This window comes from Antechinus flavipes, chromosome 1, assembly GCF_016432865.1.
Source record: "Antechinus flavipes isolate AdamAnt ecotype Samford, QLD, Australia chromosome 1, AdamAnt_v2, whole genome shotgun sequence".
Classification (NCBI taxonomy): Eukaryota; Metazoa; Chordata; class Mammalia; order Dasyuromorphia; family Dasyuridae; genus Antechinus; species Antechinus flavipes.
Window position 1 is genome coordinate 580,547,662 of NC_067398.1, and position 72,089 is coordinate 580,619,750.

Below are 72,089 nucleotides of genomic sequence, written 5' to 3' on the forward strand. Positions count from 1 at the left end.
GTGTTGATCTGAGGGAATCCAGGAAGAGTTCAGACAAAGACCTGTCTACTCTCCACCATCTTGATTCTGCCCCCTGAGTTTGGGCTTTAAAAGACAGAGAGGAAAAGGTAAACTTGGTGGAAGGAAAATAATGGCTGAATTCAGGAATTGGGGTTTTCTGATTTGTCTAGATCAGAGTTTCTCAAATTTATTCAAAGGTAACTCCTGGAGGTTACCCTTCTAGTTTTTGAAACTAGGACAGAATTTCCCTATTGAAACACTCCTTTATTTTCCAACTACAAATGTTTCTTCATGTATTTCACTTAAAATAGAGTGAAAGTAGAAGAAGAAACGAAAATCCTGCTATTTACTATTAAAATCAGACAATAAAGAGATTGACAAAAATATATGAAACAATACCACTCCTCAATATTTTTGTTTCAGAATATATAGTTACTTGTCACAAAAATGGTTGGTTAACATATAAATTTAGTTATTTTGAAATGAATTAATACTTTTAAATTTTATATTTTTATTCTAATATGATAGATAATAATAGATATAGCCAAGATGAATAAAAGTTCATTGGATTCATCAACAATCTGTAAGAGTATAAAAGGGTCAAGAGAACAAAACATTTAAGAATATCTAGTTTAAAGCATAGAGAAAATGTGGAGTGAAGCAATATAAAATAAGGCTTGACACTAAGTAGTTGTTCCATCTCTCAGTCTTTACCAGATGTTTCTAGGTGAAACCACAGCTATGTAGGGTCCACAGGATTTATTAAACCTTGTGCAGTTTGTGGAGTTGGAGAAAGGGTTCAAAGAAAGGGTTCTGTCAAGATCAGGTACAAATAGTTCATGGCTTCAAAAAAAAATCACAGAGCTCCAAGAGACTTTGGAATTCAACTGGTCCAAATCCTTCATTTAACAGATGAATAATTGAAGTTTGAAGAAGTTCAGGGATTAGCTTAAAGTCATATGGCAGCCTCAAGCTCTCTGGACCTCCAAGATGATGGAGCCAAAAATAACAGATCTAGTTAGAAATATTTTTTAAAAACTTTATAGGATTAAAATTACAGAATTTTAAAATTTAAAGATACTTTGGGACCAAGTAGTCAAACTCACCCCTGAAATGAATCCCAACTATAACATATAGAGAAGTAATCATTCAGTCTCTGCTTAAAGATCTCCAACAAATGGAAACCCACCCTTTCCCCAAATAGCTTATTCTATTCTTGGACACTTTTGCATGTAAGAATTTTTCCCTTGATATCTAGCCTAAAATTGCCTCTTTTCAACTTTCTACCACTGAGATGTGCGGAATTTGAGGAACTAATGGATCATGATGGAAAGTTGGAAGGTTATCCCATAAGGCAGTTGTGGTTGAAGGACGCATGTTCTGAAGATAATCACAGCACAAATAAGTATTTAAAGTCACTTACCAAGAAATGATAGTTGAAAGTGGAGAAATGAATGCAAGATGAATACAGAAAGAAATGAAAAAGTTCCTTAGAGAATACTAACTCTAAGGAATTGGTAAAATGAAATTAGAAAATTGGGTCAAATCTAATAAAAATGAATTTTAATAGGAATAAGTGTAAATTCTTAAGCTTAGTTTCAAAAGATGAATTGTGCAAATACAGAATAAACTGCTAAACAACAATCTGTATTAGAAAAACAAACAGATGACCTGAGTATTAAATAAACTGGAAGTTTAAAATGAGTTAGCAACATGACAAATGGGCCCCCCAAAAGCTAATATAGAGCTTAAATGATATTTTAAAAAGCCTGATGTTCAGGACAAGACAAGTAATACCTTGCTGGCATGACTAGTTAATGAACATATAGCTTCACAGATCAATGAAGGAATTGGAGATCACACGAGAATCATCTGAAGGAACATGGATTTTTGAACTTGAAGAAAAGATTTAGGAAGAACACTATTACTATCTTCAAGGATTTGATGGACTATTCTGTGGGAAAAAAGATTAGATTTCTTTTACTTAAACTCAGAAGATTAGAAATCACAAAGAGAGATTTTCTAATACTGGGGGGAGGGGTAAATCCTGACAATAAAATCTGTCCAAGAGTTCTGTAAAATAGAATGCTTCTTCCCCCATCCACCCACACCCAAAAAAGTCTTCCATCACTTGAATTCATCAAGCAGAGATTTGGTGACTGTCAATCACAGTCATTTATTAAGTGCCTACCAGGTTCCAGACCCTGTGCTAAAAGTTGAGTGACCACATGTTAAAGATATTGTAGAGGATTCATGCTTAAGTACCAGTTAGAAGAGATGACCTTGAAGGTCCTTTTCAACTTTAATATCCTGTGATTCTGATCCCTATTCCTTCTAGAGAATAAAGAGATATCAGGGGCAGCTAGATGGTGCAGTAGATAGAGCACCAGCCTTGAAGTCAGGAGGACCTAAATTCAAATCTAGTTTCAGACACTTGAGACTGCCTAGCTGTGTGACCCTGGGCAAGTCACTCAACCCCAATTACCTCAGGGGAGAGAGAGAGAGAGAGAGAGTCATTTCTCCTTTCTCTCAGATATCCTGCTTATGATTATAAAATCTTGACATGAACAGATTGGGGTTGAGAGGAAGCAAACTTCAGAGATATTCTCTGAAGGTTTTGTTTGTTCAGGGCCCATTCTTCTCTCTTCCTCACTCTCTCTGATGTCAGCCTTGAAGGAGAACCAATTGAATATCCAGCAAGATAAGAACTGTACCTCCATTAATGAAAAGGGGAAGGGTTCACTAAGAATCAAGGAGCTCTTCACAGGGTAAATGGCATGAAGGTTTTGTTTGGGGTGTTTATCTGGTTTTTGATCATTTGGACAGGCTCACAGGAGAAAAGTTAGTGTTTATTTAAAGTTTAAAATTGCTCTCCCACTGCAGCAAGCAGACACCACAGCTGCACTTTAAGGAGAGCAGAATAACTGAGCTGGTTTCAGCACATGTACATAAGCAACTAACAAAAAATAATTGGTTTTCATGTGTCGACAGAAAAGGAACTAGAACTTCCTAAAAGCCACTTCTGGCTATTTAAATGGACAAAATGTCTCACGAAGCAACCAGAACATATTACTACTAATAACCAAAAGTCACCTTTATACAATTAGGAGAGCCAGGATAGCATAGTAGACAAAGAAATGGCCCCAGAAGTTAAGAACTTGAATCTATACTACTATTTTTACTAAGCCTTATCAAGTGCTTTTGTTTGGAGCTGATTGTTTTTTACTAGATGACTATAAAAGGTAAGCTCTCTAGTGGAAATTATGTGAGTTATGATCTTAAGAATTCCCACAAGAAATATTATTTGAAGCAGAGGGTAGCCACTGTCTTGGGATCTCAATTTGTAATCCTTCAGTTTGAGTTGGTTTATAATCCGGAGAGTACACCATACTATGGTGCTTCATCCAAAATATATGAGGGTCTCTACAAATCTGAATGGACCTTCTAAAGAGATTCTCTATCCTGTACTTTCCTTTGTAGATTCCCTATTATTGTTTGGAAGGAAAGGGAGAAAGGGAGAAAATTTTGGAACACACGGTTTTGCAAAGGTGAATATTGAAAACTATTTTTGCATGTATTTGGAAAATAAAATAATATTAAAAGAAAAATAAATAAATACCTCAGCTCAATCTCTTATCTTTCTACTCTTCTCTAATTTCCATTAAGAGGGACCTTTAAAAGACAAGCTTACTAGCCTTTAAAATAGTTTGAGAGTTCAAGACTTTGAGATAGGCAATACTATATGAAATATCACCCCACAATTCTCTTTCTGGATGCAGAGTTCTCTCCCTCATGTCTGTTGGAATTGGCCCTAATCACCTCTTTGTTGAAAACAGTCACACCTATCAGAGTTGATCATCGAATAATCTTCTTGTATAATGTTCTCTTGGTTCTTCACTTAGCAGCAGTTCATGTAAGCCTCTCCAGGATTTTCTGAAATCATCCTGCTGATCATTTCTTGTAGGAAAAAAAAAATATTCCTATAACATTCATATACAAAGGTCCCTCTTAGATCTAAATTTATGATCCTATGAATCCATTATCTTTCCCCCTAAACTCATCCCTCCTCTTTCCTTGCCTTTTTCTATTGACAGAATTACCAATCATTCAACTAGGAGAAATCCTCTACTCTTCACTGTCATTCCCCATCACTTGCTGAGTTTTGTCAATTGCACTTTCTCAACATTTCTTCCCATGTCATTCTTCTCTATGCTCACACCATAGCCACCCTAGTTCAGGCATTATCACTTTTTTTCTGGACTTCTATATCTTTCCATCTGATTTTCCTTCCTAATCCAATTGCTACCAAATGGATATTTCTAAACCACATGTCTATTTCATTAGATAGGAAATTTCAATACTTCCTCACTATATTTATGATTAAAAAAAAACTTTTCTATTTAAAATTTAGAGTCCTTCTAACTTCAGCCCAAGATGAATTGCAGCCTAAGTTGATTACATTTCTTTTTTTATACATCAATGTTCCACAAACTGGACTACTTGTTGAGCTCCATACGTAAGATTTTAACTCTTTCCTCCATGCCTTTGCAAAGACAATCTCTCATGTCTGCAGTTTTCTCCCTCCCCATATTTGCCTCTCAAAACTTTACTCTCTCTTTAATTCCCACCTTAGGAACCACTTCTTTCAAGAAGTTTTCCTTGATTCTGCCAAATTTTAATAAATCATTGCCTGCATATTTCTGTATATATGCTTTATTTACTCAGTTGTATGAAATATCCTCTATAGATATAGAATATAAGCTTATGGAATATAATCTCCTAGAAAGCTAGGCCTGACTTGAATTTTATTTTTATTCTCCTTTTAAAATTTTGTACTTATTTTTTTTAATTTATGTAATAAGTCAACTATTTTCATAACATGATATAATTTAAAAGATGATTGTACCTGAAATTGCAACTTTATTAAATATAACTTATAATTTCTTATAAATATGTAACAAAGTAATCATGTAAATTTCTTTTGTTTTCCCTTCCCCTCCCTCTTCCCAAGTCCTAGAGATGCCTACTATTAGATACAAATATGTTATATGTAAAATCATTCTTTATACCCTTTTATTTATCAATTCTTTCTCTATATGTAGATAGTCTCCCTTCATATGTCTTTGATAATTAATTTGGGTAGTTATAATAGTCAAAATTACTTATTCACTCAGTTGTTCTTAAAGCAATATTATTGTTACTGTATACAACATTCTCTTGTATTTTTGCTCATTTTGCTCTTCATCATTTTGTGCAAATATATCCATGTTTTTCTTAAAATGCTGAATAAGTCGATTTTAGCTACTTATTACTTTTTTGTCTTTCTTATTAAAAAGTTGTAGCTTAATTTAAAAGATTTCATCTTGTCTTATATGGGGAAAAAAATACCACTTTCAGGTAAGGTCCAGTAAATTACATTAGGAGAGAAAAAGTGACAGGAAGTAGCAAGGATTTGAAGGTGAAGCTCAGCAGCAAAAAGTACCAACAAGGAAGAATAACTAACAAGGAGCAGGCCCAGTGAAAATAACATGAAAATATCACCAGAAAACATTAACATGCACAAAAACAAAGATTGATGTGTCAAGGAAAGAATAGAAAAGGAGGGTAATATGACTAGATTGTAGAGAACCTGAACAAGAGCAGAATATAAGAATATGGAAGAGTAGAAAGAAGCCAGGATGGGGAAAAAATACCAAGTGCTTTTGGGAATGATGAAGAGCCACTCAAATTTATTTAGTGATGGATGGGAGGTGGTGGTGATATAGTCCAACATATTCTTTAAAAAAAATCACTTTGGTAACTGAATGAAATTGAAGTGAAGAAAGACTTGAGGCAGCAAGACAATTTAGAAGACTATTTTAATAGTTTTGAATGGACAGGGCATCTCGAACTTACAATAACTTTTCTAAAAGGAAGGGGATCATGTTACTAGAGGTTCCACACTAGAGGTTACATAAACTTATTTACCTGAAGATTTTGCTTCTTTAATTATTCCTTGACTTTCTTTCATCATTAACATTTTTTCTTCTGTTTCTATTTTCCAGCATCACTAAATATTCCCAACTTTAAGAAGTTGGGAAAACACATTCTTCTATGCTAGCAATGTGCTCCCTCACCCTCCTACCAAACTACTTCTCCATCTTCATCCTCCCCTTCAATGCTTCGATTTCTGAATGTATTTCTTCTTCCTTTCACCAAATTCTATCTTGTATTCCCCTGAAAAAGCTTATGTTCTATTGTTCACATTTTCTGTCCACACTTGCTCACAATAAATTCCAAATTTCAATTTTCGCTCTGCTTAGCCTTTGACACATCAGAACATTCTTTCTGATATCTTCTCTCACAATGTTCTCTATTTTTTTCTTCTTTTTTTCTCCACTAAGAGCATAGTCCTCAGGACTTTTCCAAGAATTCCAACCTAATTTCCATGACAATAATTAGTAAATCTATCCCTAATTTCTTTGACCCTTCTAGTCCTGTTTCTTCTTTTATTAACTGAAAGTCTTGGTTTTATATGGCAAAAACAGAGCTGATTTTCATCACAGTATCCCCATTTATTGCTTACTGCCCTTCTCATTGTTTTCTGTACATAGTGTTTTTGATTCCAGGAACATAGACTATCATCAAATTTTGCTACATCTTCACTCATAATTTCACTCTGGTCTATCTCTACCTCATATGTTTCTCACCACAGCATAATAGAATAAATTGAAAAATATAAAGAACTAAAAGAAACATTAAAGGCTATCTAGTTTTAGCAATTCTTAATTTATTTGTTATATCAGAGACTCCTTTAGCAGCCTGGTGAAGCTTATAGATGCCTCAGAAAAATGTTTTTAAAGAAACAGAAAAATGTTTTTAAAATAGGATTTCAGAGGAAACAAAAGATTAACCAAAACCTCAAGGATTGATGGATCCCTGGTTAAGATGCCCAGATCTAATGCAACTATTTATTACTAGATGAAGAAAATAAAGTCTAGAAAGGAAAAAACTGACTTGCGAAAATTACAGAGCTTATAAGAGACAGAACTAAGATCTCTAGACTCTTAGGCTATTGTTTTTTCAACTCTCCCATATTGCCTTGTGTACTGTACTTTTAAATGTTTAAATTAATTTTTTAATTAACAGAATTCTATTTTCTTTCCTGACCACCTTACTCCATTGCAAAAGAAAGAATAAAAATTACTTGTAATAAATATGTTCCATTCTGCTTTGTTAATCCATCACTTCTCTGTCACAAGATAGACAGTATGTTTTATTGTCAAGCTTTTGGAATAATGGATCATCATTGTATTGATTACAGTCCTTACAACTTCCAAAGTTCTTTGTCTTTATAATGTTGTTATTATATAAATGTTTCTTTCACTTCTTATTTAATTTTTATCAGTTAATAAATATTTTCAAAATTGTTCATTTTTGTAATATTGAACTACAGTGTAATTTGTTCTTCTGAGTCTGCTTCTCTTTGCATCTGTTGGTACAAACCTTTCCATGTTTTTTTGAAATCAACTGTTTCCTCATTTCTTATAGCACAAGAGTACATCATAATATCATATATTAAGTTCATGCATATTTGTTCATATTCATCCATATTGCCTTAAAGCTAAGTGCTTATCCATTTTTTTTTATCATTATGTATGTGTACAACTGTGGTCTTCTTTCATGCCCTCCCTGTCTTCAGTATGACTCCATTTTAATTCATTCCAAAATGCTATTACTAACAATACTTTTTCTGTTTATCTCTAGATTTACATCTAAAGATGTAAATCTTTCTGTATATCCTCATTATTTTCTGCATTATACTCAGAATTCTCCCCAAATTTATCCTATCCAAATCATTTTGTTCCACCAGCTCTTAGAAAGGCAAACTTTCTCCTATCTCTATATATTGTTCCATCCAAAGCTGTGGTGATTTTCTTCTTTTAAAATATAATAGTTCTCTCTGGGAGAGAGCACGTTTCTCAGGGGAGGTTTTCTGGAGGCAGCCTTAGTTGCAGTTGAAAGTAATAATCACTTCAAAACACAGCCAGGTGATAAAAGTTCAAATTTTTTATTGCCTCTAGTATAGCCCGGTTAGCTTACAGGCCTGTCTCTCTGCTTGGTTCCAAGAGCTCCCTCCGAATGTCTCCAAATCCAAAGGTTTGTCCTTTAACCCAGCCAGCACAAAGGTGAATCTGTCTTGCCTCTGAGAGAGGGCTTCTGGCTGTCAATCTCCCAGAGTGTTCCTCTCCGACCTCAGTCAATGTTCCAAAGTAAAACTCCTCACTCAGAGAGGGCTTCTGGCTGAACTCACGTGATGCTCCCCTCTCAATCTAAATTCAGCTGAAATCTGACTGAGTCTGCTTCTTATATATCATCTCCCAAAGGTTGACTCCTCCTTCCGGAGGCACACCAAAGGGAGGTGTGAATTCACAAAGTTACAAAGTTTGCTTTGTGAATCTCCCATACTTGTGAACTCCAATGAGTAAAGGTGTGAACACAAGCATTGTATCAATTAGTTCTACTTAGTACCTTGTTTCAGGTTCTGGCCCAAACCATCTCCTTGTAAGATCAGATCAGTGATACTGAACCATGCTAAATTAGATAATTATTGTCTCTATCAACTCTAATGACTTAACAGTTTATAAAGATTCCAACATAAAGCCATAAGTAGAGTGAGGTGACCAGAGCTTTTTCCCAGGATATTGAAATGTGGAAGGTTATGATAATACTTGAATTCCTTCAAGTTAAAACAGTTGATATAGTGTTTGACAAACCCAAAGATACCAGTTTCTGGGATAAGAATTCATTATTTGACAAAAATTACTGGGAAAATTGGAAATCGGTATGGCAGAAACTAGGCATTGACCCACACTTAACACCGTACACCAAGATAAGGTCAAAATGGGTTCATGATCTAGGCATAAAGAATGAGATGATAAATAAATTGGAAGAGCATAGGATAGTTTACCTGTCAGACCTGTGGAAGAGGGAGGAATTTATGACCAAAGAAGAACTAGAGATCACTATTGACCACAACATAGAAAATTTTGATTATATCAAACTGAAAAGTTTTTGTACAAACAAAACAAATACAAACAAGATTAGAAGGGAAAAAATAAACTGGGAAAACATTTTTACAATCAAAGGTTCTGATAAAGGCCTCATTTCCAAAATATATAGAGAACTGACCCTAATCTATAAGAAATCAAACCATTCTCCAATTGATAAATGGTCAAAGGATATGAACAGACAATTCTCAGACGAAGAAATTGAAACTATTTATAGACATATGAAAATATGCTCCAAATCATTATTAATCAGAGAAATGCAAATTAAGACAACTCTGAGATACCACTACACACCTGTCAGATTGGCTAGAATGACAGGGAAAGATAATGGGGAATGTTGGAGGGGATGTGGGAAAACAGGGACACTGATACATTGTTGGTGGAATTGTGAACACATCCAGCCATTCTGGAGAGCAATTTGGAACTATGCTCAAAAAGTTATCAAGCTGTGCATACCCTTTGATCCAGCAGTGTTTCTACTGGGCTTATACCCCAAAGAGATACTAAAGAAAGGAAAGGGACCTGTATGTGCCAAAATGTTTGTGGCAGCCCTGTTTGTAGTGGCTAGAAGCTGGAAAATGAAAGGATGTCCATCAATTGGAGAATGGTTGAGTAAATTGTGGTATATGAACGTTATGGAATATTATTGTTCTGTAAGGAACAACCAGCAGGATGAATACAGAGAGGACTGGCGAGACTTACATGAACTGATGCTGAGTGAAATGAGCAGAAGCAGGAGATCATTATATACCTCAACAATGATACTGTTTGAGGATGTATTCTAATGGAAGTGGACCTCTTCGATAAAGAGAGCCTTAATTGATCAAAGATGGACAGAAGCAGCTACACCCAGAGAAAGAACACTGGAAATGAATATAAACTGCTTGCATTTATGTTTTTCCTCCCAGGTTATTTATACCTTCTGAATCCAATTCTCCCTGTGCAACAAGAAAACTGTTTGGTTCTGCACACATATATTGTATCTAGGTTATACTGCAACCCATTCAACATGTAAAGGACTCTTGCCATCTCGGGGAAGGGGTGGAGGGAGGGAGGGGTAAAATCGGAACAGAAATGAATGCAAGGGATAATGCTGTAAAAATTACCCTGGCATGTGTTCTATCAATAAAAAATTATTTAAAAAAACAGTTGAACAGTTAAAAACAACTTTGATTAGCATCTAGTTAGTAAGAATAATTATTTAAAATAGGAAGCTACCAGATAATTTCCTTACCCTCATCAGTGCCATGTGCCAGATGAGTTTCCCCCTAGGCCATCCTCATTCCAAATAGTCTCCCATCATCAGTCTCCCCACAAGCATCCACAGTATTCCCAGGGTCTTTACCCATAAAGGTAAATGTCCCTGTTCCAAGCCCCATCTAATCTTTCTAATCTTTCTCCTCTACCTCACCTGTTTACCTGTAGCAGCAGACTCACAAATTATGTTTCTGCTTCCATTCTTACAACTCCTACCTCACAGTTATTGACCTCTATTACTCTTCCTATTCAAAATTCATCTCTGTATTCAATTGCCTGAAAATCCTATGTTGAATAAAGAACAGTTAGATTATTCATGCTTCCAAAAGAAAGCACTCCTCTCATCTCCTCTAAATTATCTAAAAAAGAAGAGAAAACATTTAAATAGAAGAGGTGATAAATGCTTATGTATTCCATCTTTTCAACCATTTAACATTCCTTAAGAACATTAGAATTCTTACTCTAATCTTTTGGATTTTTTAAACATTAAAACAGAAGATGAATATGCTGTAATAATCAAGAATCAAGAATATCAAGAATAATAGTAACCTAGATCTAAAAGAAAGAATAATAAGGATGTTAATCCTCTTATGCTCCTTATACTTTTGAAAGCCTCTGTGTCAGATGTTGTTTAGCATTTCTACTGAATATGAAAATGCTGTCATTTTCTGTAATAATACTGTACAATCCAAGATACCTAATCTAGCATTTGCCTATATCTGTTCTGTCCCCAGCATTTAGCAGATTCGTCTCCCTTTTCTAACTCCCTCTGGGGGAGGACTGTAATTGGAAGAGAAAACTGAGACAAAAAAGGACAAAGAATGATCTCCCCTTTCTTTGAGCATGAAGAGGAGGAATGTGAAAGTTTATATAGATCTGATAAATGAAATAGTAGGATGCAACATAGCTTTTTTTTCCCACCCACCCCAGAGCTCCTCTCCTCCTCCCACTCAATTATCAAATTTGGATTAATCAGCTCTGGGAGCAAGAATTTCAGTTTGACTAAAGAGGCCTCTTCAGAAAAACACACACACACACACACACACATACACATATTCCCAGTTCCTTCCCTCAATGGTAAATACAAGGTTCCTTCTTTAAAAATGGTTGAAGGCCCGCCAGGCTTCCTGATATCTCTGTACCTCTCCTCTTTAGAACTGTAGGCCCTGCTTCTTGTCAGTTCCACACAAAGAAGCATAGCCAATTTGAAAAGGAAGAAGACGGCAGTTCAGGTCATTAGAAAGAGCTGCCAAAAAGTGCTCAGAAAATGAAGAATTCATTACGGCTGTCAAAACAAGATCTTGAAGGAGGCTAGTTCGATTTTCAGTTTTTCTCCATTCCAGCATACCCAAGGCTTTGTCTTTGATAAAAGATGAGGCAAATTCTAAGAATGCTTGTGATTATGCTGCAGAAACCTCCTGCTTCTCTTGGAATTTAAGCAGATATGGAGAGAGGAAGTCAATAAGGAAGGTGACTTTTCATTTTTCAAAGAAATTAGTTGTCTATCAGGCGTGCGTGGCTACATACTCTCATTAGTGGGTGAAAGAAAGATTTCTGTACAGAGTTAGAAAACTTGCATGTAAATCCATCATGATCATCACTAGTCGTCATCAGATTGAAATCTAGAAGAATTTTGACAGTATTGAGTCTAATCCTCTCATGTTATAGATGAGAAAACTAAAACCCAGAGATGTAGCATGGGTGATTTAGTAAGAAGTCCTGCCAAGATTTAAAATTCAGTCTCCTGACTTCAAATCCAGAGCTTCTGCCACTTTATAATGTTGCCTCTCTGGTTGGAGGACTGTAAGTCATTTAACTTCCTGAATCACAATGTCTTTATCTGCTGTATGGACATCATAATATCCAATTGCCTGCCTCACCAAGGTTGGGGTGAAAAATCAAACAAAACAGTATATAGAAAGTAATTTGTAAACCATCAAGCACTGTATTTAATATATTCAAAGGCATAGAATACCTAGTTTCTATAATACAAAGTGGGCAACATTTTGTTCATATTTCAGAGATAAATTCAAATTTAATAAATATTAAAGTCTATACCATGTGAAATGCTACACAGTGCTAGAAGAGGTATAAATGAAAGAGATTATATTTGAATCAAAAGTATTTCAAAAAGTATAATGAAATTCATTCAACATATTGCCTCCTCCGGCATTTTGTTTTAATCCTGGATGCTTAAATCTCTGCCCAGACTTCAGAGAGAACCATGAAAATTGGAGCCCTTGGAGATGGTTCACTGGTAGGCAATAGTTCACTGACTCATTAAAATGCTCCATGTGAATGTGAAAACTGGAAGAAAAGAGGAATACTTTTTGTTGCCGATCTCCCCCCGTGAGGCTGTAGATGACACATACATAAGGAAAATGGAATTTGAAAACCAAGAGGCATGCTATTTTTTTAAATCGCTTCTTATAAATGTTTTAAGAAAATGCATCTGTGTCAACATCATAAAAATAATTTCACAACTTACTGGTTTTCTTCTTCAAGCCTTGGGAAGTACTAACTATGTTAACTCTTCCAGAACTGTTGGGCAGAGTGGGGAAGTTTCCCAACTACTATCTTTATGTGATTTCTTAAATTCTTTTTTTTAAATTCCATCTTCAGACATCACCATTCCTCATCAACCTCTGTATACTAACTAAGGTTCAGTTCTCAGTCATAATTATCTGCATAATTCAAGGGGGGAAAAGATTTTAAATGCTGCCAAGTCACGTGTATAATCAAGACAAGCAGAGAGGGAAATGGACATATACACACATAATCACAGATTTAAAGCTAAAAGAGAAATTTTGTTGTTGTTTTTGTCCACCCTTCATTCTCAAAGAGGACCAATGACATCAGGAAAGTGATGTCTTGACTGGCAAGTGAACTAGATTTAAATGAGGCAAAGCTGTGCAAAGTCAGCATCTTACTCTCTCCTCTAGTCCTCTGAGTCCAGTGGAAAGCCACAGGTCAAAATGACTGGCAACCCCCATGAAAGAAAAATTAGAGATCAGTTACTAGAAGTCTAATCTCCCCAATTTTACACATCAAAAAATTAAGGGTTATAGCAGTTATGTAACTTCAATTCAGTAAACATTTACTAAGCACTTATTCTATGCCAGACACTATGTGACTTGTGCCTGGTTACTCCAGACATAAGTGGAAAGAGTAGGGCTTCAGAGGCAATGTAAAGCTATGGAAACTACTGTGGAGAGAATAACTCTGATGTGTTAGCCATGTTGTTCAATACTAAACATATGATTGCTTAAGGACTATTAAATTTTATGGAGAACTCACAGGTGCATCTACATAGTGGTCAAAAGAAGCCATACAAAGACATTTTCAAGGTCTCTCTGAAGGACTTTCAAATTGATTGTAGGACATGGGATATTCAGATGTACCTGCATCAAAGAAGACACTGCGTTCAATAATCAAAGTAGAATTGAAATAGCTCAAAAGAAATATGAGATGCAGAAAGTTAGGGACATCTCCACTCCACATGTTCATGTGGACTATTTGTGCCCAGTCCGTTGCGGAGCTTTCCAAGGTCATGTCAGTCTGATTAGGCATGGTTAGAAACACTATAAATTGTTGTTGCTTTGTTCCTCTTCAAGAATGAAGGATAACAACCAACCAATCAAGATGGAGGGTTAGATTTAGAGGATCAAAAGGTTATTGTACTATTGTACAGTACTATTGACTGTACTATTTACCTTGGACAAATCCCCTCTCTGACTTTAATTTCCTAATTTGTAAAATCCTCATTTTGAAGAAGTTGAATTAGAAATTCTCTATGACCCCTTCTAAATATGAATCTATGATGTTAGGAATTTGACAAGCAAAGGATTAATAATTAATAACTGTTAGCAATATATTTACCTCCTGATGTGACTTTGATGTTATAATTTGATGTCAAGTTAATCTTCATCATCCATCATGAATCATCTGATTAATTTCTTCCCAACATACATGCATCCAGTGCTACCACAACCCTGTACAAATCCTAATTTGTCAGTGGCAACCTTTAAACAGAGTTGTGCTAAGTTATGTGGTGCCTAAATCTCTACAAACACAGGAGCAGCATTAATGCTAAGAATCTTACTGTAATGACTCAACATTTACCACTAACAAAAAACATGGGATGTTGAAATCTTACCTAGTACAAGATGTCTTAAGTAGGGGGATTCATGAATATAAAGTATACATTGAATTAGGATAGGCAAAAATCACCTGTATTTTCACCAGCCTCTCATTAAAACCTACATGTAGTTCATAGGCTTCATATTCTGCCAAAGAGGATCCCTGTTGCACAAAAAAGGTGAAGAATTTCTGATCTTGTCCATCTTACATATGAAAAAAATTGAACACTTAGAGGTGAAGTGACTTGCTTAATCTTACCTACTGCTTAGGCTAAAATTCAAGTATCTTGACCTCTAGTCCAATAAGGGTTCTTTGCACTACTATGCCCTCTGTACTACATAATTAAAGCCTAATAAAACATGTCCTGCCCCACCCCTAGTGTCTGTAATGAAATAATTTTGTTATGATCAGGTAAGTCATCTTCACTGCACCTCTATAGGACTCTCAACCTCTCAGATTACACTCCAGTCAAATGAATGTTCTATGTGTAGTCAAAAAACAAACTTGTTCCTTCTTCTACTGCTCTGGAAAGGATACAAGGTCTTGCCAGAATTGCTGAATTTGATTATGTATTAAAGTAGTCCCTTGATACTGCTGAAGAATGCTACCAGGACAGGCTAACAAAACAGAGACCTCTCAAGTCTTAGGGCAAATTCTAGGTTCAAATCAATTCAAGAAACATTGTTTAGTGCCTACTATATTTCAGGAGCTCTGGTTCTGTCAAAGTATTTCCCCATGGCAATTCAGAATTCGAACTGTAAAATGTTAAGAACAGAAAACAACAAACAGTCCCGTCTACTCTTGATCTAAATCAACAGATATAGGATTGTCTGGAAGCTTCCTGAACTTTGGAGGCAGGAATCACAGCAGGGAGATAAAGTGAGGAAAGTCGGATAAATGGCTTCTGAGGTCTTTTGTAGCTCTCCCTCTATGACTGTATAATCCCATGATTTCCAGGACAGAATATTGTATAAATTGTCAGACTCAGGCACCATACTGGATGTGTTCGGTTAATTGTCCTTGACAACAGAAAGGATTCAACCTGAAAGGGGAGATAATAAAATGAGAAATGACTATGATGTAAGAGAATGCTGAAGCCAGCTCAAACTGAACCTCAAGAGCTGTTTCTCAAATTTTCAGTGTGAACCTCTACACCTAAAAAACTGGCAAATGCTATAAATCAGAGCTTGATTTCTTATTATCTAGAATATTTAAAACATTAATAATGCTGATTAAAATCCTGAATTTTCAGCACATCACTAAATATGATGGATAAAAGGAGTTAATAATTTGAACTTTTAAAAAGATTTGGTGGGAGAGGCATTCACAAAACATTAAAAAAGGAAGTTCACAGGAGCTAAACACACACACACACACACATACACACACACAAACACACACATACACAGCACTTGAAAAACTTCTGGGTTTCTAGGGACTTCTTGCATATTCACTGCTACCAAGCATCATTAGATTATATGGAATGAAATAACTAATATTGCTGTGATTATGAGATCTTTGCTATTTTTCTTCCAGGAGCTTTTATCTGGTCATACAAAAAGTACCTTTAGACTAAGGGTGAAGCAAACTATACATCTCCCAGAGAAAGAACTGATACTGTATGAATACAGACTAAAGCATTTTCTTCTTTCTTCCATTCATTCTTTTTTTAAGTTGTCTTCCTCTATAAAATTATTAATATGGAAATGTTTTACATGATTGTATACAGATAAACTATATTGTATTGCTTACTATCTTGGGAAGAAAGAGAAGAGAGGTTAGAATTTGGGAAACTATTTTTTTAATGTTTAAAAATTGTTATAACATGTAACTGGAGAAAAAGAAAATACTATATTTTTTAAAGTGCCATGCAATGCCAGTCATTCCCAAATGATGTTCTCCTCAGCTGTAATTACAGTAGCATTCTGGTCTTTGATGAAGGCTGGTTTTTATGAATATAGAAAGCTTTGTTTAAGTCTAAACCAAACAATCTCATAAGATAAATACAGCTCATTTGTTCTAGATAACTTTTTAAAAGTTTACAAAGAAAAAGTTCTTCTTGATATGAGCAAACTATGAATACAAGCTTTGAACTGACTACCCCTAACCTAGGACCCATACACAGTGACTAGAATGTGCTCAGTAAACATTTACCACAAATGACAATAGTCACAACAATTCATCTATAAGGTTCATTCTCTTTTTCTGCAGTGGGAACCGAGTGAAGAAAGGCAAATTTTCAAAGAATCAAACATTCTCCAAAATATGGCTCTGAGCTCTGCTACTGGCTACCTATGGAATCTTGGGGAAAATACCTAATTCCTCTAGATCTGTTTCTTCATCTATAAACACAAAAGATTGGATAAAATGACTTCTAAGATCCCTTATAGCTCTTAACATATAAACTACCAAATAAATACAAACAGATGTCTCCCAAAGATTTTATATGTAAAATCAGGGACAAAAGGTCCAGCAATTAAACTAATAGAGTCCATTCTTTAAAAAAAAATAAAAAAAAAAAAAAAAGGAGAGAGAAGCATTCAAGGCTTTGGATAATGGAACTGTTTTCAAAGCAAAAGGATAATGACATTTAATATTTATGGTATACCCGTCTCCTAATAATTTCATTAACACATTTCCCAAATCTCCCAATAAAAAGGGTACATAGCAAGTCAAAATTTTTTTTAAAAATGAGGGCCAGAGAAGTCAATTCGGGAGTTCAATGTTCTCAAATAAGTTGTCAGTGCTAAGAAACATAGCTGATAGAATGTTGAATTTGGAGAATTAGACTTTAAGTTACAGGTTTTGAATTCAAATTCTGATCCTACTTTCTGCCTTTATAATCTTATATAAATCTTAAACTTTTATGGGCCTTAGATTTCTCATCTGTAAATTGAGAAGATTGGACTATATGATTGTTAAGGTCCCTTTCAACACTAAATATAAAATTCTCAAATCTGGACCAAGATCCTGGCTTCTAGTCAAAGAAGATATTGGGTTTTAGCTGCCTCACTCCTATTACTGACAGTATCCTATTCTATCAATGTCCTTAAGTGAATAAGAACATTTTGCTCTTTTAAAATCATTGTAATAGGGGGCAGCTAGGTAGTACATTGGATAGTGCAGCAGCAGCAGCCCGGAAGTCAGGAGGATCTGAGTTCAAATTTGACCTCAGACACGTAATACTTCCTAGCTGTTATGACCCTGGCCAAGTCACTTAACCCCAATTGCCTCAGCAAAAAAAAAAAAAAAAAAAGAAAAGAAAAGAAAAAATTCCCTGTAACATATAGTTCATGTCTTAATTATTTCAAGAAAATGATGGAATAGTTTCTCACCACTTATTATTATGCTGTCCTTAGAGCAGAAAACTGCTTATCTAATTCTGTCTAAAATAATTGAGATTTTTTCAAAAACACAGATAAACCAAATATGCACAATTTAGTTGAACAACAGTGAAAATGTATGATCTAGTGCCTCCAGGAACAAGAATTTCTGATATTCTTCAATTAGATCCATTTATTAATGATACTGGACAGGAAAGAGCAGTGGTGTGAAACTCAAATACAAATGGGATACATAAAGACTCTTTGGGGATACATGTCAACTTAGTAAAATACATAATATTATTATATGCTTTATTACATTGTTATTTATTTTATGAAATATTTCTCAATTACATTCTAATCTAGTTCTGGCTTATCTGGGAAGAAATGGACAAATGAGGGCTTCAAGCCCTAATTTGTTTGAAACATCTTGTGTAAAGAATAGAATATGATCCTTGGAGTCAAGAACTGAGTATAAAAACTTAACTCACACATACTGCTGTCATCTATCACATGTAATCTTGGGCAAGTCATTTTACTTCCCTGGGTCTCAGTTCCTCAACTATAATAAACACAAGGACCAATTCGATTAGTTTCTTAGTACACTGGACAATTCTTGTAAATATAAAATTAAAAATGAGATATCAATGTGCATCAAAATCAACCCAGGAAGTTTTCACATTGGGAGTTCCCTACACTGATTAAATCATAGATCTTAACCTACACAAAAAAATCTGTAATTTATTAATTCTTCAATTAGTTATTATGAAAGAACTTGCTAGGGGGGAAATTATCTTACATTTGTATGTTTTGTAGTGTACAAAGCATTTTCTCAATATTGATATTTTCATGATCCTATATCATCAATGTAGGTATTCCCTTCCTGAGTATAAATCACAATCCCTGCTCATTCTGTATGATTGTCATCCATGGCTTTTTAAGGGGGCATATGAAATACTACAATGTCTACTACACAGTACATTGTCCATTCTTTTATTTAAATATACATCAAATTCATCCCTAGCTAGACTCAAGACTTTGTATAACTGAATAGAATATTTTCAATAACATTGAAATAACATTACCTCTCTATGCTTCAACCTTTTTTTTTTTTTTTCTTCATTTTGATTTGCTGTCTACCTATCTCCCTGGACAAAAACAAAAATTGCCTTGAGGTATTATCCTGGAATGCTAATGGTACTTCTACAAGTTGTGTCTTAGTTATTGAAAATTATTCAGCAGTATAATTCAGTAGAAATAGAGTTGGATCTAGTCAGAGGGGTTGGGTTCAAGTCCTGCTTCTGAGACTTACTCTTTTTGTAATGTTTGGCAAGTGACACTTATCCTACGCTGCAATCTCCTCAATGAGAGGTTTGAATTTAATGGCCTCTGAAGGCCTCTTCCAGCTCTGGACTTATGATTTTAAACCATATCCTCAATGGTAGTAATCTCCAGGTAAGGAGTACCAGAGAGAGGTCCTCAAATAAGCACTGAAGATGTTTATAGGAAGGGAAAAGGTCTCAGGACCAGTTCTTCGGGAAGAAGCTGTCAAATCTATAAATCTTTGTGCCCTCCAAATGACAGGCACAATCTCAAGAGTTCCAGCAATGGCAAACATCCTAGTCCTTCCCCACACTCAAATATTAGTCAAATACCAATAGCTTCTATTGCTAATAGAAGCAATTAGCTTCTGATATTCCCGAATCATCAAAAGTTCATATTAACAAGTATTGAATACAGAAGAGTTTACAAGACCATTTCATTTAAAAAAAAATAACCATTGTATCTTTTTGCTTCTTGTGTTACCAAGAATATAAATGACTACTGATACCAAGGATAACTACAGACTTATTGGCAAACTCTTTTCTTCTCTCTCCAACATTAAAGGGGAAAAGAAGGAAGCCAAGCAATCCTTAGGTCCTGAGATGCTGGAATAGGTCATATTCTCACAAGGGTTTTTCACAAGTTGACATAAGATGGGGAGTTAGTCAAGAGACCAGTAAATGTCACGATAAAACTTTCATGAAAATGCAAAATCATCTTGAATTGAACGAACTATAATATAAAATTTAAAATAAATCAAGTCAATGACTTTTCAAACTTCCAAGCCCATAATCTCTCCCTGCAACTGTGCTTATCCCACAACCACATTTCTTTGAGAAAGTTTTCTCTGAACAGAACATATGAAACCAGCCTCAGACTTTGAGAAAGGAAGTTTAATAATACAGTAATAGTTGAAGTATCATCCAGGAAAAGTGTATTGTAAAAATGTTTTGAATGTTAATTTACCTCAGGTCACTTTAGAGTTGTAAATACTTGCATTATAGTGAGGTAGACAAAAACAAAAATCTCCATTAGACAGAATTTCAATTTTGTAATATTACTTAAGGAAATGATAACATTATGTAAGAATGAAATATCTGATTAATGCGTAACTTTGTACAACTCAAATATAAACTTTAAAAATATTAGAAATTATAACATTTCGAGTGCATATAATGTTTTGTACATTAAAATGAAATGTATGCTGTTCATTTCCTTTTTGCACTTTCAGGCTGCTTAAATAAACAAATATATACAGTCTTAACATGAACAACAGTGCATCCAAAGCAAATGTGCATTTTAAATTATTGCTCCTGGCCAAGTCCTTTTTTTAGTTAGTATTTTATATTATTATTATTATTATTATTATTTATTCCCATCTTTTCTTTGCCAGTTTATAGTTCTGTGAACCAGAGAAGCTAACAGGGTTAGAATGAGAGAGCGCAAAACTAACAGGTGGGGGAAAAAAACCCCAGACCTTATTTTCCCTTAGCTGTTCTCTTGATTGAGGAAATTTCACAAGCCAAAGGTGGGGAGCAAATAAGCCCTTTGGAGGACCTACTTCCAACACAATGCTTAAAAATAATACTGGTGTAGACAGGGGCAGGGAGTTCACTTTTTCCCTCTCTGGAATTAAGGAATTAAAAGTACAGTACTCAATTCCCTGCATTAAGTCTTCTTACTGATTCCACCACCGTTGTTACCCACTGCCCGGATTCCCTTCTCCACGTTCAATGTAACACTTTGCTCTTTTCACAGTTTTTCATTACTAAGTTTTAAAAACATAGTCTAACTGGTAATTACAATCCGAAACAATTCTTTTGGGGGTGCCCTAGGCGATTTCTAGCTGGTAATCTTTCAGGAATGTCAGAGAGAAAAGGGGAGAAACTTTTCAGATAAACTTCAGAGACAGGCATTTCTATACTTTTAGATCTTTCCTCTCTGCTTCTCCTTTCACTCATTTTCTCTTCTTGTGGCAAAACTAGACTTTCCCATTTTGCTCTGAGTCGGGGTGGGTTACTTCCTACCAACTCCTCTCCAAATCTGTCCCTTGGCTTCTCCGTCGCCCCCAAACCTTCCCCTATATTCTACCCTTTCATATATAATTCTCTTTTCCTCCCCTATTTCCAGCCCTACCCCCTCTCTCCTTTCACTTGATTGTTTTTTGTACTTGGGAAATTGCCTTCACCTTAGAATGAGACCTGGATCATCAGATAATCCTGAAAGAGGCAGCTAAGGGGAAGGGGGGGGGGAACAATTTCACTAGGGGGCCTGTGCCTCATTTCTCTACTGGCTCTACTCATTATCTTAAAGTATCCTTGGCTTGAACTGATTCTTGTCACTCTATCAGGCATGAACTCCCCTGTTTCCCCAACAACAAAAAAAGAAAAGAAAAGAGAAAGAAAGCTTGCAAAATAACCCATATCTCCTCAGAAATGGAGTCCCACTATCGGATTCTGATAGTACTGAGCAAAAAACAGTGGGCAATCGTGGGAAGATGGGGAGTGGGGCGGGTCAGATTGAGTAAAAAAGATATTGAGGCCATTCGAGTTACTTGGCCCACTTATACCAAAATTGTCTTGGAAGGTAGTGCTTTTAAGCAAAGATTTTGAACTAGGTTTTGAAGGGAAGGAGGGAGGGCGCAGCGGGAAGGGGTAGAGATTTTGCTTTTTTAGAATATTATTTAGATGGCCACATGGAAAGTTGATTTCACTCAGAAAGGAAATACAAAACTCAGCATGATCCAAAACAGAAAAGAATGGGATGCAGAGGTGAATCTCCTCCTTTTTCCTCCCCCCCCAACACACACCCCGTTTTTTTTGTTTTTTTTTTTTTTTGTTTGTTTGTTTTTTGTAAATAATAATTTTCCATCCAAGGGACAGCTGTGAAACACAAGACTGTTTCCTCTACCCACCCTTATTAAAAACCCGTGAGATACACAGGTACTTCAAGAAAATTGAAAAAGCAATGACAACAAACACGAAGCTATTACTTGACTTGTTTTCCAGGGTCGCCAGAAAGTCCATTTCCCTCTCTCTAGGTGAAAGGAAGCGTTCAAGGTGGGCTCCAATGCGGTTGGTGCCCCAAGGCCATCATCTCCCTCCGCTTCCCCCTCCTACTCATCCTGTCCTGCAATCCTCCAGGTCTATGTTTCGGGGTGATTTTCCCCCTTCATTCGGGTCACTCTCCTTCTCTCTGCTGCAGTCCTCCCCTCCCGTCCCCGAACCGAGACGGCGGGAAAGGCAGCGCTACCTACACCCGCAAGACTCCACCACCATGTCCTCGTACTGCTTATATACCACATTGTTGCCCGCGTCGATGTAGAGGATGCTAATGGGAGTCAATTTGGTGGGCACGCAGCAGCTGGGTGGAGTGGAGCCGGGATCCATGGAGTTCATGAGGGTCTGGATGATGGCATGATTGGTGGGCTCCAGGTGAGAACGGAGGGGAAAGTCACACACCCCCTCGCAGTGGTACGCCTCGTACTCCAGGGGCGCGATAATCCAGTCGTCCCAGCCCAACTCCTTGAAGTTCACGTGCAGGGGTTTCTTGCTGCAGCGGAGCCGTGACTTCTTCCCGTGTCGCTTCCCGTGGCGGCTGGCGAAGGCGGTGCGTCGCCGCCGGCGACCCTGAGAGGTAAGCCCCCAGTCCGCGTCTGGGACGCCCGCGGGCGGCGACAGCGGTGGGGACAGCGGCGAGGGAGGCAGCCACATTCCCTCGGCCCCCGCCACTGCCGTGGCCGTGGCAGCGGTGGCGCCCAGCTGCTCGCGCATCTCGGCGAACAGGTTCTTGCGCTTGGATTTGGTGAACACCACGAGCAGAGCCCGCTCCTGCGGCGGGCGCACCCTCCGACCGAAGCCCAGACTCCGCAGGTCCAGAGGAGGCTCAGCCTGGGGCGGTGGAGACGACTGCGGGGTCTCCCCTCCGGGCTCTCCCCAGGCGACCCGCAGCTCCAGGCAGAGCTGCTTCCAGGGCTGGTGGCGGCGCAGGCCCTGCCACACGTCGAAGACCTCCCAGCCGGCTTGGGGCGCCCCCTGCGGGTCTAGGGTCCTGGAGTCCAGCATTCGTGGGGACATGCAGGAGAAGAGCTGCACGTGGAGCGGGCCGCCCGGGGGCCCCGGGGAAGCCGGGGGCGCCTGGCGAAAGAGCCGCAGCTCCGCGCCCACCAGCTCTTCTTTGTCTGAGAGCGTCGTCACATCAAACAAATACTTCTGTCTCCTGAGAGGAGTGTGCGAGAGATCGTCTGCGAGATAAAAAATAATTACAGTCAGTTTCACTTAAGGGGGAAATCTTCCCAGTTCTCTCTGGCAGCCCCCTGGGAGGAAAAGCAGGAGCTGGGGGAGGGGACAGAGGAGGTTAGAGGTGGGGGAGGTGAAGGAGGCCGTCTCAGGTAGTTGGGTAGCCCTGGGGCCTTACCACCCCTAGAGTTACCAGGCCCTAGTCTAAAAAGGCACTAGGGTGGGAGGTGGGGGGTCGTCGTGGGGGGAGGAGGACAGAAGCTGTGGCCAGAGATAATCCTCTCTCCCAATAAGCTTTGGACAGTTTAAACTGGGGGCGGAAGTCAGACAGGAGCTGCAACATCACAGGCCTTTTCCCAGAAGATGGAAAAACCAACCGTTTGCCTTTTGTAACAAAGTAAGCTTCTTCAGAGAAGGGATTGTTTTTTTCTTTGTACTTTGTATCTCCATCACCCAAGCAGAGTGCCTAACATATAGGAGGCGCTTAATAAATGCTTATGGATTAACTGAATGACTTAAAATCTATGCATAAGATTAAAGGTCCCCCCCCCCAACCTCTCCCCCTTCTGCTATCTCGGCCTTTTGAGAGAGATACAGAAACAGAGCCATAGACATATCAGATATAGAGTTTTAACAACCCATATTGGCGGTTTGCATGAATCGGATTCCTTGGCTTTTGCCTCAATTCTCCACTTAATACGGGAATAGACAGCCTAGGACTACTTCCAAATAGAAATCATAAGTGGGCATACTAGTTATGCACTGGGAAATTTAGGTTTACTTAGAATAATTGAGGCATTTGGATAAAACACTCAGGAGTTTCATGCATCCACAAAAAACACCGACATTTACAACATCCAACCAGAAGACCTCTTGCTTTACTCTCCAATAGGATCTAGAGATAAACTTTTAGGACACATTCACAACTGGGGGAATGATATTTGGGGGAACATAGGGGAAGATGGTTTTTACAATCCAAGGAAAATACTCTGGGACCTAGGTAAACCTGGACTTCTTTTTTGACACGTTCGTGCATGAAGCCCAACACCAATCCAATGTGCAAGGCGGAAAGCTAACCAGATTTCCCCCAAACTGCCTTCTCATAAAATGTTTACAACCCAGCAAATACAAAAATCCCCAAAGCCCCGGGCTTTCCCCAGAAGCTAGTAAAGTTTAGGTAGATTTCAATAGTAAAAGTGTCACTGGAGCCTGTGTTCAACCCTTACTGCCTTTCCAAACCCAGCTAGCACCAAAACTAGAAATAAAGACTAAAGAAACACTCCATGCCGGCCCTTTATACTTTCTCAGAGGTTGTTGCTCTCTCATAGGCACATGTCTCAACCTGAAATGGAGCAGTGGAAAGGGTTAGTGAAGTAGAGGAAAATGGGGGGAGGAGAAGGGGGGAGGGGAGAGAGAGAGAGAGAGAGAGAGAGAGAGAGAGAGAGAGAGAGAGAGAGAGAGAGAAAAGAAGGAGGAGGAGGAGGAGGAGGAGGGAGAGAGAGAGGAGGAGGAGGAAGAAGGAGAGGGAGAGGAGACCTTCTGGAGAGGACAGCTAGTTGATTTATGGGAGTCAAGACCTTCAGCCCAACCAGGGTCACATCAAATTCAACAGGAATTCAGCATTCTCTCCTTTCTACCTCCTTTAAAGAGCCCTGAGTTTGGCCCTGGAATCAGCCACTGATGTAGTCAATTCACAGGATCTCTTACCTGGAGGCTTCATTTTCCTGCCTCAGAAACCTAATCAATTCCTGGCTTCTCACAGGAAGAGGGATATAGAGAAAGATTAATGAAAAGTGTCTTTAAGATGCTTTAAGGCTTCCATATATTTAGTAATATCTGGACTACAGAAAAAGCATGAAGGAAGCTAGTCAAAAATTTAATAGTGGTACAATCCACATTCCCTTAGGAAATCATTTCCACTTCTGTTTTTGTAAGCCTTCAAAATAACCAGATTTTGACCCTGTTTGTGATAGGTCAAGACCTTGTTTTTTATTTATTTTGCCCACATGGCAGCATGGAACTTTTTTTTTTCAATATAAGTTGGTAAATAGGTTAAAGCACTGAATGAGATCCTATGGTTTGGGAACATCAAGAGTAGAACTTTGCTTTGGAGCAAAAAGGGGAAAAAAAGGTTAAATAGTGGATTTGTAACAACATTTCTTTCTATTCTCACTCTTTCCCTTCATTCTATGTCACTGACAGTCATCAAGTGATGAGTGACACTGAGCATGTCCTTTGTCAGTCCTTCAGAAAATTTAGAACAGCATACATTTCTCTACCTGTCTATGGCTATTCTAGTAACCCACAAAAGGCATTTCTTTAGTCTGGGGTATACAGGAATTTTGAGTCCTTTTTATTCTTGTTAGATGGCTGCATTGTCCCAACATCCCAGCCTGATCCCCCATGGAACTCTGGCTTTGTGACCTGGCACCAAGTTGATTCTACTAAGCACTTTGGGCAGTATTGTTATTATTGTTTGGTCCTATCTGACTCTGTGTGACAAAGTCCATGGAATTTTCTTGGTAAAAATATTGGAGTGGTTTGCCATCTCCTTCTCCAGCTCACTTTATAGATGAGGAATTGAAGCAAATAAGAGTTAAGTGACATGCCCAGAGTTACATATATTGCATCCAAGGCCACATTTAAATTCAGTGTTCCATCTACTACACAGAAAAGAAGACCTAGATTCTAGTTTCAGCTAGTTTCACTTGCTAGTCCTCCAGACCACAGCTTCCTCATTCATAATATAAAGAGGTTGACCTAGAACAGCTTCAATCCCTTTACCTCCTTGTAAAGAAACAACAAAACTAGGACTATGGTTATAAGGTAACATTCTTCAATCCATTTTGAAACATTACCATTACTCTTGGATAATTACTCTTCAAGAAATTAATTTTCTGCTTTAAAATTAATTAAAATGTAGTTAGATCATTATGTCAGTAGGGAGAGTACATTTTTTTTCTTTTTTATTTAGCATTAACATGGCTCAGAACACCTAAATATCTGTAACACACTAGTTGTTGAGAGGTGGACTCAAAAAAATCTAGGTTCAAATCTCTTTCTCCCTCCTTTGCTCCCTTCCTTCCTCTCTCTCTCTCTCTCTCTCTCTCTCTCTCTCTCTCTCTCTCTCTCTCAGAGGAAGAAATGAATTAGTACTGCATGTCTGAGAGGCGTTCTTAAAAATTTTTTTTTTTCACTTAAAACAAGACAGCTAGGTGATGTGGTGAATAAAGTGCTGAATTCAGAAAGGCCTGAGTTCAAATTTTATCTCTTATTAGCAATGCAACCTTGTTATTACTCTCTATGTAACTCTAATGAGCTACTGTCACTCATTGTTACTGTCTCTCACTCTCAGATTCCTCAACTGTAAAACAGAGATAGATAATAATAGCACCTAGATTTCTATGTTGTTATGAGACTCAAATAAGATAAGGTTTGTAAAAGAATCTTGTAAATTTTAAAGTTAGATAGTGCAGTGGGTGGAGTTCTGGGCTTGGAATCAGAAAGTTTAGTCTTCATAAATTCAAAACTGGCCTCAGATATGTAATGGCTGAAGGACCCTGAATAAGTCTTAACACTTAACTCTGTGTCTAAGTTGTAAAGTGAATTGGAAGGGGGAAAGAAAACCTTTCCAACTGCCCTTTCTATAGTGTCTTGATCACTAGGATGCACTGATAGTACTGAATTAGAGAAAAAAGTCAGCAGAAGAAACTAAAAATGAAAGAAAAGAAAGTAGAAGCAAGGGATGGAAGAGGGAAATAAGAAAAGATAGAAAGAGGGGAAAGAGAAAAAAAATCATGGCTGTGAAATTTCTTAGCATTTTTCATTATGACTAAATTATCTACTATGCACAAAAAAATTTGAATCTTTTGAGTTTCTCTTTGCTGGGCCACTGGTCAGAAAATGAATCGCTATTCATGGTTGGTGTAATATACAAAGAGGTCATGGATTTGGAGATAAATTAAGTTTTGGAGCCTCAGTTTCCTCATCAAGAAAAAGAAGCAAAATCTATGGACATGTGAGCCTATTGTGTGTTGTATATGGAGGAAACTAGCAGAAGGCAGAAACTACCCCCCTCCCCCCCCCAAAAAAAAGACAAAGAGTCTTTGCAACGTCCCCATGACCCATCTCTGATTTGTTTTCTGAAGATCCAGACAGTCTAAGAGAGAAGCAAAATTTTCCCTCTGTTTAGGGCTGTTCCTTTGGACTTAGTTTGGAAGACAGAACTACAAAATCAAATTGAATGTAATGAATTCATCTTTAACCCTATATTTCTAAAGTTTTGGTTGTGGTTTTCCAGAGGGAAGGGAGCAGGGGCAAGGGCGGTTCTAAAATATGTGCAGTACAATGAGTTTTTCTTTGAAAGATTTACATGTTTTCTCTTTTAATAACCTGGCCTGTTAACATATAGGAAGTATGGATAGCCAAGCTGAAACTCCCACCATGCTTGGGAGGTGTAATTTTGCTGAGCTGAGCCAATCACCATGTTCCAAATTCATCCTTCCTACTGCACTAGATCCACTCCCATTTTTCTACAACAGTAAGGAACATTTCTATGAAAATTTTGGCTGCCCCATTTTTGAAATATGCCTGCTTAAAAGACTAGGGAAAGGAGAAAGATGGTAGAGGGAGGCTGAGGTGGGGGAAAAGAAAAAAAAAAAAGATCTTTAAAAACAATGTCAGAACCCAAGGCTTCAAAAACCTTTTCCCAACTTTTAACAAGTAACATTCCCAAAGAAACTTCAAATCTCCACTTCTCTCCAGCTGCTACATTAGTTTTTTTGTTTTGTTGTGTTAATGAAAGGAAAGGCTTTGCAATTTCATTGGTTACTGATGCATTCTCATAAAACTTCCAGAACTGAGATGGGGTTCATTCAGTAAAACTGCCTCATTTTACACAAATGAACAGTGAGACACAGAGTCTGAAACTTATCCAAGATCACACAGGGATAAGACTCAAAGATTTTATGACCAGAATTTAGACCAGGAGAAGGTAGAAGCATAACATATGGAAGAAGAAGGAAACTAGAGTAGAGGTGGGAAGAATTTAAAATAATGGATATTTTTACAATAACTCTATAAAAGCTAATAGGTATTCATTATAATGGAGCTTCACAGAAGTATATTAAAAGCACATATATGGGAAATGGGCCACATTTACGCTTCCAGACTTCATAGGATAGAACTAGGAACCATGAATGGAAGTTGCAAAGTGGTGGATTTAGGCATAATGTAAGGGAAATTTTTTTGACAATTAGAACTTACCAAAAGGAAAATAATCAGCCCCCGGAGACAGTGAATTGCTCCTCGCTGAAAGATTTCAAGCAAAAAGTGGATGATCATTTGTCTATTATATCGTAGAGTGATTGCATTGACTAGATTATCCACTAATAATTAAGCATTTTTAAAATGTCTTCATTGTGCTGTGATCTGGGGATAAAAAAATCCCTGCTTTCAAACAGTATTCCATTGGAAGAAAGACCAAATATACACATAATCATATATAAGAGGTAGGGATAGGAATTAGACCTTCAGTGCTGTGGAAAACTTTCATATGAAGCAACTCTCTACATTAAAATATTTGGGAAATTTCTCTGTAATTTGGAGTGTTAGAAAAGTTTTTAACCTATTTTTTTTTTTTTACTTATTTTAACCAAATTTACCTAAAGGTCAATTAAGTAATTTGACCATAGTCACATAGCCCAGATATGTCAGAGGCAGGTTTTGAATTGAGGTCCTTCTGGCTCTCGCTCTCGCTCTCTTTCTTTCTCTTATTCTCTCTTTCTCTCTCTCTTTCTCTCTCTCTCTCTCTCTCTCTCTCTCTCTCTCTCTCTCTCTCTCTCACACACACACACACACACACACACACACACACACACATTTATATATATGACAACTTGACTAGAGCAACTAGGAGATGAAAGTGTCAAAAAAGAGGAGATTGCCTTTGAGTTGACCATGAAGGAATCTAAAAATTATTAGAAGCAAAGGTGAGAAGAAAGAGTTCATTTCAAGCATGATGGATACTCTGATTAAATGATGTATAAGGTAATTTCCAACTCTGAGATTCAATGAGATCATGACGACTCCTATAGAAGGGTGAGATGCCCTCCACAAAATAATTTTTTTTTCTGATGAAAGGACATTGGAAAGAATTTCCAGATGCTCAAGTTATCCTCTCCACTTCAACAAAGGGTAATTGACAGATTATAAGCCACTAGGGTCAATATTTGCTGAATCCTAGCAGTCTATAGGCCACTAGATTGATTGAGCCCTCTGGGCTCTAGAAATGAGTGCTTGGACCAAAGAGTAGAAGATACAGAGAGGTAGATTTCAGCCCAATAAATGGGAATGTTTACAGCTTTACAAAAATATAATAGACTGCTACCTAGGTTAATGAATTCTATGTCATTGAAAGGTCTTGTGAAAATTAGATAACCTCTGGTTGGCATATGGTCCAGAAGGCCCCTGTTTCAGATAGGAATTATACCTTCCAACTACAAGTCTTGAGTCACATGTGTCACCATTAAAACTCAAAGCCTCCAGGGACAATATCAGGGAAAGATGGATGGGGAAAAGGACAGATACAATTTTGAAGCTCTGCCTAGGATGCTTATCCATTCTTGATTTCTAGCTCAATGCTGAATCAAAATGCCTCAATTTAGCAGGTCTTTTTTTTTAATGGTTGGAGAGAAGTTAACATCTAGAAGAAAAGACCAGTGGGGAGCATTCTGAATATGTTTATCCATACTATCCATTGAGCTAGTTCTTCTAAATTTAATCTCTAACTTAAAGTGGTCTTCATTCACTCAATCAATAAACAAACATTTATTTACTAAGTACCTGTAATATGTACCAAGCATTTTGCCAAATATTGGGTATACAAAGGCAGAAGTAAAATAGTTCCTTCCCTCAAGGAACTTACAGTCTATCAAAAAAAAAAAAAAAAAAAACCGTATGTCCACAAATGAATGATACAAAATACATTCAAAGTAAATACAAGATAGTTTGAAAGGTCTTAGGTATTAGGTCATAGGTATTAGGATCCAAGGGGAATAGGAAAGATCTCATGGAGGAGGTGGTGCTTGAGCTGAACTTTGAAGTAAACTAGGAATTCAAAGAGTCAGAGGTGAGGACGGAGTGCATTCCAGGGATGGGGAATAGGCAGGGCAAAGACTTTGAGACAGAGATGGAATTTCTTGAATGAGCATAGCAAGTAGATCAATTCGGCTAGAGGAGTGATATGTAACAAGCCTGTTTCTGATCAAACAATTTGGGCAAGACCAAGGGGGCAAGCAACAATGGTGATCAAGGATGAGAAAAACCAGTTCCTCTCTACAATTCCCCATAAAGTATCCTGAGGCTTTTGAGATGGGTGAGGGATGGGAAAGAATCTTGGCCCCAAGCTTCTCTTGAGCCTGTGATATTCCTGGAATGCCCATTTTTTTCTCTACAATGAATCTGAAAGCCCACCCTGATGTAAGGAGTCTTCTGCCTGCTCAGGTGTATTCTAAGAAAAAATAAACCAACTGAAGCTCTAAACCATTGGCATGCTGTTGAACATTATGACTACCTTGTTGAATTGTTATAGTTTAGGTAAAATAATACACAGACGAAGGAAATTTCTTGGAAAATCATATCCGTCAACCATAGGCTTTTGACAAACTTGAACATATGAACACATAAGCTCAGCTGGTATCTTTATGAGAAGCCTGATGATGATTTTATCTCTTTGCATCTCTACCTTCCTGAAGTTTGAAGAGACAATGGGTTAGTTAAGAGGAAATTTGGTTCTGCAGATAAATCATTGAATTTAACATCATAAAAGCAAGAATCTAAAACTCTGGTATTTACTAGTTGCATGATCTCAAGTAAGTCCCTTCATTTTTCTGGGCCTCAGTTTCTTCATCTGTTAAAGAAGACTGGACTGGAGATCTTTAGATAATCTGATCTCTAGATTTTAGCTTGAAAAGCCTATAATTTTGTGTCCACAATCCAACTATGCAGCCCCAGCAGAATTAAACTGCCTCAGAAGACAGTTAGGCAACCTTGGCTTTTTACAGGATGAGCCAGAAGTGTCTTTGACTGGAGTGAGTCTTCAAATCATTTTTTCCAAGGTACATACATGCACACACACACACACACACACACACACACACACACAGAGTACTTTCTACATTTTGCTGATGGAGAAAGGAGCAACAATCCTTTATGCCAAAGTTCTGGCATCCTGGGAATTTTCCCAGATTGCTTTGAGGAAATAGTCCAATCCTGCCCCAGGGAACAACTTTCCAAAGGTTCATTTGAAGGGTAAAAGTGTGATGCAACAGAAACCCTTCCCCCCCCCCAAAATAAAAAACACCTCTCATTTTCTGCTATAACTCTTGGAACTAAGAGATGAGTTTGACCCACCCTCAAGTGTTTTCTAAGCTCTTTTGTCTTTGTCACAGTTTCAGAGGCCACAAATGTCTCTTCCCTTTTGAAATATTGGGGGTATGAGGGTGGCGGGGTGAAGGCAGTTTTGGAAAGGGAGTAGAACCTAACTTCTAAGGCTCATTCTCCCTGAAAAGACAAAGGCTGTCTTTTCATCTTTCTGTCCTTCCTGGGCTCCCTCCATCAGTGGAAATCCTTTCCCCACCCACAAAGTCTTTCCCTGAGTCATCAATTTGGGCCTTTTTGAGTAGAGGAGGAGGCAATTCCCAGGTCAGAATTCCATTCAATAGAAGGTAATGTCATCGACATCCTTGCCTACTCAGTCAAAAGGTTTTTTCATCAATTAACAAAACTGCAGCAGCCACAATAACTCACCACTACATACCCACGTAGCAGCACGCCAACCCCGGAAGCCAGCAGCTGGTTATCCGTAGAGGAGACACACAAATGCTCTTTCTATGCAAGGTTAGACCGACACAGGTTCTCACGAGGGATTCCTGTGTTTCTTTCTACATGTGTCTTTTTTTCTCCTGCTTTCTCTTGCTTTCCTTCTTTTCCTGTCTCCCTTTCTTTGTTCTCGTCTTCCTCCCTTCTTTTTCTTATTTTTCCTTCTTTCCTCCCTTCCTCCTCCTTTCCTTTCTTCGTTCCTTCCTCCTCTCTCAGTTTCTATCTCTCTCCTTCTTTTTCACTCCCTCCTCCTTCTCTCCCTCCCTCCCTTAACCTCACCCTCCAAGTTCTCCTCGCCTCTCCGGAATAGTAAATTGAATATAATCTATCTATCCCACTCCCTCCCAATTGGTTCACTATCTTCTACGGTGTTGACACTGCGCGTTACTTCTTCCTCTTGTTCCCTAGACCTAGACTGAAATCAGGTTTAAAAGACAAACATTTTCAGCTTTAGTCTATATGCCTTTGGGATATAGATCTATTGGGGCAGGGTGACGGGAACCCAGCACTTTGGGAAAACTCAAATGGGAAAATTTCCGGGACCAAAAAAAAAAAAAAGTTCTTGGTTCATTTCCCAGAGAAGGCGGTGATGCTGCTGCTGTTACTGGAGTCCACTCTGTTCTCCAGGCGTGTTCTCCTTCTTCTGCCCTGTAATCTTTCCCCATTAGGAAGAGATTCAACCGTGGGAAAGCCTTGAAGAGGTGGAGATTTCTAGTGCGCTTACTTAGCACTTTCTACATTGGACTGGAAAACAGCACCAAGAGGCAAGCTAACTTCCTAATTTCCTAACTAGCCTGTTTTTACCTCGCAAGAAAAGTGCAGAAATCCAGTCTCCAATCTTCACCACCTCCAATCAACCATTCTCAGCCCTCATCAAGTATCTGATGCCCAACACGAGTTGTTTTTTCCTTCCATTTCTCAAACTGGGTCCTGGAAGCTGATTTGCGGCCTCCAGGGTTAAATAAAATCCGAAGTTGCGATGTCTCCCTGACCTCCAACTCTGAAATTCTTCCCTTGATTCCTCTGTTTCCCGTGAGTGGTGGGAGGTGCTCCGGGAAGGAGGGAAAACCTGGGGTTAATGAAAGTTTCCTAGTGTTTCCCCTTAGTATACTGGATCAGGTACTGGGCTCGCGGCCAATTCATCAGGGCTCAAATCTTAACTTTACATCACTGCAAATTATACCCAAACCACAACCTGTTGGGTTCTCCTCCTTCCATCACCCCTCTCCACTTCTCTTTAATTCCTCCTTTGCCCTGCCTTTCCTAGCACATTTTAAGCCCACCAACTTGTGCCAGAAGTTGTGTTAGAGGTCTTGAGCTGCTGACAGAGAAGGAAGCGAGGTGTCTGGCGGTGAGGGAGGTGAGGGGGAGACTAACATTTGATGTGTTAGAACTTTAAATTTATTAATTTCTTTTCAATTTTAACCCCAAATCTATATAACAAAGCAGTTTTCGCTGCTATGAGCCAGCCGACCTTCGGACACCCAGCGGAAGTAGTTTGGGGGGCCGCTAGACCTTCCAGCCGCTGCCTTGGTGTGTGGCCCTCCTCCGGGCAGTCCAGGCGTCTGAGCTCAGACCACTGCTGCTTCTCTCTTCTTTTCTCTTCGCTGTTGAGATTGCGGCCCTCTCCTCCCTCTCTACTAGAATAGGAAAAAAGACCTCATTCTACACAATTTCCATTTACTCCCCCTCTGCTCCACCTTTCAAAATGAACCAAACTGGCAGAGATTCGAATTTTACATAGTTGAAAACTCTTAGCGCCTGGAGTGTTCCGACTGCGGCCTCAGCTTTGGCATTATAGTTAAAATCCTACTTATATCTCCCTTTACATCAATGGCCCACACACATCCTCCCCATCAGTCCTAGGAAGTAAAGCTCAGTGTATGCAGGTAAATAGAAGGGTGGTTGGGGGAGGGGAGAGTTCTAGCTTTCCTTTTCTGTCAAGTCAACTAGTATTTATTAAGTACCTACTGTGTGTGAGGCACTGTGCTAAATGCTGAGAATAAAAATGAAGATTAGAGAGGGAAAGTCTATTTTTTCTCTTTTTTTTTTTTTGTTTGTTTTGTTTTGTTTTTGGTCTTTCTGTAGTCACTTTCTCTGAGCCTCTCTATACATCTGGCTCTCCCTCTATCACTGTCTCTATCTTCCTTTTACATTTCTCCTTAATGAGTGTTTCTCTCTCTCTTTTTTTTCTTTCTCTGTCTTTACTTCTGTCTCTCTCCTCCCTTCTTTACGGGTCTCTTTCCTAATTATCACCAACAAACTCCTAAACCAAAGTAGTGCTGGTTTGTGTGTCCCAGACTCTCTTTTTGGATGAACTGTTCCCAAACTACAGCTGTAAACAACTACCCAGTTTTTTCCTCATTCTCCTCCTTCCTCCTCCTACCTTGGTATTGGTCACTCAGGGCCTCAAAGCTATCAGGAGACAATTCGATTTAGACAGAAAAATCCGTTTGTCCCAGTTGTTTTAGCAACTTTGCAATATACACATTATCAGGTCCATCTCATGAATACCCAGAATACCAACTCCCCCAACAGCGCTAATTGATTCCACCACCACCACCACCCCCCAAAAAAAAGAGAAGCAAAAACTCTGGAGCCCATTATGCGAATGAAGAGCTTTTTAATTCCAGTAAACAAGAGACTTCACTTAGCAATACTGAACTTAAAAATAAACAGCACGGCCATTAGTGATTGTAGCTGTAGCCTCAAAACCAAATACCACTATCTCTGTAGCCTTCGTTGTCTGTACCCCTCAACCAGCAGCTTCCCCCCCTTCTCCGAGCTGCCTGAGAGCCTTATTTGCCAGTAGTTAGTAAGTACCCTGAGGGGGTTAGTTATCTTCAGCTACACTTTACTAACAATCTTCTCTGGGCTTAAAAAGTTCCTGGGCAGAATGCTAGCTAGTACTTTAGAGTTTGGGAAAACAGCAGGCCTTGAAAGGAAACAACTGCTTCCTTCCTCACAGGGTCTTTTCCAAACTTTCTTTTTTTGTCTTTTCTCTTCTCCTTTCTATCTCTTTTTCTTTCATTTTTCCTTTTCACATTCTCTCTTTTTCATTTCTTTTTCCTTTCCTATTCTTTCTTCCATCTCTGCCTTTCTTCGTCCTTCCCTCCTTTGTTTCCTTCTTTCCTTCCTGTTCTGGACAAAATGTAATGTCTGATTTAAAGGATGTGCTGATTTAGTTACTGATTCATCCTGATTTTTCTGGGTTCTCATTGATATTAATAATATGCTGGGAAATCCAAATCCATGGTCAAATCAATTTTCCGGGGCACTGCCAAAGAGATTGGCCAGAAAAGACCCCACACAATCCCACCCTAACCCAAGAATAGTGACTTAAGGAGGGAATAGTATTCCTTGGCTCATTTTCAAATTCCATTAAAAAGAAGAGGAATCAATGAAACTCACTATGTATATAGATACTTGTAGAGAACACATTTTAGTTGCTAGTAGTGATGAATTGGAGAATTGATTATTTGGAAACCTTTCAGAAGCTTCTAATCCCACCCCACCCCTACCTCCCACTAGCGTTTTAATCCTGCAAATTTGAAGGCTGCCTGATTTCCTCAGTTAGTAGAAAGGACCGCGGCATTCTTCTCAGATCTGCCTTTCCGAGCACCAAAGGACCAGCCAAGAACTTCAAGAGAATTAGGACGCTTTACAAAAAAACAAGCTGTCCAGGTAGCCTGTAGGCATCATTGAAAGTAGATTGCAAGCAGGTTTAGCTTCTTGCTTTTGGAATCAAACGCCCCTTAAGATCTTGGGCTGAAGAACTATCCATTGATCTTTAAAGAAATGTCAACCGGATAAAAGGTTAGATTATGGATTTTTTTTCAAGTCTTGATCATCTCACCCAGAAGACCAGATCAGACATCTAAACCTGGCTTCCTTCCCCTTCTCTCTGACTCTTTCCAGGACCTGTCTGTTCACTACGATTAAAGGAGTCAGACTTGGGGACCTGAATTCTAGATGACACCTTAAAGACCCATGTTATGTGTGTTGTGGACACACACACACACACACACACACACACACACACACACACACACTTCTATTCCCTGCTCTCTTTTTCCAAGGCTGCTACCTCTTACCAGAGAAATAAAACTTAGATTGGAACCTTCTGCCCTGCTTCCTCACTTCGGCCGTCTGGTCTGCATTAGTGTTTTTATAAGGGACTCGAACAAATCGAATACAAGGTCACCAAATAATTAACAGTTGTGAATTCCCTCCGTCCCCATTAAAATACTTCCCTGCTTATATTTCATTTTCCTTCTGCCAACGACAACATTGCCCGGGCAAAGGCGCTGCATTGATCACACTATAGTAAGGCTTCAGGTCCACCCAGAAACCCGCTGTTTAGCATAAACATCCCACAGAAGATGAACCTCGAATTGGATTCTCATTCTTCTCTCCTGCCACACTAATAGCTGAAAAACCTCCTCTTCCAGAGTCCCCTCCCCAGCTTTTCCTAATTTTTTCCCATTATATTGAAAGTAATAATCGGATTCCTAAGTGTCTCCGTAATTTTGTGTCAGAAGAAAAGCAAAATAAACCAAGACACAGAAAGAAAAATCCTAAGAAAGTTTGGTTTAGAATTTAAGTCCTCCAAAGAGTTTTAGATCTCCTGCCTCATGATTTTTTTCCCCCTGCAGTTTACTTGTTTGCCTAGGAGAATCTATTTTAAAAAAAAAATTCTTCATAGTTTAAAATCTTCTTGGAGGTCTCTTCTTCCCCCCCCCCCATTTAATAGCCATAGTAAATTTCCTAAATAATTTTTTTTCTTTTCAGACTTAAAATTTCCTGCTATTGGAATTAAACTGCCTCTCCCCTCACATTTTAAACCTGAATAACTAAAAGCTATGAGCATCTCCCTCCCTCTTCTCCCTTTCCCTCTCTTTTCCCTCCTTTCCACCTCTCCTTTCTTCTCTCTCCTTTTCTCCTTTTTTTTTTTTTTTTTTTTTGGTTACAATTTTTCTCTTCCTCAGGCCTTCTCAAAGGCTTTGTGGAATCTGTGAGAATTTTAGCCACTCCTGATCTCCTGTGGAGCTCCAATGCTGGGGGTCTCAAAACCCTCAGGCACCATCTGCTTTTTAATGAGTTATTTCACGTGCCAACTGTAATTTTCCTACATTCATCCAGTCCTCTATGATATTTTGACCATAACAAAGCATGAAGGGTGAAGTGGAGAAATCACAATCTTTTTTATTTCTGTCCTTTCTGAATTCGATTTCAAAACAGTTCTACTCCATAGGCCTCTTTTCAAATATCAGAAATTCTCTTGCTTAATTTTCATACTGCTGAAATAAGAGGAAAGTAAAAAAGATGAGGAAATTCTGATCCTTTGCACAGTATCATCCCCAACTTTTATCCATCCGATCTTTCTTACTCCCTCCCACAAGCTTAGTTTGTCCCAGTATACTTTCCTATTCTTCTTAGGGTTTTGTTTTGTTTTGTTTTTTATTATTATTCTATCATGAGACTGAGTAGAACAACTTACTGCTAAGTTCTTTGGCTTCTCATTCATACAAAAGTAACTCGAAAAACTCCTCCAGAGATTTCTAGCCCTCCCAAAAATCTTCCAGGCAATCTCTAAGGACATAAGCATTCTGATTAAGATCTTTTAACAACAACGAAACAACCCCGAATTGTTTTGTTTTTTTCTTTGGTAACTGACTGAAATAATCGGTCCTATCTGCTTTTAAATCCAACCATATGCAGCTCTATTGTAAGGTAAGCTCAGTTGAAGGAAACAAGATTGCTTCTCCTCTCTTCCACTGCGTATTTTGACCTGAAGAATCATACATATGTGTGAACATATTTTAACAAATAGACAAATACGTTCGATTTGAGCCCTGACCAGAGCAAGACTGATTGATGCTACATCTTCAACTTAGAAACGAGTGAGCTCAGGGACCACACCGTCTGTCCGCCACTGGACTGATGAAGAAGCTTTCCTGAGTTCTGAGCCTTGGGCGGCGGCTGCAGCGCCAACAGGCGACGCCCAGCCTCAGCTCGGCTCTGCAATTAACTGGGCGACAATCCCACCGGGAGGTGGGCAGTAAAAAAGCTACCACTTCAGAGGAACGGAAGTTCTCTTGAAGTTTCTGGGGATGTGCCATTGGCTGGGACCCCTTCATTATGGGAGACTAGACAATATTTGATATGTTATGACATGCACACTCAATTAGATCACTGAGCTGAAATACTCCAATCAGGGACTTGATGCTAAGCAACCCCCGGAAGGTCCAACCCAAGGTCACAGCCTGTGACACTTCAAATCAAAATCAGTGAAGGGAAAGTGAAGCTTTCCCTTCATCAAGCCAGGATTGCTGTCGGCAAATCATTACCACCCTTTCCATCCCTGCTCCCTCCCTCCCCAATCCTCTTTCCCTCCCTTCCCTTCCCACCAGCCCATACTCAACTCCCAGAGGGAAAATTTCATATGTAGATATGCATATCTACATATACAAATATGCACACATACATATACGTGTATATATACTTTCTTCACGGGGAACAGAGGCATTGGAATGGTGCGAGGAAGGTAGAAGGTAATCTAGAATCTAGGTTGGGGGGGAGGAGGGAAGGGGATTGGTTTTTTCCCCCCAGCAGCTCCTGCTTGTCTTTTTTTCTAAGGGATACCCGCCCTGTCAAGCTCCGTGACGTTTCTAGCACTTGCTGGCAGAAGCGCAACTTGTGAGATTTGCAGTCCTGGAGAAAAATTCCTCCCGGATTGGGAACTGTGCGGGGATCTCCGCTGGTTCCCTGACAGCAGGTCTGGGACAGCATCCTCCTTTCAGCCTCACTGCCCCCCTCCAGGTTGGGCCTTGTGCCAACCTCCCTTTCTCGAAGCCTGAAAGCTTACGGGCCGGCCTGAGAATCCCTGGAGGTGCCGGGAGCCCCTAAGAGGCAAGGCTACACTGCGCTCTGCAGGACAAAGCTAAAGAGAAGCCCACTAGCCAAACTTATTCGCGCCCTGAAACCCTCCCAGAAGCAATTCCTCTCCCTAAAAAGTCAGGAAACCCAGCACTTTGTAGCCGTTCTGTAGAAAGCACGCGTGAGACTCGGCTTTGGAGGCATCCCAGCAAACCTCTCCGCGTCCTGCCAGGAGAGATGTGGAGGAGAGTGGTAATTCCAAACTTCGTTGCGAGAACTCTTTGAAGCTAAGAAAACTTTGGATAGAGAAGCAGGGTTTCTTTCCGACAGCTACATCTTTGCAGGGAGAGAAATTTGAAAGTACTTTCTTCTCCTTGTTTAGATCTTTCTCTGTCTCTGTCTGTCTCTCTGTCTCTCTCTCTCTCTCTCCCTCCCTCTCTATCTCCTTTCCTTTCCTCCCTTCCTCTCTCCCTCTTCTTTCCCCTCTCCTCTCCTCTCCTCTCCTTTCCTCTCTTCTTCTCTCCTCTTCTGTCTTTTCTTTCCTTTCCTTTCCTATCCTCTCCTCTGCTCTCCTTTTCTCTCCTCTCCTCTTCGGCAAACTCAAGTCCAGGGAAACCGAATCTTCTCCCTAGGAGATAGAGGCCCCGTGGGGGAGGTAGAGGTTCCATACTGAGTCGCAACTTTTATGGAAGCCGGGAACCAAATCGCCAGCTCATATAACTACAAAGAAGCCATGTGGCTTTTCCAAGTCGACGTTTGTCCTGAACCCAACATAAAAAACACGAAGTTAATTTGTTGTCTGGGGCTTTCAACAGCTAATGAACCCCGCTGACCCTTCGGCCAAGCTCCACCGTAGGGAACTGAATGGGGGCAGGTTGTGAGGAGCAGGTTCCGCGCGCTGCCAGGAAGGCTGGTGGGCAGGTTGGAGAGGCTAGGGACAGGAGGAGGTCCGAGAACGCCGAGGGGGCGGGGGAAGAATTTACGACCCTCATTAAGGGTCAGTTAATTAGTCTGCCATTAGTGGCTCTGGAAAGAGATAAGGCAAAGGCATCTGGGGTGGGGGTGGGTTGCTATTTTTCTTTGGAGTTACTGGCTTCTTTAAGGATACTCTTCACCTCGTAACTGTCTTGAACTCTTCGGAGCCTCAATCTTAGCAAGTATTGAGTATATAGCCCAGAGCTAGAGATTGGGGTGGGGATCAGAATAGAAATTGCTAGCAGTCTGGAGAGAACGCAAGAGTACGTTTCCAGCTGCCCCCTCTTTTCTTTTCTCTCTTTTCCTTCCTTCCTTCCTTCCTTCCTTCCTTCCTTCCTTCCTTCCTTCCTTCCTTCCTTCCTTCCTTCCTTCCTTCCTTCCTTTCTGCTTGTCTGTCTTCCTTCCTTCCTCCCTTCTTCCCCATGTCTATTTATCCACTTCAAGGATTTTGACTTCCTGAACTTGTAGAACTCCTGGGACTTGGGACTGTTTCTTTCTGGAAGACTAGTGAGGAAAACGAGCGTGGGTGGTGAGATGCAAGTAGTGGGGGGCGTACCACACAGAAGAAACCACCGGGGAGGGGGACCAGACGAAAGTGGCCAAAAAGATTCTTATTGCTAGAGTGAGAAAAATGTAAAGTACGCCTTCTGAATCGGAGAACCTAGGATGTTTTGTTTTTAATAAAGAAACGCAAAATGCAGCAGCCCCCACTCCCTTCTGTTTCCCTTCATCTCTCCTTTATTTTTTTTTTTCTTTTTAGACAACCCAACTAGTTCATGATGCCACCTTTGCAACATTTACCTGAGCTAGAGAGTAAGCAAATCGAACTCAGAGGCACTAGCTTCCTAGTCTGGCCAACCAGTTTCAGACAAATAGGAAATCTAGAGCAAAGGACTCCGGAGTGTTTCCTCAGAGCTAGCGGGAACTTCTAGACGCTGGCTCGCCAGTCAGTCAGAATTTTGCTACACCCGCTTCAAAGCGCTCTCTCTCTCTCTCTCTCTCTCTCTCTCTCTCTCTCTCTCTCTCTCTCTCTCTCTCTCTCTCTCTCTCTCTCTCTCTCTCTTTCGCTCTAGCTCTCTCTTTCGCTCTAGCTCTCGCTCTCTGCCTCTCTCTCTCTCTCTCTTTCTTTCGCTCTAGCTCTCGCTCTCTGCCTCTCGCTCTCTCTCGCTCTCTCACACACACCCAGATACCCACGCACGCATTGGCTCCAACATCTATTCACAACCCCACGGAACCCCAGGACCCCAAAAAGATGTTTCTCTGGTCTTTTTTCCCAAATTCCAACGCTGATCTTCCTCATTCAAGACAGGGCAGTGCCACACCCCCACCCCCATTCTTCCATGCACACATCAGCCTTCACCTTTATCCACTTCCCAATCATCAATAGCCTATCCACCTTATCTACACATTCTTACGGGCGATAAAAGCAATGCAGAAAACAAATGCATTTCTGGATGGGAAAGAAAGGAGGGCGCAGGTTGAAGTATCATCCCAAGCAGCCCACGTCTGAGACAGCCAGATTCAGAAACTAAACAAGCAAACTCTATAATTCTAAAACAAGAAAGATCTATAAGTGTATCAAGAAAGAAAAGGCGATATATACTGGAAGGAGGGGACAGCCAACTCAAGCCTTTCTTAGCCGGGTGTGACTGATCTAGGGTTGGGACACAGACTAAAGGAGGAGAAGACAGCCCGCCGCCCCGTTGCAAGGGAAAACAGGTTTCTTTGTTTTTGTTTTGTTCTCTTTATTATTGTTGTTTTAACTTACCTCGTCCCCTGTCTACAAAACTAGTGATAGTATTGGCAGCTTTAGATGATTGGAAGAAGCTCGCATTGATTCCCAGTTTTTCTGCGATGGAATAGGTCCTATAAATGGACAGCATGTACTCATGGGGCACCACCCGCGGATTCCTGCCCGGCTGCCCGTGATCCTGAGGCTGCCGCCGCCGGGGACTGGGCTGCTCGGGCTTTGGTTCCTGGCGTCCAGGCTGCGGGTGCTCCTGCCTCGGAGGCTCGTCCGCCTGCTCCGGGTGTCCCTGGCCCGCGGCGCTCTCCCGCGGCGCCCGGGACATCTTCCCTTCCTTGCGGCTCCTCATACTCTTGGCTGAGCCCAGCTCGGCAGACGAGGACGAGGACGAAGAGGACGAAGTGGAGGATGAGATAGAAGCCTGCTGGAAACCGGGTAAATCCCACAAGAAACTAATGAGAAAGACTGCGGAAAGCAGGGCCCGGTGAGCATCCATGGCGAGCAGCGGCTGATGCCCCACTCAATCCTTTCCCCTCCCGCGAGTGGAGGCGAGAAGAGCGCGGCGTGACTTCAGGGAGCGGAGCGAACGGGCTGGACAGCGGCTGCGGACGCGGGCTACCGCAGAGCTTTCGGTGCAGCAGAGAGTGCAAGTATCTCCCGGTCCCAGAGCACTAGCCCCGGCCCCGCCACGCCCCCTCCCGCCCCTTGCCTGGAGGGGAGGGCTAGGACAAGAGGCCAGGGTGATTCGGAAAGGAGTTGGGGAGGAGGTGGAATGGGGGTGAGGGGGCGGGAGCAGATGTGGGAGGGGGAGGCAGCGCCCCCGCGGGACGCGCACTGTGTTGCTCAGGGCTGCGCGTGGCTCGAGGTTGCTGGACACTGGAGCTGGGAAAACCCGAGAAAGGAGTGAAGGAAGAGACGAGACGGGGCGAGAAGATGTAGAGTCAACTGCGGGATTGGGGAAGAAGAGGAAGGAAAGGCAGAGCGTGGGGAGGCCGCAGAAATCCCTTGGTGGGCTCGATGCTGGGTACCTCGTCGCATCCTGCCCGCCTCCTAACTCATTAACTGCCTCCAGTTCTCCCTCGGAGTTGACCTGTTGGAAGGAAGCAGAGGAAGCGCCCCCCAGAGTCGGATCCAAGGAGACGCACCTCACATCTCTGCGCACAGACTGCAGGCCCTAGCTAGTTCTTTGGTTGCATTCTAGCCGTAGCTGCCCCTTTTAGCCCTCCCCTCTGGGTGTCAGCTCACTGCCATTGAATCCTTCAGGCCAACTTCACTATAAGAGTCTGAGACCGAAATTCCCCCTGGAAGGCTTTAGCTTCCTATTGCTCCCGCCAGACGGGAGTAGGGGACGATAGGGAAAGGCATCCCCCAGTTATCCCCAGCTCAGCCTTTATAGAAAAGGAGCCAGATGGCACAAGACTGCTAAGCTCTCCATATTTCTCCACCGCCACCGTCTCAGCTCTGACTTTCATCTTCTCCGACTATTTTTGCTACAGTTTTTAGTTTCTCCATCCCCTAACTCCCAATTCCCTTCCCATTTCCCCCTACTCTCTTGCTCCCACCTTCAGTATTTCCTCCTTTCCAAAGTTCACGGCATTCCTATTTCCTATGCTGTTTCTCTTTCCCCATTCAGGTTCTGTTATAGCTTTATTTTAATCTCTTTAGCTCTCACCCTTGTCCCTGTCCTTCACTTTCCCCAAAATTCCTTCCTTTCTTTTCTATTGTACCCAAAAATTCCTTACTTTCTTTTCTACTGTACCATAATCTGGTTTTCTATTGGCCAGCCTACCCCATATCCTCCCAAAATCCTCCCCAGCCACACCTACTTGTAGATCATAGACTGTTAGAGATGAAAGGGATATAGTTGCACTCCTTCCTTGACAAGGAAAATGACATCCTATGATTCAACTCTTGTGTTCACCCAAGATTAACACAAGCCTAGGCCCCCTTGAACCTAGATATCTGTCTCCCAATTTTCAATGCATACTCTTTACACTACTCTGGCTTTCCCACTCATTCTTCCTTCATGTTATAATGAATTGTACATACATGGTTTAACCGAAGTCAAGAAAAACTTACGACATTCGTTTGTAGTTAGTACAATGTGGGAAGGGGAGAAAAGACACTGACTTCTAAGAGGTGGATCTCTAGTCAAAATCTCTTTTTTAATGTTTCCTTCTGGTCCCTTCTCTTATTTTCAAGTGATGTGATTTCTCTAATTTGCCTGCCTCTTTTCCATCTTTTGATTCTCTTTGTCTTTCAGCCTCTCAAATAGATCTGCTTTAGTTTTAAGACCGCTTGCTTTCTTTCCCCTTCTTCTTTGCTTCTACTTCAATTTCCTGCCTTGCTGTTTCCACTGACCTTTTTGGTTTTCTGAGTGTGCTTCCTTGTGGCAAACCTTCCGCTCTCCTTGAGAAATACCTGCTTTTATTGCCTTGTTTTGTCTGCCCCATTCTACTTCCTCTCTCTAGTGTTTTTTCCTGGTCCCCTGTAACTGCCAGCTCTTATTTTTCTACTATTATTTTCCTCCTTATGCTTTTTCTAACCTTTTCCTTGCGGCTCCCACTTCTGTGACCTCCAAACAATCTGTTTCATTTGCAGTTGTGATCTGACTCTGTCTCAATGATTGTTTTCCTACCCTCCCCCCCTCCAATCTTTTACTGGCCCAGACCAGTTACTTGGCCAAAACTGAAGACTCAAAACCACACATTCCCTCCAAAAGATATGGGTGGTAAGGGACTGGCTTTTGTCTTCTCTCTACCTGTTAGTGATAAAACAAACATAGATGTTGCTTGGCTCATTTTACATCTTCCTTTGCACATCTGGCTATCAAGTGTATCAAGTGAAGGGCTTCTCTTATTTTGTTTTCATCCCTTCCCTTAGGGAAATGAAAACTTGTGGTCTGTATTATCAGCATTTTAATTTCTATCAGGGTTACAATATGGAGCCTGATTAATAATGGTTCATGAGTTTTACCTTCCCATCCAATAGCAGAGCTGCCCACTAGCATCTGCACCAGCCTGTTCCGTCTTCTCTTTGCCCAAAGCAATTATTATCTGTTACAAGTTATCGGTAAACAGGAAACAGAGTAATGAACATATTTGCTGTGGCTCAAGATCTTTCCGCACATGTGATAGATTTCTGTGGAGCATTAAATGACTCTTGGCCTAAGACTACAATGGATAGTCTCTCCTGTTTGCTTCAGCATTGTTTTTATAAAAAAAAAAATTAAAAATAAAAAATTTTAAAAGATTAACCAATATTTTTATTTTATCCACCACCCTAAGTTATTATTTTAGAAAAATAATTAATCAAAAAACTTTAGAACCAAACAGAGAAAATATCTGATTCATGCTATTCTCCCTTTCATAGATGAGAAATCTGAGGCCTAAAGAGGCTAGACTTATCTGAAGTCACATAGTCAACATCAGAGAAGAAACTAAAGTCACTTTATTCCTAGTGTAGAGTCTTTTTTACTGTCTTTCTTGCATTATATACATATATATAGATTTAAAAACTCCCTTCTCCCTCCAAAAACTATGATTATCATTTCCACTATTGTAGGCATAGTAAGTTTTTGGTCCATGAATAGTATGCCAAATAGGCACCCTCAATAATGGTTTTTAAAAAGTTCATGGTATTACCCTTAATATGGATGTGTGTTTTTTAAAATGTCTGCTTCCTTCTTTCTTTCTTCTCTCTTTCCTCCCTCTTTCCTTCCTTCTTTCTTTCCTTCCTCCCTTCTTTCCTTTTCTTTTTGTTCAAGAATGAAAAACAAGCCAAAAGTCAAAATTTGCTCTCACATCTCCACTATACATTTAAAATAATGTCAGAGGGACCAGTTCACATATTGGCTTTGGACCCATTATTCATTACCTCCGAATACTCATCCAGGAAACACAAAGCAAATGAGTCTCTGGTTTTCTTATAGTGAGATCTCACAAGCAGGAAAGATACGGACGAAGGATAAAGACAACTAGAACATTGTAGCATCATCCCTATGTTGCCGTTTTCAATAGACTGATTGAGGCAACTGTGCTGTATGGTATGTTCTGCCCCCCTGTGGATGCCGACAGGAGTCACAGGTGGAGAATGAGCAGTACTGTTTATGTATGTGTCCTGGATAGAGGAGATTTCAAAGTTATATAAGAAAAAGCTCTATTCCTTAATCATATCAGCCCACCAGACATCTGCTAGTAAATTTAGATATTCTTCAAGTAAGGATTTGATGACCATTTGAATATTTTGACTCACAGGACTTGTATTGTTCGTAAGTCAAGGACTCAGCTGAATATACAATTTTAAAGAATGTCACAATGTCCTATTTAATCCCTTCCCAATTATTACCCACCACTAATCTGCCACAGTACCTCAAAGCTTTCTTTGAATTAAGACACCACTTTTCAGAAAGAACCAATAAAAATGCACAGCAATTATCCAAGAGAATTCTTATTACTCACTGTTATACTTTAGTATATCTTTGCTCTCATCAATGTGAGTATCTATCCATTGGTGTAAATCACAAGTCTGACAAGACTTCTCATCCTATATGCCAACAACCCTTTTACAAAAGATCCCATTTATTACTCATTAATTCAGTACATAATGGCTTAGATTGTTGTGGTAGCTTAAAAAAGCAGAGAACAGAGTCCCAGAGTCATGGAACATGGAATGAATATGTTTTAATGGACTGGGAAATAGGGGAGTATGAAAAGATCTGAGCCATGGAGCATTTCAGGTAAGACATTCTAGTCCTGGATGATGTGTATTGTCATGAGGACTAAGACAGCTCAGTGAACCTAGAGGGTAATGGTTCATCAAGTCAATAGTAAGTTGCTGAGAATAAAAGAGAAAGCAGGTAAACCCTGACTCGTCCTACTTTACCATGTTATTTATGTAACCCATGGCTCAAAGCCCATTTGCATAGGACTCTCCTCATTTATGAAGATTTATTACTCAATTCTCTATGACTGCGGCAAGGTCATAATAACAATAAGTTGACAATAAGTTGAAAGAAAAGAGAAATCTTGTTCTGCTGACTTCTAACTTCAAGAAAGAAAATGTAATTCTCTTCAGGACTCCAAAATAAGAGAAAGACTGGGAATAAATAAACATGTGGAAGAACTGGTACCTTAATGTCATGGACCTACCACTTTCCTCGGAACTCTCTAATTCTGCAACTTGAGCATAGGAACATAAATATAGGTGCCAGCTCCTTCACATGTTGGCTTTTTTCTACTTTCAGAAACCTGAAGAGAGTCTGAAACTTAGTGTCTTCTTTCTTAAAACTGTAATCCTAGAAGTTCAAGATCTCTCTTCTCTTTCAAGCTCTTACCAACTCAGTCCAAGATGCAGGAGTGGAGCAATAAGAAATCTATCTCTACCAATGAGATGAACTTTACATGAGAATGGACTTTGAGCCATGATTTACCCTTTAAAATTTGATTTCAGATGTTGTTCTGGTCTCCTTTTATAAAATGATATGGTAACATAAAGAGAATACTATTTCTTGCCAAATGATATTCCGCAGTGGAATATATTTGCATTGTTAAAATTACTAGATTATAAAATTTTTGAAAGCATGGACTTCATCTTACTTATCTTTACATCTTTCTCAGTGTCTTGCACATGGTTGTGCTATATAGATGTGTCAGAAAAATATGGGTCCTTATATTGCCACTTAGGCAGAAATCTTTTTTTTCTCCATCTCTTTGCTATTGAAAGGAGTACTTTCAAGGAAAGCAATATATCCAAATCCCAAGGGGATTTCGGGCCATCAGGAAGTAGTGGGGGTGGGGGAAAAGATGAGAGGAGTCTGGTATATGTGGCTTTGAAGTGGTTGGAAGTCAGCCTGGAAGCTGTGATTGCTAAAGAACAGAAAGAGAGGCAATGGTTGTGGTGAGTGTGCTTGGGTGTGCCTTTCCACATAAGAGTGGCAAGTGTGTGCTGACATGTGGAGCATTTGGGAGGAGTTGACACAAATGCAAAGAGAGTGTTCAAGAGTGAGTTTGGAAACTGGGAGATTGAGCCTCTTCCAGTACCTTTGAGGAAAAACCTTCAAGCTAAAATCACAGTGGAGAAATAAAGAGGTTGGAAGTCCTCATGGACAACAAGGTTTCCTTAGAGCATCCTTATCATTTAAGACCACATATGCACAGAAGTGAAGTTTATAATCTAGTTATTAACATTGCCCATTCAGCACATATCAACTTAGAACAAGCAATGATGAAAGCTGTTAAGATCAGATTGTCTTGTACAACTTGTTTGAATCATAAGTATAGCTGAGCATATATCCATATTTCTCAAAGAGAGTACTTTAGAAATCGAAGAATATGAGGGGAACTGGAGATCTAACAGATCTATTACATTAAACCATCATTTATATGACAAGCATCAGAAGTGTGACCTTGCCATGATTTTTCTGTATGCTTATTTCATTTCATGACCATTTGCTAATTTTTGTGTGTCAAACTCATGTGATTAATAGCACTGAAACAGTGATTAATTGAGATGAATATTGTTTATACAGGCAATGTGAAAACTGAGAGGCAGTGGAAATATTATCAACTTGAAATCCAAGAGGACTAGTTCAAGACCATTCTCTGCTACCAACTATCTATGTGTTTTGGGGCAAATCACTTTTGACTTCAGGCCTCAGTTTCCTTATATTTAAAATGAACGTAGCTTTCATTTTGGATTGGAAGTTCTTAACCTGGAGATTATGAACTTTAAAAAAATTTAATAACTATATTTCAATATAATTGATTTGTAATCATATGTATTTTATTCATTTAAACTTGATTCTGAGAAGAGGTCCATAGATCTCATCAAACTACCAAAGGTTAGAAAAAGGTTACAAATCCCTGAAGCAGACTGATGGCTCTTAGATTAATTGTTACATCTGAAGCCTTCACTATAACCAAACTTTTATCATAGCACTTGCAGTAAAATCCCTTTGATCCAAACCCACAATTTCATTGGTATATAGGTATTCCTGGTAGGGAAACTCTTACTACCTATGTAGACTTACTTGTAATTTAATAATCTTAAAAGAATTTTATGTAAGTTGCTGAGAATTTGTGCAGCATGCCCAATAGTAGCATATAGCTACTGTGTGCCAGAGATAAGATTTAAATCTTGGTATTCTTGACTCCAAAGCTGACCCCCTTTCTATTATGACAAACTGCCTCTCACCTAATAGTATAAAATAATTCAGGGCCAGTCTTAGCTTGAAGCCCTCCAGTGAGGGGAATAATTCTCATTGTTAGCAAGATTTTCCTTATAGTAAACTTAAATCTATTTCTCCCCAACCCACTGTTGATGGGTGTTACCTATGGCACCAAGCAGAGGCAGGAACTGAGCTTATCATTTGTTGCAAGAAAGTCCAAGTGAGAGTTTTGGCACATTCTCTACAATTTATAGTCTTAGGGACTTGCCTAGAGCAGCACAAAGAGATTGATGAAGGTGCCCAAAATTCAACAGCCAACTAGTATGCATCAGAGGAAAAACAAAACTCAGATTTTCCTGAATTGGAGGTCAGCTCATTATCCATTACACCACACTATCTCTTAGTGGAGGAAAGCTAAATCTTTGATGTAGCAGCCTTTCAAATACTTGAAAATAGCTATGGCTTCTTCCAAGTAGTCTTCTCTTTTCAGGCTAAATATTCTCAGTTCCTTGAAGGAATCCTCAAGTCTCTTCAGCATCTTTTTTACTCTCCTGTGGATGCCCTCCAAGTTGTATAGAAGTACTGGAATTTCTATTATATAACATCAATAAGACCTGTAGAACTTTTTGTAGAAAATAACATCAATCAACTTGTTTGAATTCCCCAACTAAATCAAACCATTGTTTTGGTTTGCTTTTCATTCTAGAGGAGAACCATCATGTCAGGAAGATGATTCCATGACATGCAAGTGAGTTGGATTTAAGGAAGAGCAGGTTATGAAAAGTCACCAAGCTATATATGCTCAGAAACTACTCATATGCTCAGTAGAAAAAGCCCTGAAGAGCTGAATTTAAATCCTGGCATTGACTAGATTTTTGCTCAAGTGGCAATATAAGGAAACGGGATAGCATAAAACACATTTTTTTTTTTTTTTTGCATTTTCTTTAAGATCTTAACACTTCGTTTTCTCTGTTGTTGCTTGGCCCTTATCTTTGATATCACCAACTGCTTTCAGAGAAATCAATTCATCAGAGATGTCTTGATCATGTACACCTAATAATAACAATAAATTATGAGCAATTAATAATAATTACATTCCTAGAAGACTTTAAATAATTAATTATAATTAATAATGATTCACATTCCTACGGTATTTTAAAGTGATGAAATCCTTTATAACATTTTTATTCTTACCACAATCCTGGGAGATATGGGCTATTATTACTCCCATTTTACAGATGGGGAAACTGAAGCAGACAGAAGTGTAGTTATTTGCTTAGGCTCACACCAGGCCTGAGACCTGGAACTCTTTGCGCTATGGCGCCACCTAGTGGCTGTCACTACTCCATGCAGGCTCTCTATTCCTAACTTTTATGGTTCCCAATCCTCATCGTCAGTCAAAGATTTTTCATTAGTTGAGAATCAGGTAAAAGACTGATAAGATCCTAGAGTTCAAGTTGTAAAGTATTTCAAAGATCATGTGATCAAGGAATTCTTAACCTAGGGCCCATGAACTTATGCTTTAAAATATTTTGATCAGAACATCTTAATATAATGGATTTCCTTTGTAATCTTATGCATTTTATTTTCTGTACTAAAACACATGATTCTGAGAAGGGGTCCATAGGTTTCACTCAGTTGCCAAAGGAGTGTAAGACAGAAAAAAGGTGATGGAGTCATGGTCTGGTTTAATCCTGTCATCTTACACAAGAAGAAAATGGAAACTTAGAAGAGACAAATAAGGTTATATAGTTTGTTCAAGAGGAGCACTGAACTTGATGTTAGAAGACAGGCAGTTAGACTACATTGCTAATAGTGTTTCCAGTATACCTTTGGAAAAATTGTAATACTTAATTTTGGGGGGTCTCAAAGTTAGGAGAAAGTACTTGATAAAACTTCAAAGGTCTCTCCTAGGTCTAAATCTATTATCTAAATATGAGACCTGGGATTGGAACATCAGGACCTCCCAGCCCCAAATCTACTGTGTGTGTGTGTGTGTGTGTGTGTGTGTGTGTGTGTGTCTACTACATGAAAAATGGTTTACTAAATTATAAAGGGTTCCTCTGAGAATTTAGGTTTCAGGCAGCTAGGTGGCACAGCAGATAAAATACTGGTCCTGGAGTCACAAGGACCTTAGTTTAAATCCAAACTCAGACACTTATCAGCTGTGTGACCCTGGGCAAATCACTTTACCCTATTTCCCTCAATTTCTTCATCTGTAAAATGAGATGGACAAGGAAATGGCAAATCACTCCAGTATCTTTATGAGAAAACCCCAAATGGGGCCACAGAGTCATATATTACTGAAAAACAAAAACAAAGTCACAATTTTTACTCATATACTCCTTTCTTCAAATATATCCTAATTTACAGAAAATTAAGAGAGAGTGGGGCCGAAAATTATAAGCAGTATCAACTCACAAATAGATGGTTTAAAAAACAAACCTATAGACCTAGCAATCCCAAGAGCATTCATGGATGAAAGTGAAAATAAAATGAATAGCTTTGCAATGCAAAAGATATGCTATGACTTCTTAGGCCATCTGCTCTCATTATCAGTATCAGTATCCCCATATTTGGATTTAAACCCAACATGCTATGTAAGGAAATATAAATGGCATTTAAGAAAATTAAATTGGAAAGAATGTTTGAACCTGATCAAATGTACATTGAAGATGTGGATTAGAGACAATACAGTTTTAAATGTACTTATGGGTAGATTTTTACGATATCTACAAAGAGGAAAATCTTTACTGTAGTGTTCTTGGTTTTCTGGAGGTCTCAGGAGCAGTCTTTGTTGCAGTAGAGTAATCCCCACCAGAATAGCCAGGTGTTAAAGTCCAAATTCTTTATTGTCTCCTTCATAATCTAGTTTCCTTGCCTGGGACCCAGGCTAGCTTTCTTCGAGTCCTTCTCCAGTCTTGGTTTCAGCAGAGAAGAGAAGGAGGACAGCCCTGCCACCTGGTGGTGTGAGATGAAGTGACTGAATCTGTCTCTCCATGGCTCCAAGAGCTTGAGCTCCCTCCTCCAGTTTGCTTGTCTTCTCTGGCTCTAACTCTGGCTGAGTTTGTCCCAGCTTATATGCTCCACATTGAGTATAAACCAATTATTACATCATTAGGAATTTACATTACATTATTTGTTGTAAGATTAAATCAATCATACCGAACTTAGAGAACTATATTAAGTACTAAGTGAATGTACTGAACTAGAGAAATATTAATCACCAGGCTAAACTAGATAACCATTGTCTTATCAATTCCACTGACTTAACACCTTGTAAGAATCCTTGTTTCAGAGTTCTGGCCCATAACACTTTACCAAAAAAAAAAAAAATCCAACTTCAAGAAATCATTGATTTCGATGGCATTTACCAAAGGCCTTTCTTTTCCCTTTTGATTATTTATGAGAAGTATATATGTATTAAGAGTAACTTTAATGCTAATACCTTCCCTCTGTTGATAATTTCCAATTTTCAATTTATCGTTTTTTGCCCTTCTTTCCTATCTCCAATACTTCAAATTGTGTCTGGTATATAATACATGCTGAATAGATGCCTCTTGAATTGATTTATGATTTGAAAAGGGCTGATTTTTACAACTGTGATAGCAGCACAATTGACTGAGAAGTATGGAAAATATAATATCTTTCTTGATTCTCTTATGACAACTAAAATGCGTTTGACTAGAATCTCAAATTGGACCCGTTAAGTACTTTTCTAAGAACTTAAAGGTATCCTAGAATGTGGGACAGATATAATCAGCCAAATCTGTCCCATGCTCTAGGAATGCCCAGGCTCATCTTGGTTTCAACTACATTTTACTATAACCATATTCCTTAATTTATAAAAAAAAATTTTGTATGAACTAGATAAAACAAAGCTCTTAGGTTATTTTGTTTTTCTTATGTAGCAAGGGTAATAGGTTTGTTTATGTGTTGAAGTCACTTCCAGTAGCTAAAATCAGATATGCTAAAAATCAGATATGATCAGAGGTTCCTGGTTGGTCCCTTATTCCCCATGATAGAGATGTATGCCAAAGAAGATAGATGATTGAACTAGGAAGAACAATTATCACATCTACTATGCTTATTTTAAGGTGTTACACTTAAACTGTGAGATTAGTAAGAAGAGATTTATTTTTATCTGCCTTTTTTTGTACCCAACTCCAGAACTTAGGACAACACCTGGAATATAGTACAAATTTAAAAATCCTTGCTGACTAGACCTATTTATTTGACTTTACCAAAGGTTCTCCTCAGTCCTTCAATGGTACAATCATAGAGATACCTTTGTTAAAGGATCTCTTGTCAAACAAGGCACATAAAAAGAGATGAATACTTTTCTGGAGTATTATAACACTGTCACAGCAGATATGTTCTGTGAAATCCAAGAGGTTAAGGAATTTTTTGTAGATGGTGAAGTTCTACAAATCCTTCTGTTTGAGAATAGCATTGTGTACATTGTAAAAAACCCAAAATACTAGTTGGCATCTTGTATAAACTTCATTACCATTCAAAAGAGCTCAGCCTGGCAATCAACACAGGACAAACCAAGTGGAAGGAAATACTTATAATCCAGAACATGATATGGATCTGGATAGATAGGTTACTGAATTACTCATTATAAAATTATAGATATTGAGATAGAAGAGATTTTAAAAGGATACTTAATCCATCCTCCATGTTTTGCAGAAAAAGAAATTGCAATTAATAGTCTTAGAGGTCTGCTTATATTCTCTGAGGTTCAGTGACTTCTCCAGGGTCACATAGTCAGTATCGCTCAAAGTTAGTACTTAAATCCAAGTTATCCTAATTTCAGAGTAAATTTTTCCTCGGCTATACCAAGCTGACTAGTTTAATCAAATGTCTTGCTCTCTAATTTGTGACATTACCCCAGTTTCCAAAGGTAATTAAGGATAGATTTTTAGTGCAATGGGGTTATGAAAAATTTATAAGAAGGCTTTGTTTAGGTCTACACAGGATACAACTTTTGAATTTGGAGTTTTGAAAACTTGAGTTCAAATTCCAGCTCTGTCTGGTTGCAATGTGATCTTGGGCAAGTCAGTTAATATCTCCAGTCCTCAGTTTCTCTATCTGAGGGGATTGTTTCTGGTTTTAAGCCTACTTGCAAAACTGGTACTTGTAAAAGGTGTTCTTACTCATAAGAATACAAATCCACTGATGTATCTGAGTAAAATAAATCAATATGTATTCATATTGATTTATCCCTGGATCACAAATCTAGAACCAGAAGGTAAAGGGCTCTACCAAATACTTTGTTTTGTACATGGGGAAAGTGAGAAAGTTAAATAATTTGTACAAGATAACATAGTTAGCAGCTACCAGAGACAGGGTTGGCACTTGCTTTACTAGATTACCTATCCCTCTTCTTCCTACTCTTCCTTGGATTTAGGATTCTTCTTCTTCTTCTTCTTCTTCTTCTTCTTCGTCTTCTTCTTCTTCTTTTCTTCTTCTTCTTCTTTTCTTCTTCTTTTCTTCTTCTTCTTCTTCTTCTTCTTCTTCTTCTTCTTCTTTTTCTTCTTCTTCTTCTTCTTCTTCTTCTGCAGTTGGGGTTAAATGACTTGCCACGGTCACAAAGCTAGTAAGTATTAAGTGTCTGAGGCCAAATTTGAACTTAGATTCTCCTGACTTTCTGGGAAAATCACTTAACATCCCAGTGCTCCAGGCAATTTCCAAAATTAAGATTAAGTTGCAGAGAAGATGATGATATGCATTGATAGAGGAAATGTCCTCATCTGGGAATTTCCTATATCAATGAAATCATGTGTTGCCTATAGGTATTTGTCAAGAAAATATTTATTATGTGCAGCACTTTTTGATATGGAAATCAGCTTAATTTCTTCTACTTTGCTCCCCAACTTCCTCAATTGCCCTTTATCTCTGGGAAATTATGTACCCTGAATCTTCCTCCCAACCCCAAGAGTCACATGTGTAGCTCTGTCAGTATCTTTCAAATTCTAAAAGCCTCATGGCCAGATTATCTGAGAACCAATGCACTATAGGAATGATCTGACTTTTATCAAATACAGTATGGATAATCAGAGGGAGATAGGAAGTTCCTTTTCCTGTTTAGGACCAGATTTGGTTTTGAAAAAATCTGCCAACTTTGTAAACATTAAAATGGACTCAATAAAGATGTGAAATTCCACACTAGGGATCTACAATGTTTGGATAATTATAAGCACATGGGAACTTTACATGAGGTCTCTGTTCTGAGTATTTACTAGTGCTCTGGGAAAACAGAGGCTCTCAAATTCCTTGTTTATTTCCATGCACAGAGAGTGTCACTTTCCTATTGCCTTGTCTTCAGTTCCTGCTTCCTAATTCCACATAGCACTAATGATTGAATGATGATGCTTCCTATTACAGAATTGATGCTCATGAATAAGCAGGCTTTCACTTTTCAAATCAAGTTCAAATCTAATTTCAATAATCATTCAGAAATTGAGGATAGCACTTAAAGCTTATTTGGGATCTGGAGACAGAGTTTACCTAGATTTTAGCAAAGTGCCTGGCAAAGTCTCTTTTTGTGGATAAGAAGAAACAAGTGGGAACTAAATATTAGTGAAATTAATTGATTTGGAATGATTGGATCAAAAGAGCCATAATTAATGGTTCTAAGTTACCTTGGAAGAAGGTCTCCTGATCTGTGTTTGGTTCCATGCTTTAAAAAAAAAAAAAAAAAAAAAAAAAAACAGTGATTTGGATCAAGAGTTAGAAAGTATGTTTATCCCATTGGAAAATGACTCAGAACTGGGAGAATTTGCTAACCCACTGGATGAAAAAGACGCAAAAAGATCTTGACAAATTAGAACATTAAATTAAATCTAATTAGAACCTTTTTTTTTTTTTTTGCCAAAATTGGTCTTCAATATCCTGATGAAGACCATTTTGGCATAAAAACATTCTAATTAGAACTAATAAGAACTGGTCTTTCTTTAAACATGAAAACTCTTTAGTGAATTTAAAATATTTTATTACTATTTTCCAGAAACAAATCTATAAAAATAACTGACATTTACACAGAGTTTTAAAATTTGAAAAGCACTTTACATATATTACCTTATTTGAGTTTCAGAACAACACTACTAGATAATTCAGATATAATTATGTCCATTTTCTAGATAATGAAAATGAGACCCAAATAGAATAATAAGTAACTTGCCCATTATCACGTAGCTGTTAAGTATCAGAGGCATGGCATGAATCCAGTTTTTATTGACATAGTCTTGAGGACATTCAGTTATATTGTCTCTCAATTCTCAAAATCTGTCCAAGTTAACAACAAATATTTTAATTTATCTTGTGTCTACTGAGCACTATATACCCACCTTATATGTCCTCATCTGGGAATTTCCTATATCAATGAAATCATGTGTTGCCTATAGGTATTTGTCAAGAAAATATTTATTATGTGCAGCACTTTTTGATATGGAAATCAGCTTAATTTCTTCTAAGGAACTTACACTCAAGAAAAGGAAAATAATCTCAAATAACATAATAATGAATATGAAAATCTATGAGATACCATTTCCAAAATACATAGAGAATTGACTCTATAAAAAATCAAGCCATTCTCCAATTGATAAATGGTCAAAGGATATGAACAGACAATTTTCAGATGATGAAATTGAAACTATTTCCACTCACATGAAAGTGTTCCAAATTACTATTGATCAGAGAAATGCAAATTAAGACAACTCTGAGATCCCACTACACACCTGTCAGATTGGCTAAGAGGACAGGAAAAAATAATGATGAATGTTGGAGGGGAGGCAGAAAAACTGGGACACTGATGCATTGTTGGTGGAGTTGTAAACGAATCCAACCATTCTGGGGAGCAATTTGGAATTATGCCCAAAAAGTTATCAAACTGTACATCCCTTTGATCCAGCAGTGTTACTACTGGGCTTATACAACAAAGAGATACTAAAGAAGGGAAAGGAACATGCATGTGCCAAAATATTTGTGGCAGCCCTTTTTGTAGTGGCTAGAAACTGGAAAATGAATAGATGCCCATCACTTGAGAATGGTTGGGTAAATTGTGATATATGAATGTTATGGAATATTATTGTTCTGTAAGAAATGACCAGCAGGATGAATACAGAGAGGTTTGGAAAGACTTACATGAACTGATGCTGAGTGAAATGAGCAGAACCAGGAGAGCATTATACATTTCAACAGCAATACTGTATGAGGATGTATTCTGATGGAAATGGATATCTTTGACAAAGAGAAGATCTAATTCAGTTCCAATTAATCAGTGATGGAGAGAATCAGCTACACCCAGAGAAGGAACACTGGGAAATGAGTTTAAACTGATGGCATTTTTTCTTCCCAGGTTATTTTTACCTTCTAAATCCAATTTTTCCTGTGCAACAAGAGAACTGTTTGGTTCTGCACACATATATTGTATCTAGGATATACTATAACACATTTAACATGTATAAAACTGCCTGCGATCTAGGGGAAGGGGTGGAAGGAGGGAAGGGAAAAATCGGAACAAAAATGAGTGCAAGGGATAATTTTGTAAAAAAAAAAATTACCCATGCATATGTACTGTCAATAAAAAGTTATAATAATAATTAAAAAAAGAAAATCGATGAGACAAAATTTTATATAAATTCATCGGAGGAAGAGAGAACTTCTACTTGAAGAATCAATTATAATTTTCATGAAGGAGGTGCTATTTCAGTTGGACCTTAAATGATTAGTAAAATTTTAATTGGCAAATATGTGAGAGAAGTGCATTCCAAACAGAAAAAAGGGAAGTAAAGATACATAAGGATAAAAATACTGGATATATTCAGGAAATGAAAAGTTATTCACTTGGATCAAACAATAAGATAAGTAAAAGAAGAATAATGGAATTCAAGACTGGGAATACTAATTAGAATAAGAAATGGGGAGGAAAAGGTATCCAAAGAAAGATTTTGCAAAGCAGAGGAGCATTAGGAGGATCAATCAAGTGTTTGGGTCATTTTCCCTGCTCCACAACCACTGGCATCTCCACAGTTTTGGTTTTGTGTGTGTGTGTGTGTGTGTGTGTGTGTGTGATATCGGCTCTTACAAATTCAATTGGCATCTATATGAAGAAAGTTTCATCTATATATCTATCCCTATTGAGCTCCCATCTTGCATCATCAACTATCTGTGAGACCTCCTTAACCGAATATAGACATCTCAAACTCAATGTAATCCAAATGGGACAAATTGTCTTTTTTTTCAACCCCAACCTTTCTCCCAACTTTCCTATTCCTGAAAAAGGTACCATGAGTATTTTATTCATTTCATAACCTTGAATACATCCTTGATTCTTCATTTTCCTTGATTTTTCATATTTATATAGCTCCCAAGACTCACCAACAATATCTCTAAATTCCAACATCTTCTTTCTGCTAGAACAGCTGCCATCCTACTTTAGGCCCTCTTTACCATTCTCTTGGACTATTTCAATAATTTTCCTACTTCGCCTTCTATTCTCCCTAATCCATATTCCAGATACCTGTCAAATTGAAATGATTAAAATACAGATCTGACCACACTACTCCTCTGCTCAAAAGCTCCAATAGATATTCAATGACTCTAAGATATAGACTCTTCTATTGGTCGATTAAAGCCCCTCACAATATGGCTCCCACTCACCTTTCCTGACATCTTCACAACAGTCCTATAAGGAATTTCTAGCTCATGTGCTCCATTTATAAACAGAAAATTGGGATGAAGAGAATCTGAGTGTCCTTTTACTATGACTAGTGTTAGGAAAATCAAGTCTGCCTGACTAACTAGACCAGTGCACTTTAGTCCATAGCAACTTGGGAAGACAATCTTTGAGGTTGTTGTGATGAGCAGCAGTGAAAAGAGAAGACACATGGATGAAATTACTGCTGTTCTAAGGTGAAGTGGAGGCAGCATGGGGTAAAGGCATCATATGGTCAAGTTGAGAAGATCTAGGTTCAAATTCTGGCTCTGCTAATTACTGCCTATTTGACTAAATAAGACACTTGAATTCTCTGAGCCTTAGTTTCCTCATCTGTAAAAATGTGTATGGTAATAGCATCTACCCCCAGGGTTGTTGTGAGGATGGAACAAAATCAAATTTGTGAAGAATTTTGCAAACCTCAAAGTGCTATATAAATGTATACTATTTTTATTATTGTTCATCGATATAATTAGGAAGTTGGACTAAATGATATTTAAGATACTTTCCCATTCTGATGTTATGAGCCTACAAATTAATAACAATATTAAAAGAAAAAAAGAGAGAAGTCTTGAATTCCAATTAATCAGAAGGAAAGAAAAAAACAAAAGACAACTTTCTTAATCTTCATCCCTTCAACTTTGTTGAAAGGATAAGAACCAGAGGGAAGAATAAAGAAAGAAGCATCAGGAATAAGGAAGACTGATCACTTGCCTTTTGTACCTGGAACACCATTGCACCAGCATCCCAGAGCTGTACCCAGTCTCCTTCCTCCCAAGTTCCCATTCTGACAGGTTGACTTGCCTACATAAGCAATGGCTAAATAGATATTAAAGGGAGCAGATTAAACAAAAGACAGATTAAAAAATGTAGTCATTGCCCTCATAAGGCAAGGCTTCCTCAAGAAAAAGCCTTAACAAGCTAATGTTTCCTCACAGCTTGTCTGCAAAATGTGCAAGCTGACAAAATGTTTACAGTATTCCTATTACCCAGCCAGATAGGTTTACCTCAAGTTAATCACTCTGATTGCTCTATAATTACCAAAGTAATGTGGTTATCTTTCTATATGGCTGGAGATTAAATAAAACCAATAGCTCATAGCCACTTAATTCTAGCCTCCCTTTGCCCAGAAGCACATGTGTTTATATACTTTTTTTCCTGGTTATTTTGAACCAAGATTCACTTTTCCTGAATAAAAATTCAACAACTACTCAGTTATTATTCCTTTTCCATCCTTATTCTACTTATAGAATGTAAAATATTAGACTAAAAAAGATCTGAGAAAAAAATTTTATTCAAGCAATGTCTTACTTATGCAAAAGTTCATAATGGTAAAATCAATTATGATCAGAAAATTCAATTTCTTGTTATTTTCTAACTTATTAATGGATAATCAAATTTTATATTATTTGTTCTCAGGGTACACTAACATTTCTAGGGAGATTTATTAAAATACACTTGGCTTTTAGAGTATTTCATTATTAGATGAGATCCATTTATTCAAGAAATTCTTATAAACTCTGTTGTACTTTATTTGTACTGGTACGCATTTCTATATCTCTTTTTGAAAATAATTTTAGCTACATAGCTACTTACTCCTGTCCACTTATTATCCTAGGAGATAGAAAGTCATTTAAACTGGTTCTAAACTGAAACCAAAGTGTTTGGCTTGCCTCATTTGTCAGGGGCAAACAGTGAAAATGGTATATCAAGGTTCCTTCATATGGCAAAAATAACTAAACAAATCATGGTCATAGGCAATACCAATTCCCTTATTACACCAACCATCTTGAATGCCTGTGTAAATGTTGCAGACCTATGATTCTACAAGGGAAACTAGATCAAGTGAAGTTGAGAAACTTTTAAGTTCTAACACAAACATAAAGAATTCCAAAGACTACAAAAAGAAAAAGTGTTTGAAGAGATTTTTGTATGTCCATGCAATTAATTGATTAACTCAGATTTTATATAATTATGTAAGGAGAAAGAAGAAAAGGCAGGTGATTTAAGATGAATAAGAATAAGTGGTATTTTTCTGTGAGCACTGATAGGTCTCTAAAACCCAGAAGGAGCCCAGGCTGCCATGAATGTTAAGGGCTACCATAAAAACTTTAGGGGGAAAAGATCTTATTAGATGTAAAAAGCAAATCATGAAGGAATAGAATAACTTCTTGGGGATATAGAAAGAACACAAGGGATGACAAAGGAAAAACAGAATATGCTCTTAACTTTCTTGTGTTTGTACTACTTATAAGAATTTTTTTAGTCCAGGAAGTACTGCATAGAAATCATTAAAATGAAATTGAAACCCAAGATAAGGGGGGAAATGTTAAGAAAGCAGATAGATGCCCTTAACGAGGTCAATGTATCAGTTCCAAAAGTGGATAAATATGGAATGACTCATCACCAATAATTTGCCTCCAAGTAATGAAATCTTTAGTCTTTAAAGAGATGAAAAAATAAAATGACCATCAGTCTTCAATATTCGATTTCTGCTTTTGGAACATAACTTAAAAGTGGTAGAAAAGGCTACTAAAAATTATTTAGTTTGAAGTTCTTTAGGTATCTAGGTGGAGAAGTGAATAGAATACTAAACTTGGACTCAGGAAAATTTAAGTTCAAATATGATCTCAGACACTTATTAATTGTGCTGCTTTGGGTAAATTAACTTGACCTCTCAATCTTATTTGTAAAATGAAAATATTAATAGTACCTACCTCCCAGAGTTGTTGTAGAGATTAAAAATGAAGAAATATTTTTAAAATACTTTATAAACCTTTATTGAAACACTATAAAAATGCTAGTTATTAAATACTACCTATTTATAAACATTAGTTGAATACTTGCTTTGGAGCCTCTCCAATATTTCTAATTTTCTCCTTTTCTCAGTTTTGCTAAAGTGATGGGTGTGAATTGCCCCAAAGTTGTTTTAATTTGCATTTCTTGATTAGTGATTTGGAGCATTTTCTCATAAGGCTATTGGTACCTTAGATTTCTTCCACTGAACTGCTTCTTCATACCTTTGACTATTTAGCTATTGGGGAATGCCTCCTGTTCTTATGAATTTGAATCAATGCCTTGCGTGTCTTAGAAATGGGGTCTTTAATACAGACACTTATGGTAAAGTTTTTTTTCCAGTTAGGATTTCTTTCTGTAACACCATGCTATCTCCTAAGTGGAGTCCAATTAATGTGAGAAATCATATTTTCACCCTATTAAAAACTAAATCTATGAATTTTTTTTAAGTTTTGAAAGTTATAGTTTTTTTTTTTTAAGCTGAGTCTTGAATCAGGAAACAAAATTATGCTCCATCTCCTACTTCACTGGTCCAAGTCCCTGAGCAGGAAGATGCTTCAGTAACATAGCACTTTGCTCAAGTTAATTAAAAGCATGATAAATTGTCAATAAAAAATTAAGTTGCTTCTCTCCTCATGTCTGGATTTTTGCACTTTATTTAACTCCTACTGCATTGAATTACTATCTTGAACTATAGTTTCAATTAGCCTCAAAATAATTTCTGAATTTTGATATAATAATAGAGGAATAAAGGAAACTAACCTTTTTGTTATTTGTGAACCAAATTTACAGATCGGTAAAATGTTTTCTCCCTGGATAAATGCTTGATTTTGTATCATTCAGTAACACCCTGTGAGCTCCATTTCTGCCCAGAGCAACAGCAAAAGTCTTGAAGTAGAAAGGTTAAGAGTGCCATCTTGTGTACAAAATGCAACTTATTATAATGTCCAGAGCAGAGAACTTGTTAAAGGCAGATATGAATAATTAAAAATTATTCTTCTATAAGAAAGACATGTTCTCAGTAGCAAAAAGTGGGAGTATGCATGATGGATTATTTATACTTCATGTACTTTTCCAGAGCACAGGATGAGATGGAAGAATTATAATCTTGTCACTCGTGAAAAAAATGGACTTGGTGTCATGAGCATTAGTTTGGCTTGATCTATTAGAAGTTGTCTAGCTCAGATTCATTCAGTCTGTCATTTAGTCAAAACCCACTGTGTGCCAGGCCAGTGCCAAGTATTGGGGAAGCAAATACAAAAAAGAAAGACAATACCTACCCTCAAAGAGTTTACAATCTAATAGGGGGAAATGATATGCAAGAGGAAGCTGAAGGGGATAAAGGGGAGAGATAAGGTACCTGGCATAGTAACATACATGATGGAGAAGTTCAAAGGAGTGTAACCAGGTGGGAAATTTTTTTAATGTCTGGCATGACTGCCCTACTTAAATGGAGGTTTTGCAAGGAGCTCAAAATTCCATCCTCCAATAAGAGGGTTCTGATGACTTCTGAGTAGCAAGGCTGTTGTGATCTTTCAGGATGATGAAGTTGGTGGGGACAATGATGGAAAATTCCAAAGGAGAACATCCCAGTAAGAAATGAATATTCTTCAACTAAGATGCAATAGGGCAGCAAAATAATCTTCCCAGAATGATGGGGGAAATTAATTTTGACAGTTTAATTCAGCAACAGCTTATTAAATGCCTATTATATAAAGGCACAGTTCGATACATCAGATGCAAAGTCAAATATGAATGATCTCTGCCCATAGTCCTCTCTTAATATCCCCTGCCAAGAGCTAAATCAGTATTTGAGAGGCTCCAAAGGAAAGAATGGGAGAGGAGAGGTGTTAGATTGACTACCAAAGAGAAGGTGAATCTACAGAGCTGTTGTACTGACCTTATTGCTGTATGCCTGTGAAACCTGGACAAGATACCAGTGCCATGCCAGGAAACTCAATTGCTTCTATTTGAATTCTTAGGAAAATACTGAAGATCACCTGGTAGGATAAGATACTAGATACTGAGTTCCTTTCTCAAACTCAGCTGCAAAGAAACTCTATTACAGAGAGCACAACTCCATTGGGTTGGCCAGATTATATGAATGCCAAATGAAGCTTGCCAAAAAAATTATTTTATGGAGAACTTTCACAAGGCAAGTGCTCACAAGGGAGTCAGAAAAAGCAATACGTGGATATTCTCAAAGTATCTCTTAAGAACTTTAGAATAAATTGTATGATATGGAAGACACTGGCACAGGACTACGCCCCATGGCATGCCCTCATCAGAGAAGGTGCTGTGCTCTACGAGCAAAGCAAAATTGAATTAGTTCAGAAGAAATGAGAGATGTGCAAAATTAAAGAAACTCCTCTAAATGGTCATATGGATTATTTGTGTCTGACCTGTGGCAAAGCACTCCGAGCTCATATTGGTCTGATCAGCCAGAACTGGACACACCGCAACTCAACTCTAACATAATGATGTCATTTTGGTTTTCTTAAAGAAAGACAACAACCAACCAACCAACCTTATTATTCCCTATATTTAGGGTTAGCCTGGACATGATGAGGAGATAATTGGTTTGTCTCTTATTCTTCCCTCTATTTTAAGTTAGGGCTGGCTTAGGGGTATATGTATACAGTAACACCCAGAAACTCTTGGTGTAGGCAAATGGTGATGGTGGAGATAATGGTGTTGATAACAACTATGATTGTGGTAATAGTGATCATGAAAATTGTCATCTATATAGCACAGAATTTAAACACACAAAGGATCTCCAGTTGGTACTTTAAGGAATTCCCAATATGGGAACTTTCTCTTCTAATGAAGATTGCAAAAGTCAAAGATTAAATCAATAAGACTTAGAAATTGGACTCTAAGGTCAACTCTATCTGCTCTCTCTAAGCACAGTTCAATTTGTGAAGTCATTCAACCAATCTAATGATTTAAAGGCCCTCTTTCATAAGGTGTTGCCCCAATATAAACAAAGACTATACAGTCTTAATAGTGCCAACCACAGATTGTGTTCCTCATATAAGATATCCCATCTCCCAGATCTGGGCATTTTCATTGGCTTTTCCTCAGGCCTGGAATTCTCTCCCTCTTCATCTTGGGTTTCTCTTAACTTCTGTAAGTTCAACTAAAAAGCCATCTTCTATAAGAAACATCTCCCCTTCTCTCTTAGTGCTTGTGTATTCCCTTTACTGATTCTCTCCAGTTTTTCTGTATATAGCTTGTTTGTATATGATTGTTTTCATGTTACCTCTCATTATTCTGTGAGATCTTTGAGAACAAGGACAGTCCTTTGTCTTTCTTTGTAATCCCAGTACTTTATAAGGTGTCTGGCACATTTCATTGTTGTTGTTATTATTGTTGAGTTGTATCTGTCTCTTCATGACCTCATGGGCTATCCTTCCCAAAGGATTTTCTTGGCAAAGATACTGGAGTGGTTTGTAATTTCCTTCTCCTATGGATTAAAGCAAACTGAAGTTAAATTATTTGCCCAAATTAACACAGCTGAAGTCTAAGGTCACATTTGAAATCAGGTCTTCCTGACTCTAGGTCCAGTGCTCTATACTGAAGCATTTAGTTGCCCCTACCTAACATATATTAAGTATTTAACCCAATGCTTGTTGATTCACAAATAACTCTTCAATGATCCTCTAAATATCAGAATCAAGTGAAGCATAAAGGAGACAGCTATTACCGAGGAATGTCTCATAGTATCTTAACAAGAGAGATTTCTGACACTTTGTGAATTTCTCCTGATGGCTCTTTTTTAGGCAGATAACATTGTGTTTATTTTATCAAGCCACAGAATATCACAGAACTCCTCAATGAGAAGACTCAGTAAAATTCATGTTTCCTCAAAGAGATTGAAATAACAATGAGTATAGATCAGCCAAATGGATGAAGAATGCCTATCATTCATGCTATGACACACATTTGAATAGTCAGTCCTTTGAGCTGTCTATCAGCAGACAATATCTCCTTTCTAATTGTATCTCCAGTATTCAGCACAGTGGTTAGCTATAGAAAGAATAAAGTAAATGTTTTTCATTTGTCTATTTTGTGCATATATCTGAAAACTGATGAGAACTCCTGGCCTTTGAAGGAAGCCTTTCTATTAGGCTCCAGGCACTCTTTCCAACCACCTACAGTTTTTGGCAGTGCCTTGTACCACCTATATACCATCTCTACCCATTTCTTTCCTAATACACATTGCTACCTGTTCCCTTAGAACTACTCCACCCTAGGTTAAACTTCTATGGACAATGATAATTTATCTTAACTCATTCTTCAAAAATTAATGAATTCCTACCTTATGCTTCCCAAGCTATTGATTCTGAATTCCCAATGATCATTGTTAAAATTTCTTTTTTGTTGCACCATTGATGGCTCCCTTATCCTCATCCTCATCACAATTTCATCTTAAATTTTCCAAAACTTAACTCATTATCTCTACTGCCCCCCCAAAAAAACCTTCACTCACCCTAAATTCCCTATTATTGTCAAGAGTACCAATATCTTCGCCTTCAGTCAACTTAAAACCTATGTGTCCTCAATTTCTCACTCTTTCACCACCCCATATCCATTTAGTCTAATGGTTTCTACCTTCATCTCTTATATGCCCAATTGTCTCCAGTGATACTCTAACCATCCTTGTGAAAACATTCATAATTTCATGCCTGAACCATATTTCATATTTCCATATGCCATATTTCATGACAATAGCCTACTTTGGGGTCTCTTTTCTTTAAATCAGTCCTCACTCCAATCCATCCTTTATTCAACTGTCAAATCAAACTTCCTAAGGCACAGGTCTGACCATGCCATCACCATTCTTTATTCATTCAACTCCAGTGGCTTCCTATTGACTTCAGGATAAAATATAAAATCCTCTATTTGGCTTATAAAGCCTCTATAACCTGGATCCTTCCTATCTTTCTAGTTTTCTTAGACCTCATCCCAACACCAATAATTCCCAAGTACTATGCAATCTATTGACACTGGTCTCTTTGTTATTTTTCACACAGGATACTTATCTCCTGACCCCATGAATTTTCATTGATTTCCATGCCTAAAATATTTTCCTTTCTCATCTTGGCTACCTGGCAGTTAGAGATGTGTTAGTAGATTTATTGGGAGGAGAGAAGCCTTTCCCAATCCCACTTAATGATAATGTCTTCCTTTTGTTGGTTATCCTGAATTTATCATACATATACTTGTTTGTACATAGTTGTTTCCATGTTATCTATCCCACAAATCTGTGAGCTTTTTGAGATCAAGGCCTGTTCTTTGATTTTTGTTGTTGCTATTGTTGTAGTATCTTGGACTTAGCACAATGCCTGGCACATTGTAGATTAATAAAGTCTAGTTGACTAACTGACTGCAGGTGGACAATTTACTGGGCCATACACTAATAAAGAGAAAAGGAGCAGGCAGGATTGCAATTGTAGTTCCAAGTTTTCCTTTTCGTAAAACCTCATTTTGATATTATCAATGTTCTTTCTGAGGACGCCACAAGCCTGTGAATCACACACCACTACGATGTCTGAATATCCAGAATTGTAGTTAAGTTAAAGTGTGTGTGTGGGGGGGGGGGGGTCTGGACCACATTTATATCTGGTAGATATAAATAGGTAGCCAACAATGATGTTCACAAATGGTGTAAAAGATCTCATGTGGGGAATGTGATCAAAAAAGAATGTGGGCTGGTCTAGGAGCATGAGTGCAGGCTAACAAATGAAGAGCTTTGCTGGACTGATAACCCACAGACTATTAAAACACCAAGAAGAAGGCCTCTTTGAATGATGGTAGACCTTCTCTGGGAGATTTATGGAAGAACAAAGGTAGGAACTGTATTAGAATGGATGGGGAAAGGTTATGGTAGTCATTGTTGAAGAATATCTACATCAATAAGAAGATAGAAGCATTGAAGTGCAAAATAAAATGCCCTCTTGTACCAAGGGTTTTGCAACTCTTTCCAATAGTTCTCTCCCTACTCACCCCAGACTATTTTATTCTTGTTTTCCTAAAGAGAGCATTATTTTCCTTTCCTATATCACATTATTGTTATTTTCCATTTAAACACAGGAAAAAGTAACTTCAAAAAATCAGGAAAAACAATTCTTACATTTAGCTTGCAAAATATTGGAGATAAAATAATTTGATGATAATTAATTTTTAATACATGGATTCATAAGATGAAGTGCTACAATTCTAGCTTAATTCAATATCAATTTATTAATTAAATTGCTAATGTATTATATATAATGTTTTCTGGTTCAGTTTTCTTGGAGTCTCTGGGAGCAACCTTCTTTTCAACTCAGTAATCATAACAACAGTAGCCAGGGGTTAAAATCCAAATCCTTTATTATCTCTTTCAAAGTCTTGTCTCCTTTCCTGGGGCCAAGTTAGCTTTTTTATAGTCCAGATTCTTTATTATCTCCTTCCTGGGGCTAGGCAGCTTTCTGGAGAGCCTTTCAGACCAGCCTTGGTCTCGGTGGAGAAATGCAGGAGAAGATCCTGCCACTAGTGGCCTGACTGAAGATCAAATGAATGTCTGTACTTGGTTCCAAGAGCTTGAGCTCGCGTCTTCTCTGCTCTCTAAAAGCTTTTTGTGCACTTGTCTTCTGTGGCTCTCAGTCCTTGCTTATATGCTCCACACTAAGTGTAAACCAATCATTCTATCACTAGGAAACCATTATTTGTTGTAGGATTAAATCAATCATACTGAACCATACTAAACTAGATAACCATTGTCTTCTCAATTCCACTTAGTACCTGGTAAGCATCCTTGTTTCAAATTCAAGTTCTGGCCCATAATTTCTCCCGCTTTCTTTTGTTTTAGAACATAGGGTGGTCATGACCTCCCTGACTTCTCAAGAAGGTGAGAACCCCAAAAAGGAGGTGATCACACCTTCACTGACTCCTCAAAAGAAGGGTGAAAACACCATAAAAGGAGGTGACCACACTCTCCCTGATGTCTCAGGGAGGGAGATGAAAACACCAAAGGAAATAGGGAATCAAATCAGATAAGTGGGTTTCTAAAGGGTCTAAAGTAGGTATGCATAAATTCATCAACATGGGAGGTATTATACATAATTTCATAAATTACATAAGCACATAGTAACATAACACAGGCTAATAGTGATGTAACAAATAACATGAATCAGCCTGAAGAATTTTACATGTCCATAAGTCCTAGAAATAGTTTAAAAGGAATCTATTGTCTTTTACTGCATGTGTGTAGGGAAACCAATGATTCCTGCAGGTTTTGAAGTCCTGCGATAGTCTTATCAACAATTTTTCATTTCAGGGAATCCAATGATTCCTGGAGATTTTGAAGCTCTGTAGCAGTCTCCTCATCATCCTCTTTTAGCTTTCATTATCAGACTCTTTCAGTGTCAAATGTTTCTTAGGTCTTCTCCTTTGTCTTGAGGTTTTTTCTCTTTTTCTGTCTCTCTCTGATGGACAAGATGAATACGGCTCATTGGCACCCATCTGATTTCTTCTCTATCTGTAGAAATACAAGCAAACCCTCTCCCCAAAGAAGTTAACCTATCTGGTCCCTTCTATTTACCACTTTCTAAATCTCTCCTGATCACCTGGCAATTACATTGAATCTGCTTGCCCTGTACACTGCCCTTCTGTTGGGTTAAAAAACCTGTATTCTCCCCAATTGTAATCCCTTTCTTCCATCTGTTTGCTTTTTCCGCTGATTGATCATGTAATCCCTTTCTTCTATCAGATTGCTTCTCTGGCGATTGATATCAGGGTACTGAACTTCTAAAGATTCTCTGGTTGTAACCTTGGCTGCCGTCATGCCTCACCTGTTTTTTGTTTGAGGTCTTGAAGCTGGGCTCCGCCTGTCATTTCCCTGGGTCAATCCACATTCTGAGGCCCAATGGAAACCTCAGTTACATTTTGGACATAGGTTTTAGGTGTTCTCTCACCCTGTCTTCTCACTCTATCTCTATACCAACATTGGGCTTTCAGATGCCCTATTTTTCCACAGTGAAAGCATCAATGAGTTTCTCTAGAAGTCCCTTGCCAACAGGAACTCTGTCTTTCCATGTTCATCATCATAGCCTATTTGTGCCCACTGTGGCACAGCGTCTTATGATCTCCTCTAAAGGAGCATCTTTGTGTAGTCCCCATATAATTCTTCTGCAAATCTCATTAGCATTTTCCTTAGCCAGTTGTCTGATCATTATTCTTGTAGCTGCATTTTCTCCAGTGGTTCTTGTGACAGCTGTTTGTAGACATCCCACAAAATCAGCAAAAGGTTCATTGAGACCTTGCTCTATTTTTATGAAGGCTTCACTTCCATCTTTTTGTCCTGTGAGGGAGCCCCAAGCTTTTATTGCAGTAGGAGCAGCAATTTGCTCATATGCTGCTATGGGAGTAATTAATCTGTGCTAAAGCATCTGCATACTGACCTTTACCTCTAGTTGGTCAAAGGTGATTTGTATATTAACTCCAGTTTGCCTATTTCATTGGGCTTGAATCCTGCATAGTTCACTATACTCTGAAAGTCACAACAGGTTTTGTCCAGGTTCTAAATATGTCCTTGCTATAAATTTCCAATCACTAGGAGTTAAAATTTCATAAGTTAGATTCTCTAATATCATTTTAACATAAGATGATGTATCCCCATAAGGAGTGCAACCCTTTTCCAAATCCTTAATTTTTTCCAGATCAAAAGGAGTGTGTCTTCTCCTTTGTTGACCTGAAGTCAAGCTCTTCAATCACAGGGTATGCATTTATTTTTAAATTAGATATATCTTGTCCTTCTTTTTAAGCTTTAACTAATGCCTTTTGTAAGCTTGTCATTCACCTTTTTCCTTCTCCCTCCACCCATGAAGGGTTAATTGAGGAGGGAGGGTCATGAAATGGGGAATTCCCTAATGGCTCCTACTGTGAAGCACCACACTTCTTAATTTCATCAAACTGATTTGAAAATAGCCCTAGTCTTTGATAAAGCAAGCAGTTACTTCTCTCCTCCCAATAAATCTACTAACACATCTCTAATGGCTAAAGTTTTTCCATTAGAAACCTGTGACCAAAGGTCAGAGGGCCTCATTCCCTGAGAAAATATAAATACTCCTAATACTAGTGGTTAGAAGTAACCTCAATATAAACTCATTTTCAGAACTTTTTCAATAGGAGAGTTGAGAGAAGGCTTTCGTAGTTGGGGATGTCCAGAGCTATAGTCATTTCCCAGGACTGACAGCCCTAAGGAGATAATAATAACAGGTCCTACTCATGGAAGGAGTAAAAGGTATATGACATAAGGAGAGCACACCACAAGGTGGGAGAAACCAAATCTGCTTAGTAAGGATTTCACTAAAAAGAAATTAGACTAGAAGAAGTCCCCAAGATTAGAGGTTGCCAAAACAAAATCAGGGCTTGTGACTTGAAATTCACAACTTATGATTTGAGTACCCATGAATTTATATGCAGCTCACCAATTATAAATGTTTTAGCTTTCGGATCACTATGAGATATTTGAGAAATTCTAATGGTAATCAAAAAAGAAATTTGTTGGTATGGGACCTAGTACTACAGAGAAAGCTGTCTTCAAGACATAAATTGTGGGCTGGGCTCATCTGTTATTAATGTTGTTTATATTTTGTTTTTGAAGGGGATCAATGACATCTCAAGGTGATGTCTTAATTTGCTCAAGAATTGAACTTAAATAAGACAAAGTTGCCAGCCTCACTCTCTCTTCTAGAGATACTGAAGTCCAGTTGTAAAACAAAAGTCAAGGTGGGTAGAGATGGCTTGAGATGCAGCGGATGACTTTGGTGTCTTTGATGTCTGACCAAGCTCTGAGTTCCACAGAGCCTCCTTTAGTCACCTTCGTGGACACTGGAACAATGGTTTTCATCATCTCATTCTACTGGGAGAAATCTTCACATACTTGGGGTAGATATCCTCTTAAGCTTACCAACAGTTCTGAGGCCTGCCAGTTCCCCCAACCTGCCTACTTACTGAGACAGTTTTTAACTGGCATGTGGCCTCTGTGAATGTTATAGCTTCATGAAGCCACAGGTCAAAGTTGGGTGAAGGTGGATGAGCAGCCTTTAAAAGAACTCAGCAAGTCCTCACATCAAAGCTACTATTCCTGCCTGAACACCCACATATCCCGGCCCTCTGTAGCTACATGGAAGGAACACTAGCCCTGGAGTTGAAGAACTTGATTCAAACCACAGGTCTGATATTAACTAGCTACATCACATTAGGTGAGTCACTTTATTTTCCTGGCACTCAATTTGTTCTACTGTAAAAGAAAAAAAATTCAGGAGTTGGACTAATTAGGATTCTTAACCTAATGCCTATGAACATGTTTTTGTTTTAATATTTTAATAACTATTTTAATATAAAAATTTATAATTTCCCATGCATTTTAATCTGAACTTCCTATATATATATTTTTGTGCATTTAAAAATCCTCAATGATAGTACTAAAGAAGTGTAAGAATTTCTAGATGGGTAGTTGGATAATTGGGTAGAGGTTATCTAGTTTAAAGATATAAAGAACTTGCTCCAATGTCACACAGCACATAGCAGAACTGAAATTTGAA

General features: G+C 38.5%; 1 protein-coding gene across 1 annotated transcript; it reads right to left on the minus strand.

The window, feature by feature from the left end:
• Nucleotides 1–19,971: 19,971 nt before the first annotated feature.
• GDF6 (growth differentiation factor 6) lies at nt 19,972–42,398 on the minus strand. Its single transcript, XM_051970885.1, has 2 exons — nt 41,834–42,398; nt 19,972–23,336 (listed from the first exon to the last, which is right to left on the minus strand). Exons 1-2 carry the CDS (start codon nt 42,306–42,308, stop codon nt 22,342–22,344), a joined length of 1,470 nt encoding a protein of 489 aa, XP_051826845.1. The 5' UTR covers nt 42,309–42,398; the 3' UTR covers nt 19,972–22,341.
• Between the last annotated feature and the right edge of the window lie 29,691 nt (nt 42,399–72,089).

Coding starts and splice junctions, on each gene's coding strand:
- GDF6 (XM_051970885.1), bottom strand. CDS start 42,308: ATGGATGCTCACCGGGCCCTGCTTTCCGCAGTCTTTCTCATTAGTTTC. Junction 23,337..41,833: donor TTTTGTAGACAGGGGACGAG/GTAAGTTAAAAC, acceptor TTTATCTCGCAG/ACGATCTCTCGCACACTCCT.